Source organism: Pygocentrus nattereri, chromosome 16 (assembly GCF_015220715.1).
Source record: "Pygocentrus nattereri isolate fPygNat1 chromosome 16, fPygNat1.pri, whole genome shotgun sequence".
Taxonomy (NCBI): Eukaryota; Metazoa; Chordata; class Actinopteri; order Characiformes; family Serrasalmidae; genus Pygocentrus; species Pygocentrus nattereri.
In genome coordinates this window covers 4,863,731-4,929,909 of record NC_051226.1, presented here as the reverse complement: position 1 = coordinate 4,929,909, position 66,179 = coordinate 4,863,731, and the positions used below count along the sequence as shown (strand labels likewise).

The window sequence follows — 66,179 nt, the reverse complement described above, 5'->3', positions numbered from 1 at the left end:
TTATATGCAACATTGATAATAGTAAATTAAATTAGTGGTAAATTAAAAGAATCAATTCTTTGGGTACTAATTTGCCTTACAACTGTATTTTATTTGGTTTAGGCCAAAATCTCAATCATAAAAATGTCTCTGGCATCACACAATCATTTCATGTAATGTCCGTGTGAGGCAGCTTTCAGAGGCATCAAATGCTCTGGGCGTCTGGTTCCTATGACCACAAGTGTGAGCGATTCTGTAGAATGGGACATTTTACGTCAAACCACTCTGAATGACTTTGATAACAGCTTAGTGGCTTAATTATGCAGAAAATATGTGGAATTCTCCTTTAAAGTCTGTGTGAAATACTGACAAACAAAATTCAGTGTGTTAAAAAACACAAGTCTAGCGAGTCTTAGGCCCAATTCCACCTATTGTTAACCCTGCCCCTCGTTTTTTTCGGGCATCACCTTTCCTTTTGGAATTGAATTAGAAGGGGCAGTGGTTGAGATCTTCGTCTGTGAAACGGGACCCTCAAATAAAAAGAGCATCACTTCATTAACAGCTTCTAGCGCCGCTCTGTAGGCAACCCTGCCCGTCTGCAGGGACAGCAGAGGAGGGGAAAGTTCAGCTCCTCACTGCTGGGCTTTAGTCACATTTAGGGCATCATATTCCTTCAAACAGGGAGGACACGACAATCATTTGGAAGTCAACTATTCGCTGGCTTCTTGTTCAAATTTTCCCATTCCACCTTAAATGGTCCAGCAGTTGTGAACATTTAAGGTGGAAGGGGAAATTCAGCTAGATAGCAACCGAGACATCAGCAAACTTTTTTTCCTTAAGCTTTTTATGAAGAAAAGGACCATAATACACTGAAACAACATTAAACAGTAAATTCTCTAATTTGTGGGTTTCTCTATCTTGCCAGTTCTTCTTTTTTCTCGTGACGCTCCGTTTGGTGTGCGCCTCTGAAAAACCGTTTGGAGAGCCATGTAGTCCCCACGCTTCACCCTACCCCTCCGTCGCCAAAAAATTAGGGACGCCCTACCCCTAGACGTGAACGCGCAAAACGGAAAAGCAACATGGGATTGGGCCTTAGTTTGCATGCTGCTAAAATGGTGAGGTATAAGCTTCCAATACCTAGTTAACCTAGTAGCTCCACAGTGAAGCCAAAGAAACAGACTTCAGACACCAAACAGGTGATCATTTGCATTAAGGTCAAAGGGGGAAATTTTGCAAACCTGTTTTTGCTGAGCTGTTAAGATCACCTTTCCCATATTCCTGAGTGTTGAAAGAGGCTGACCACGTTACAATGAGCTTGTTTTTGAGGAACGAGGCCCCAAACTATAATCAGATGTTGTACATTGTTATTCAATCCCCAAGCCCCACCCTTATAAAGGTAAATACTGCATTGCCAAAGCCTTATAACAATACTGCATAGCAGTACTATGTATATCTTCACTGGATTGCAATTCCACCAATTCCACCCAGTGGCTTGAGAACATCCCCTTTGCCACTTCAAATCGACTGAAGCCTTTTTGACCTTCGTGTTTTACTGGTGGACCTCTCTAAGCAACACGCAACACTGACACGTCTCAGGAAAAGCACAAAACACTCTGGCCTTCTGTTTGTCTATTTCTTTCTATTAACTCGATTATTTATTGCCTGTATATTTTGTCATCAGTGTTGCAGTCACAGAGAGCTTGACATCTCTTTTTCTTTGTGAAGTACCCAGAAAAAATGCGCTGGGGGTGTGGGTGGGTGGGGGGTGGGGGTGGGTGGTGCGAGAGAGAAAGCGCACATTTGTTATTCAAAAGGTGCTAAAACGAACCACCAAGGGAAGGTTTCCTGTACCTCTGTTGTCACAATTTCGTCAAATAGCTCAGGCATGTTACAGTGTTGAGTCAGGAAGGCCAAAATGCGTTCGCATCAGCTTGGGAACCTCCGTCTTTTAGAAGCAGTGCTCACAGGCCTTTCCTGATTCCAGATGCCTCTCCTGAATGCTGATGTTGTAGTGTGGCGCGGTGCAGGCCACTGATGCCACAGCGTCTGCCTTTTTCACAGTGTTTGTGTTGTATTTAGTGACTGTGATCAAACTTTTCTACTTTGCTGGGGCTCAGGAAGCAAGCTGTACTCTAAACCGAGCAGAAGCACTGGTACTGTTAGTCACAGAATTAGACCCGATGTGCAGCGCTCCAATACTGCCATTATAATCTGTCACTGTAACCATCTGTGTTTTTCTCTGCGTGAATCTAATCATCTTATTTACTGTGTAAATAGGTTTGTAAAAAGAATTGTATTATAATTTTTTTTTCCAATAAAGGTCCTTTTCTTTGTATATTATGCGTTCTCTGTTCATTACGTATAAATGTTTAATGTATGAGCACCACTTAATCTCTTATTCTCCACGGAGTTTTTGTGACCAAATCATAAGGCAAATTATTCAGTAACTGCATGAAATAAATGGAAATTTTTATTATATTTATTTTTTGTAAAAGCCCCTCAGATTAACAGAACACGTGTTTTATGATCTACACATATTTGGGATTTGGGAATTTGGGAAAATTCTGTTTTTTTTCCTCTGGGAGCGTTAGCAGGTTCTGATGGACGTAATATGTGGTCCAGTTTTTCCCGGATGCCGTCATGTTTAATCCGCGGTCAGTCGGCATAAGTTCAGCGAAAGTTAAGCCAGAAGGACAAAAAACTTTCTCAAGATTTTCTCAGAGAAATAAAGCAGATCTCAGTACCTCTTATTCTCCAGGGTGTGTTCTGGTTTGTCCACCGGAATTTTCGTGACCAAATCGTAAGGCTAATTATTCAGTAACTGCTTGAAATAAATGGACATTTTTATTTTATTTATTTGTTTATTTTTGTAGAATTTCCACTCAAATTAACAGAACGTGTGTTTTATGATCTCCACATATTCCTACATGCTTACGATTCACTGCTGAAAGCCAAAAATCTCTGACGCTCTTTGTGTTGTTCTCTAAAAGTGATGTTTCCAGATCAGATCACTGAAGAGACGCCGTCTGTTTATAGTTTAGAGCCCAGATTTGGGGAAAAACGGGTCGACTTTCAGTAGAAAAACAAAGTTCAGCTTCTTTTATTATAAGGGTTTAAAATGACATCACCGTCTATTAGACTGGAGAGAAGAGCTACAGCCTCACACGACGCCCAGCTTCTGAATGGAGCTTATGGAATATGAACGTTATGGAGAACATGAAGTGGGTTTTGGAGCCACTGGTGGTCTCAAGGTGTTCAAGAGGTTAAAGGAGTAGCTCATGCCAACATGGCTAACAAGGAATGGAAGTAATAGAAATAGAAATCTGACATTAGCATTATTTAATTTACATAATGATCATTACATAATGAGTACATTTACATGCGATGCATAATCTGATCATAATCGGATTTCTGCAGTTATCCGATTATTCAGTCATGTAAACGGCGCACTCTGATTCCTTAGATCGGAGTACAGTCTAGATCTAGTCCCGTAAAGAGGCTGGATCTGAGCTGGATCAGGTTTCTCAGTGCTGTGGACTCTTACTCGGAGCAGCGTTGCTGCAAGACGGGAACAAACAACCTTTTTGAAAAGGGTTCCTCTACTGTGACAAGCTTGACACCCTTTTGGGTGCTATACAGAACCATTTTCAAAAAGGTTCTACATAGAACCATCTACAGCACATTCTCCATCAATCTGAAGAACCCTTTCATGAAGCAAAGAACCCTTAAATCATGCAGAGTTCTTTGAGTGTTCACGGTTCTAGATAAAACCATTTTCTTTGCCAAAGAACCCTTTTTAAAATCATATAGAAAAGTTCTCGATAGAATCATTTCATGGTTCTTTGCAGGGAGAAACGGTCCTTCAGACTGATACAGAATGTGTTCTATCTGGTTCTATTGGGGGCTGTATAGAACCCTTTTTGAAAAGGTTGTATATAGAACCATATACACCACATTCTCCATCAATCTGAAGAACCGTTTCGCCATGCAAAGAACCACTTAAGCATGCAAATGGTTCTATTAAAGCCATGAGTTCTATGTACAACCATAGCATGCTTATATGGTTCTTTGTGTGGCGAAATTGTGCTTCATGTGTTGTGTACGGTTCCATATAGAACCTTTTTTGAAAATTCTGTAGCTTGAAAAATGCTCTTCTTTCATTATGATGGCTTATTACAATAGAAAAACTCAAACAGTGCTGTATAGAACTCACTAGAACCATTCCCTTTACTAAAGAACCCTTAAAGAACCATCATTTTTAAGTGTAGTGTTTACATTCAGAGGTGAAAAGAGAGTGTTTCTTCTCCGCTCACGAGGACGGTCTGGTTTTAATATGTCCTAGCAGGGGTCATGGTGTGTAAATGGATCGCGGCTGTTTTGCACTCCGCCCCGCATGGAACATTCCAGAACCGTGTCGCGCTGGTTTGTCTTCCCTCCTTCCCGTTTTGGACAGACCTAAATCGCCTCTCCTTTTTTTTGTTCAGCTATGTTTAATTTCCTCTCAACGCGTTTCATTTTTCACAGTTGTACCTTAACAGACATTTGTTGGGCTTTTGTAGGCCGATTAACCAGTGTGTTATCACAAGGACTTGCAGCAGAGCATATTAATAACCATGTGCTTGCTGAAAGAGATCAGCTCAATCTTTATGCTTCCTTAGCCATTAAAGCCACTTTGGGGGCTTTCTTTGCCAGCACTGGCAGCAAATCTCATCAAGAAGCTCTCTGCAGGAAAACAATGGATCACAATAGATGTTTTCTTGGGTATTAATATGGCATTAATGCCTTGATTCAGTTTGTCTGACTGCCCATGACTCTATTTGACGTACAGCACAATGAGCCACAGAGCCCCTTTAAAAGCAGAAAACAGATGGTACTGTAAAAATGCACTGTACCATGTAAACCAGTCGTTTGCCGTGCTGGCCCTGACTAAAGTTGAGCCGCCTCATAGCTCGTTGGCAGTCTTCAGAGACTTGACTGGTGAAAAGAAAGAAACGAATTCATTCCATGTCCTTTGCTTTAAACGCCCCCCCCCCCCACGTGTTTAGAAGCAGCAAAGGTCCCTACACTTCGATCAAAGTTGACGGACAAATAAATAAATCTCTATTTTTAACGAGATGGCACAATGCATTGCACTGAACACGCCCGAAGACACGAACCAACAAAGTAAAAAGGTCCACTTTGATTTCAGATGGACTCTAAACTGCACACGGTTGTTGGAGCGTTTTATTCAGTAACAGGTATGAATTAGTCAGTAGCTACTACAAGTGATTCAGTAACTAGTAAGAAGTGAAAGGCTCATTGTTCAGTAACTACAGGGACTTCGCAAACCAATGGAGCAATTCTTAGGTTACAGAAGTGTGTAATGGGCCTGCTAGTGCCCATGACTCCCCCATGCAAGCACATCTTACAGGCAGTCTTCAGAGAAATAAAGGCTCTGTGCAGGTACATCTTTCAGTCATCAAGGTAAAAACAATGTAAAAGTGCCCTCAAAGGTACAGCAGTGGATTTAAGGTCCAGTTGTGTACCTTAAATAGGCTTTTCCAGGTGAAAAGTACATATTTGTACCTTTTCATAGCCGAATGTTTAATGTTTAATGTTTTAATGTTTTAATAGGAGAATAAAATAAAATAAGTGGATTATGGTTCAGTTGTGTTCCCTGACTAAAAGGTACTGAGGTGTCCCCTTGAGGGCACCGCCCCAGTGTCAAGAGAGGCACTGCCCAGCGACAGTTTACACTGACTTTAAGAGCGTCCAGGAGCAGCCAGGGTCAGTCAGTTATTTACACACAGGTACCGTACACTATGGACCAAGAGAGCGGGAGCAAGCAGCTTGTTGCAAAAGTCAATTTGTCCAATCAAGAAGGATTAGAAGGGCTATTTTTTTTACGTATTCCCGTATAAATTACACACTACCTGTTAAGAAACCTAATCTGTTTAATCCAAACGTAGCATAATCTCATTACATCCCAATACTATTAAATCACCTCCCCTTTTAAAGCTACATGTTCAAATAAAGAGAAGGCGAAAACTATTCCGACAAGACGTTTAGGCTACATAACATAAGGAAAAGTGCTTTTTGTTTTAGGAAAATAAGGTCCTGTATCAAATGAAGTGCCTCCACTCATAAAAAAGTTGGTTCTTCAAGGAATGGTTCTATTTGGAACCATGGGTTCTGTATAGAGCCATCTGCATGCTTGCAGATGAAAGTGTTTCTTTGCATGGTGAAGTGGTTCTTCAGATTGACAGAGAATGTGTTGTAGACGGTTCTATCTAGAACCTCTTGAAAACTTTTCTATCTAGCAACAAAAAGGGTTCTGCTACTGTCATAAGCTTGACATCATAATAGCAGAACACATTTTCGGTGCTTTATAGAACCCGATACAACACATTCTCCATCAATCTGAAGAGCAATTTCACCACGCAAAGGACCATGAAATGGTTCCATATGGAACTCACGATTTCTCTTTTAACTAATGAACCAACCTTTTTAGGATTGCAGTGTTTTCCATGAGACTGAACTGAATTAGTTCATCCTTTCTCCTCTGATAACACCGCATAGCTGAGATGATGAACCTTCAGGAGCACCTGAATGAGGGTGTCGCGTGGATCTGATCACAACTGAAATAAAACTAAAAAAAAGAGAGAATTAAGAAATATAAATTCAGTTATCTGCACACACCACTGCTGCACATACAAGGGGAACAAACCCATTTGTAGTAATGGCATTACTGTCTGTTTTCAATAAAAAAAATTAAATAAATATATTCATGTTTACTTTAGCTACTGCTGCCTGAGAACCACATAATCTCAAACAGACGTGCTTCAAAAATATACATTTCACTGCAGATGGATGTATGAAACAGTTTAAATCAGATGGGAATCCTGTAATCATTTCCAATAAAGAGGAAATTCTGAGATGTGTCTGGAATGATCTGAAGAGCTGTAGATCGTTCTGATATGACCAAGAACCCTGAATGAAATCAAAGATGAAATTATAGCAAAATGAATACCTACCTCTGCGGGTTTCTTTGCCGAGTTGACCAACTGCTCGTCCTGTGCGTCTGATGCTGCTTCTTCTTCGTCCTGGATCAGGTGCCCACTGCTCGCCAGCCTTCTGGAGCTGTTTGACCACCACAGAGCTTCTCGTACAAACCTCACCCTCATGAACAGACCTTTCTGGTGCTGCTGCTGCCGCACAGACTCAAGCTATCTACCTAAAATCACTGCTCCACTTGTTTTTCCCCATTTTTGTATTTTAATACAAGTCTAAGCTTTCACTGTTTCCTATCAGTCGACCAGAGGAGGATGGGTTCCCCTTCTGAGTCTTGGTTTCTTTCAATGTTTGCTCCTCTTGCTCTTAGAGGGTTTTTCCTTGCCACTGTCGCCACTGGTGACGCTTGGACCCAGACATTTCTGTAAAGCTGCTTTGTGACAACACTTGTTATAAAAATGCTAATAAATAAACTTTGACTTAACATTATCACCCAGAACGAAGCTGATCACGTCATCACCCGGAACGAAGCTGATCACGTCATCACCCAGAACGAAGCTGATCACGTCATCACCCAGAACGAAGCTGATCACGTCATCACCCGGAACGAAGCTGATCACGTCATCACCCAGAACGAAGCTGATCACGTCATCACCCAGAACGAAGCTGATCACGTCATCACCCAGAACGAAGCTGATCACGTCATCACCCAGAACGAAGCTGATCACGTCATCATCCAGAACGAAGCTGATCACGTCATCATCCAGAACGAAGCTGATCACGTCATCACCCAGAACGAAGCTGATCACGTCATCATCCAGAACGAAGCTGATCACGTCATCACCCGGAACGAAGCTGATCACGTCATCACCCAGAACGAAGCTGATCACGTCATCACCCAGAACGAAGCTGATCACGTCATCATCCAGAACGAAGCTGATCACGTCATCATCCAGAACGAAGCTGATCACGTCATCATCCAGAACGAAGCTGATCACGTCATCATCCAGAACGAAGCTGATCACGTCATCACCCAGAACGAAGCTGATCACGTCATCATCCAGAACGAAGCTGATCACGTCATCACCCAGAACGAAGCTGATCACGTCATCACCCAGAACGAAGCTGATCACGTCATCACCCAGAACGAAGCTGATCACGTCATCACCCAGAACGAAGCTGATCACGTCATCATCCAGAACGAAGCTGATCACGTCATCATCCAGAACGAAGCTGATCACGTCATCATCCAGAACGAAGCTGATCACGTCATCATCCAGAATGAAGCTGATCACGTCATCACCCAGAACGAAGCTGATCACGTCATCATCCAGAATGAAGCTGATCACGTCATCATCCAGAACGAAGCTGATCACGTCATCACCCAGAACGAAGCTGATCACGTCATCACCCAGAACGAAGCTGATCACGTCATCATCCAGAACGAAGCTGATCACGTCATCACCCAGAATGAAGATGATCACGTCATCATCCAGAACGAAGTTGATCACGTCATCATCCAGAACGAAGCTGATCACGTCATCACCCAGAATGAAGATGATCACGTCATCATCCAGAATGAAGATGATCACGTCATCACCCAGAACGAAGCTGATCACGTCATCATCCAGAATGAAGATGATCACTTAATTATCCAGAAATAATTTATAATAAAATCAATATCCAGAATTAAGTTAAAGGAAAATTAACACCCAGAATGTCGCACATTTTACAAGTTGCTGATAAATGAGTGTAAATAGATATTTACAGTACATTAGTGTATTATTTATTATTTGATAAGTAATAGTTCCCAAGCTATTTAAACTATTGAAGAAAGTGTCTGAAAATGTTTCTGGTGTGTAGTTTATAATGTTTTTTAGCATTATCTCTGTTTTATAGCATTTTATCTTTTTATGGAATTGATCTCGTATAAATATATATATATATATATATATATATATATATATATATATATATATATATATATATATATATATATATATATATATAAATATATAAAACTTATCGTTTTATAGCATTGATCTGTGCAGGTTTGAGTGTGAGTAATGTCATCTATTTAGAGTAACTGATCATCAGTCAACATGTTTATAGACATGCAGAGAGTTTTATGAGGACCTCACCACACCCACACACATACAGACACACCTCTCTTACACCTCTTAATTGAACAGTGAAATTACATTCGCAGCTTGAACTTGCGGCCCAGCCTTCAGCTAGACAAGCCTGCGCTGGTCCAAACACCCACACACACACACACACACACACACACACACACACACACCCTTACTTACGCTTGACCCAGTAACCCAATGTATTCTGTAACCTACTTACAACACCCTTGTTTTCCCTTTTCAAACACAAACAGCAAATAAACTCAAAACAGCAAAGGGAACGCGGGTCAAGGTCACCTGGAAGTTTTGCTGTCCAAACCGAACAGAACTACTGATGGATGGACTGCACACTGCTTTGAGCATTTTTTCCTAAGGTCGGTACAAGATAAGATACGTGAACTAAGCTGAACCAAATGCATGGTGTCTTGACAGAAGGGGCCATCGTTTTGCTTTTGTAGCCATTACTGCAAGATTGCAAACTGGCAAAAATTCCAATCAACCTAAAGAGAAACTGGAGCGCACAACCCAGTTTTTGTCAAAATACCTGCACTGTTTATTTCAGACTACAGTATGTGTACTCTTCAGCATAGATCCGATTTAGATTTCTTTTTTTATGTAATCCTTAGTTTTAGGTCATCATCCATACACCCCCAGAAAAAAGCTACTAAACTGTCACTGGGGTGGTTCCATCAAGGGTCCATCTCAGTGCCTTTAGTCAGGGAACATAACTGAACCATAATCCACTGAAATGATCTGTTCTAAGCTGTACTGACTCCACACACCCCGCCTCGCCTCCAGGCTTTTATTCTACTCTTCTGATTTAAAACATTTGGTTATTAAAAAGGTACAAATACCAACTTTTCACCTGGAAAAACTGATTAAAGGTTCACAGTCAGACCTTAAACCCACTGCTGTACCTTTGAAGGAACATTTACATTTACTTTAATAAACAAAAAAGCACATCTACGCAGTACCTTTATTTTCAAGAGTGCATAGGAAATTTGCTTTGGTGCTGGATAGTGTTGCTGCTATACAAGGACCAATATATGGAATCAGACAACTACGGACAATAAAATACTATATATACACATACATACACTATATTTCCAAAAGTATTCACTCGCTCATCCAAATCATTGATTTCAGGTGTTCCAATCACTTCCATGGCCACAGGTGTATAAAGTCGAGCCCCTAGGCCTGCAGACTGCTTCTACAGACATTAGTGAAAGAATGGGTCGCTCTCAGGAGCTCAGTGAATTCCAGCGTGGTACCGTGATCGGACGCCACCTGTGCAGCAAGTCCAGTCGTGAAATTTCCTCACTACTAAATATTCCAGTCAACTGTCAGTGGGATTATAACAAAATGGAAGCGATTGGGAAGGACAGCAACTCAGCCACCAAGTTGTCGGCCACAAAAAATGACCAAGCGGGGTCAGCGGATGCTGAGGGGCATAGCGCGCAGAGGTCACCAACTTTCTGCAGAGTCAATCACTACAGACCTCCTTCTCTGGAGTGACCAATCACACTTCTCCATCAGGAAATCTGATGGATGAGTCTGGGTTTGGCGGTTGCCAGGAGACGGTACTTGTCTTACTGCATTGTGTAAAGTTTGGTGGAGGGGGCATCATGGTGTGGGGTTGTTTTTCAGGAGCTGGGCTCGGCCCCTTAGTTCCAGTGAAAGGAACTCTTAACGCTTCAGCACCAAGAGAGTTTGGACAATTTCATGCTCCCAACTTTGTGGGAACAGTTTGGGGACGGCCCCTTCCTGTTCCAACAGGACTGCGCACCGGCGCACAAAGCAGGAGATGCACAAAGAACAGGATGTCACTCAAGTTCATATGTATGTAACAGCAGACGGGTGAACATATTTTGCAATATAGTGTACATTCCCCAATAAGTACATTTCCTTAACTTAAGCACCTCACACAAGTTTTTTTTTCTTTAAAAGGGTGAGTAAGTTAAATCTGATCCTTCTCTGTTAACTCATTCAGGTGCGTAGATGTTTTAGCACTGGCAGGTGTTGTTTGGTTATGATCCAGTTTTTCATTACAAATATTACATTGTTCCTTTTTTTTTGTTTTTTATTTTTCTGTATTTTATTTTTAAAATACAGCTGGACTATATCGATGCAGATAATCGGACACTCCTGGTCCAGATAGTGATAGCAGAGTATATCACACAGACACAGACTACACAATTTTACCTACTAACAAGTGTGAGCAAGCTTGATGGACACCTTTGGAGTCTAATCTAAAGCCTTGGAGTTGCCTCTTGAGTACCAAATGCCAGGAAACACGGAGCCAATTCCTTTTGAGTGAACAGCCAGTCCTAGTCACTTACGATCTGGAATGAAAGCTGATTTCACTCCATCAGCCTCACCTGAACCATCATCTATATATAGCAGTATAAAGACAAACTCTGCTGAGGTACCTACAACCACCATCTGGCCATTAGCAGATTTTTCTAAAGCCAACATGGAACAAAAGACGACATTATCCATGAGCTACATTTCTAAAAGTGATGGGGACAAAGTGGAGCATTTCAAGACATCATAGGGTCAAAGTGGGGCATTTCAAAAAGTTGTGTTTCTTAAAGTGTTGTTGGGGGGGGTTTGGGGGGTGCGCAACCATCTAAGGGTTGGCCTGGTCACTAGGAGATCGCGAGCTCAATCCCTGGTGATGCTGCAGCCGTCCGTAGCCGGTAGTCCAAGAGAGCACAATTGGCCTCGCTCTCTCTGGGTGGGTAGGATGGCCCCCCTTCTTCCCCCATCACTCAACGTGATACAGGTGTCTGTTCGCTGATGGTTGACGCTTTCCTCTGAGCGCGTTCGGCTGTCCTGTGACGTTGCGTGAGCAGCAGTTCTAAAAGATGCCGTGGCTGGTTTCACAGGTCTCAGAGGAAGCCTGTGCTGCCTTCACCCTCCAAGCATTGTCAGCATCGTATTACTGTGGGATTCCTACCTAGTGGGTGGAATTGGAGACGATTAAATTGGGGAGAAAATTGGGTAAAAATAAGTCATGGGAACAAAATGGGGCATTTTAAATAGTGATGGGGATAAAGTGGGGTGTTTCAATAAGTCATAGGGACAATGCACAGACCGAACATTACTGCAGATTTTTGAGTTTCACAGTTACGCCCTGCCCCAACTTCACACTGTTGAATTATTTGCTTCATGCATTCATGACAATGTAAACATAACAGTGTAGACGTCCTCCCAGATACATGAAACATACGCAGGCACTGAGAACCGTGGCGTCCATTCGATCACGGTTTCCTTGCAATGGTTGCAGTGTTGCAAATACCTTAATGCAGCACAGGTGTGCTCAGAAAGATGAACTGGATACTTTTCCCATGTTTTTGTGAGGGATCAACCTCTGTCTTAGAGGCTTCAGCCACAGCTTAAGTGAGATTAGCTAGAAATGATTCAAAGCACATGAAAGAGGAACACAAAGAGGTTTTCTTACACTATCTCTGATGGAGTTTCCCTATATATCCTCACCTTTTCTTCACTTCAGCCAGCTCCGTTTCTGTAATGGAACCTTTGTTCCATCGAGAAACTGCGTGACTGACGTCCGCATGCCACGTTTGTGTGTCTGAACCCCATCTACATCTGAGTGCGGCAGATGTGCAGATCACATCTGTGCAGTTATTGTGCGTTTTTCTTCCTCAGATGTTTCTTTCTGCTGAGGTCAGCGTTTGTCACAGCCACTGCTCTATAGGTTTTTCCAGCAAAGTTCAGAAAGCCAGCACCAGATGTCAATGAGGATGAAACAATTTATGGAAGCATTGTAGCAAGGCCTTCCTGATTGAATCCGGATGAATTTAGGTTCATTAAAGCCTACAAATGTAGATATTAACTGGCATTTTTCAAATATGGACTCGTTTAACGGAGTCCAGCATGTTGGATTGGATGTTAGAATGGGACTACGGCCCAGTCCCATTCCTGATTTTCACCCCTACCCCTTGTTTTGGAGTGTCACCTTGCACCTTAGAACTGAGTTACAAGGGGCAGTGGTTGAGATCTTCCTCTCTGAAACGGGCCCCTCAAATAAAAAGAGCATCACTTCATTAACAGCTACTAGCGCCGCTCTGTAGGCGATCCTGCCCGTCTGCAGGGACAGCAGAGGAGGGGAAAGTTCAGCTCCTCACTGCTGGGCTTTAGTTACATTTAGGGATCATACGCCTTCAAAGAGGGGCAATTATTTATTATCACCCCCCCAATCCTTCAGTGATATGAAGCTGAAGTCAGATTTGTCTTTGTTTGAATTTTTCCATTCCACCTTAAATAGTGCAGCAGTTGTGACGACTGAAGCGCCAGAATGTAACTGTTGCATCATTTAAGGTGGAACAGGAAATTTAGCTACCGAGACATCAGCATATTACTAGTGCTATTTTATACTTGTTATGAAGAAAAGGACCATAATACTATGAAAATACTCATATTTGTGGGGTTCTTTGGTCGCTTGCACAGCCAGATTTAATTTTTTTTCCTCATAAGACTCCGTTTAGTATGGAGTGTTGCTCTGAAAACCTCCGTTTGGTGGGCCATGTAGCCCTAACACGTCGTCCTACCCCTCAACAATAATCTCTTGACGTGAACACGCAAAACAGAGGGGTGAGGGCTAAGTGGCAGGGTCGAGGGGTGAAACGGGATTGGGCTTATGTCTGTTTGTCTGTAGACACCTGTTCATCCAGCATTTCTCCTGAAACGAAAGGTATTAATAGGGAGTTTGTCCGCCTTTACAAACAGCCTCTACTCCTTTGAGAAGGCTTTACACGAGATTTTGGAATGTTGCTGTGGATTTGATTGCATTCAGCCACAAGAGCATTAGTGAGGTGCGGTGCAGATGTTGGATGGTCAGTTCTGGATCACTCCAACTCATCCCAAAGGTACTGGATGGAGCTCCATCACTCCAGAGATCACAGTTCCACTGCTCCACAGCCCAGTGCTGGGGGCTTTAAGACCCTCTTGCCGGCCCTTGGCATTGGACACGGTGACCTTAGGCTCATGTTCAGCTGCTTCAGAGCATCCAATCATAGTGGTCAACACACAGGATGTGAAAATGGCTGCTTTAAAGGGGAACTCCACTGATTCAGCAAAATTACTCAGTCACTCAGTAAATAAAATCATTTAGAGTGGTTCAACGTCAAATGCCAATATAGTACTCGGAGCCAAACGTCTGACACATTGCATGGCCCTAAAAGCTACATCCCGTTCAGTCACAACACAAAATTGTTAGGAATGCGTTGCTTGATACCCGAGACATCGTTTTGTGATGGTTTTGTTTATGAAACGGCACAGCAGTTATTTTAAAGGGTGAAAGCAGGAAAAGTTTATAAGTCCGTAAGCTAACGGCTAACAGTGATATAGTTATGTGGGGTGGCGAACAAGCCTAACTCGTTTAGCTTAGTTAGTTTGCTGATTCACTCACAAACATTTCTCACTGTGATTCCAACGTCTGTGGTGGAAAATACAAGAGGGAACGGCAGTTTTCTTTAGCGGCCAGCACTAAAAGAAACCTGCCTTGCATTTGAGTCTTGAGTCGTCTTAGGCCGTGAAGCGGTTGCTAGGTTACGAACCCCAAATTTGCAGAGTTGATCGACTTCAGTACTTCGGTAAAACTAAACCATGATATACTGAGAGTTAAGAATATTATGGCAGCGCCTTGTGCTGTTTATCAGAGAGTCGCAGCTCTCAGTTTCAGTTTCATTTCCCAGACGCTTTAGCTGAGCGTGCTGTTATTCCTCCTAATAAACAGACACACGTTCAGCTCTGTCTCCTCATTATTCACGCCCATCACTGGAATATTGTCTCTAACATGTTTTCATCAGCAATAACACATGAAGGTAATAAGAGGGGGCAGCGGAGGTCGTGTCTGCAGAGTCTGGGGGCTTTTAAACCCTGTTAGACCAAAAAAAAAGTCAAAGCACTGTTTTCAGTGTACCAAAATGGTAACTCTACAGGAAAAGGAAAGAAACTACCTTAGTTTTAATGTAATGTAATGAGAGTATTTCCAAGTCATTTTGGGCCATTTCTTTTGGTCCATTCTTCATTAAATTTACGCACAATGTAAAGGGACACAGACACTTTCAAAATATGTCAAAAAAGGAAACGTAAACAAGTAATCAGGTTAGTTTGCCAGGCAGCTAACGTTAGCTACTGTTATTGGGGTGAAGTAAGTTAAATGAAACTAAAACACAATAAATGAAAGTTTAAAACTGAATATTGTGACCGGGCTTTGTGCTGTTTATCAGAGAGTTGATGCTCTCAGTTTCAGTTTCATTACCCAAACGCTTTAGCCGAGTGTGTTAGTGTTACTCCTCCTAATAAATATTGTCTCTAATGGGTTTTCATCAGCAATAACACATGAGGGTAATAACAGGTGACTGTGAAGGTCGTGGCTTTTCGGTGTAGGTAAATTTAGCGTCATTCTACTTATAGTGAACTGTATTGCCTGACACTGCATAAAACAATAGAAACTGACGATTAAAACAGAAGTTAAGACGTTCTGGAGTTACTTAAAGTTAAATTATTTAGGATAATTTGGCAACTTGTGATGTTTCTGTAATACTGCTTTCTTATCTGGAAATAAGTAATTGTTCACTTCCAAGCAGTCGAATAATTCCGTAATCATTCAGTGGTTCAGCAAGGCCAGCAGAGCATCACGAAGGAAGACACTGAACTGAGACACTGGGAAGTTCTCTTACTTATGATAGTTTATGATAATTTACTCCGCTACTTCAGAGAACCGCAGTACTGGAGTACAGAACCACATCAGCTGTCCAGATACGTGTATATATATATATATTGCACTGTATGTAAAACCTATTACATGCCTTTTTCATTAGATTTCCTGAAAAATTGGACTATTTATATGACCATATTATTGTTTCTTATCATCAAAAGGCTTGAAGCCAGACTTGAAAAGCTCATGAGGCCTGGAAGAATCCTCAAATATCTATCATTCACTGCAGCTCCAATCACACAGGCTGTGGTACACTGCCAGAGGATTATAGGAATATCTAATCTAGTATATCCAGTGGTTAATGAGGGGCTTTCCTGGTCTTTGTATGATCTGCTTCCAGTTTCCATTCACATAAAAGTAGCGTATCTTAACTTTTCAAAAGGCCCAGTGGAAAATCTCACTGTGTACAGAGGCCTTTGAAAGTGAAATGCCCGATTAGGGAGACTGCCTGAGCACGCAGGGAATTTAATGGGCTGGTGCTCTAGAAATACAAAGTTATAACACAAAAGATTAGTTATTTTAGCAGAACAGTGAAACATACAGCCCGTTACTCATGTATGTCTCCACTCAGCAAACGGCATTATATCACAAATCTATAGACAGACACCTTGACATAAAGGATAGTCTTAATGGGCCCATATCTTACCTATTTCTTGTATTTTTCCACCCGGAGATGTTTTTATGGTTTTATAAACCAAAACTTCATAACGTATTTGTATATCCTGTTGTTGGAAGAAAACCTTGTATCTCCAAAATTGTAACTTTACATGAAAAGGAAAAAAAACTGCTTTACTTTTAATGTAAGTTAATGGGAGCAGCGTTTTTTTCCAAGTCGTTTTGGGCCGTTTCTATTGGTCCATTCATCATTTAATTTACACACACAATGTAAAGGACAACAGGTACTTTGAAAATATGTCAAAAAAGGAAAAACGACAAAAATTGAGATACGAGGTTTTCTTCCGACAGCAGCGAGATACACGTTTACCAAACTTAAGTCCCTTAGAATTAAACAATGTTTTTGTTGCTGTGCCTTTGAGATTAGAATATGTAAATGCACTCTGTTCTGATTGGCTACAGTGTATCGCCTCATTCAAAAGCAGTCCAGACAGAAACACTACCATCAGGATGAGTGGGCGGAGCTGAACTACTGTAGGATGAAAATAAATGTGTTGGGTTTTAGGGACAAACACAAAAACAATGAATTAAAAACTGGCTGTTCCTGCAGCTTAGTTTCCGTTTTCACTGCACCGAACAGGAGGGGAGGGGTAGGTTTTGAAAAATGAACAAAGTTTATGAACTACGGCAAAAAAGTGACTCTTAAAAATGTTGCTAAAAAAAAAGTGGGGAAGAAAAATAAATAAATAAATAAAAAACTTCCAAGCCCTGGAAACTCTCTGTATGCCGACTGTTGGTGGACATCGACTGTGGCAACTCATCGCTGCAGCAAATTCCTGCAGCAAAATCAGGACAAGACTATAATAAAAGCACCAACCCACAGCAAAGCATCGACATGAATATACAGACGTTGTTCAGACACAAGTTTAAAAACAAAAAATAAAGTCGAAAGAAACAGCGTCAGTTTATTAGGACATTTATTTTCTTTAAAAAATGCAAGTCAAGTACATAGTATGCCTCAGCACCTTCCGACAAAAGAAAAGCACAATTAATTAAAATCCCTTCTTCTGCAAAGGTGCGTAACTACGTCCCGGATGGTCACGATCATATCTAGACGAGTGTCTCACTACAGTCAGATCAGAGCAACAGTTACAGTGAGCGATTCATTTACATCTCATTCATGATCAGTGAAAGTAGCCCCAAAGCAGCACTGACATGTCCAACCGATGCAAAGTCAATTTGGAGGCACAGAGTCTCAGAGTCTGCGCCTTGAATATGTGTGTAATGTGGTGCCGGGGCTGTGAAGGAGGTCAGAAGACTGGAGGAATGTAACCCAGAGCTGTGTTTTAAACAGCAACAGACGGCTCCAGGGGGGTCTGATGCTGATAGGAGGCCTTAAGCTTATCGAGTGGTGGCATCCTAACTTCCTCTCTCTCTACCAGGCGGGGGCGGTGTTGGCAAGTCGTCTCATGCGCCTTGGGAAGACAAAGGAAGAGTTGTTAGTGATGTTTCAGGAACACTGGACTCGGTATTAATGTCTATTTAAAATCCCTACCACAATCTTTGTTACGCTGTTACGCAATCATAGCCTACATTTAACAAACTACTTAAGAGAAGAACCGTTTATTGCAATTACAAAACTGGCACTGGGGCAGTGTTCCTCTTGTCACTGGGGTGGGACCCTCAAGGCTCCATCTCAGTGCCTTCAGTCAGGGAACATAACTGAACCATAATCAACTGAAATTATATGTTCTAAGCTGGACTGACTCCACTCACCCGCCTCGCCTCCAGGCTTTTATTCTACTGCTCTGTTTTAAAACATTCGGTTATGAAAAGGAACAAATACCAACTTTTCACCTGGAGGAACTGATTTAAGCTCCACAATCAGACCTTAGAACCACTGCTGGATCGATTGATCTATCTATCTATCTATCTATCTATCTATCTATCTGTCTATCTATCTGTCTATCTATCTGTCTATCTATCTGTCTATCTATCTATCTATCTATCTATCTATCTATCTAATAATAAATTAAGACAGTTCGTCTGCTTGGAATTATAAGGTTCTATCAGGGTTTTTCCTCATATTCTTACTCTGTGACAACGTTAATGTGAGGTGTTGTGAGTTGCCTACATTTTTTTGGACTCTATCTAGAAAACAAAAGGGTTCTCTCTCCAAAGTCAAACTCTAAATTAGTTCTATTAGTTCTAGGTTCTGTCTGTGAGCCGATCAGCACTTTGAATACACACAAAAGGACCAATCAGGTTCTGCTTCGTTGTCATGTTGCCACACTGCTCAGCAACTGCAGGAAAAGTTTATAAAACTTTCAAATATTTTCATGAAACTTGAAAACATGCTGCTGAAACTCTGCTCAATGTTTCTGATTAAGCTTTAAAGATAACTAAATAGTAAACATTTGAATTGATGGGCTCTTAATCACAATGAACATTCATTCATCCATCCAAGTCAAAAATAAGACATTTTGGTGCATCAGAGTCACATTTCTGATACAAAACAAAACCTCACGCTGCTTTTAGACTGACCGGCGACACCGACTCGCTAGCAGTTTATTACAGCAGCTTTTTGCTGTCTAACCCAAAAGAAACTTAAACTGATGGCTCCTACCTAAATTTGTCTTCTGCACAGGACAAAATGTTTAGCACTGACCTGCTGAACTTAATCTATCAATCAATGCTTTTTGAAAAAAGATGATTTGGCCTAAAACAATAAAAATGTTATTTAAAAATAATAAAAATAAGAGTTAAATGTAAGTTTGTAGTACGTGTAGACACTCTGCTACAGCACTGGCCTGTTCCAAAAAAAAAAAACAAAAAAAACCCACTAATTTACATATCGGATAGGATTTGGATATTTTCAATTTAGACTATATTGAGGATGTCCGTCATTTCCATGTATGAAACGGACGTGTTCCACATATCAGTTTTGCTATATGAAATGCAAAATCTTTGAAGCTTAACAGCTCAAAACGCAGACAGAACCTTATAATTCTATGGGGACGATTTAATTTGTTTGTATTTTAATTTGTTGTAATGGATGGGCAGTATAACGGTCAGGCACAATGGTCGAAAATCTTTCTCCGGAATGAGTTTAGTTGGAACAATTACTGCGTTATGCCACAAATATGTGCAGATAACTACATGTACAACAGTGCAAAGCACATTCTCCCCTTTAGCTGGGTGACTAAGCCAGAGGATGTTTGTCACATTTCAAATGAAAATCAAAACACAGCAGATCCTCAATCACCTCCCACTGTCTAGTCAGCATCTGAAGTATTCCACTTTGTTTTTGAAGCAGTGCAATTAGCCTTAGCCTGGACACCAGACCGGCAGAGGAGCCTCCCGACGGCGGCAGCATGATAACTAATGGTTATCATGTGGGTGGGATAGTGTAGTGGGTAACACCTCAGCCTTCTACACTGTAGACTGGGGTTCAATCCCCACCTAGGCAAACACCCTACACTATACCAATAAGAGTCCTTGGGCAAGACTCCTAACACCGCCTTGGCCTCCCTGTGTAAAATGACCAAATTGTAAGTCGCTCTGGATAAGAGTGTCAGCCAAATGCCGTAAATGTAAATGTAATATTTTTCAAATTCCAGCAGTGTCTGATGGTCGAAAATTTGACGAAGGTAAAGTTGGTTTCTTCTTCGAATTTCCCTGTTCGACCTTAAAAGGTGCAGCAGTTATTATTATTATTAATACTGCTGCTGCTTGATTTAAGGTGGAACAGAAAATTTGAACCAAAAAGCTGTTAGACAAAAAGCCAACTGCCTCAACATTCATCACCGATTTTCCCTGAAAGCAATACTGACTTAGGTTCATCTATATATTTTCACTTTTGTTTATACTACTTTGCATAATGAAAATACTTAACATGTACTTAAATAATGGCTCATTAAAAAGTGAAGGAGCAGATATTTTCTATCTATCTACATGCATGCACACACTACATTGCCAAAATTGTTCACTCGTCTGGCTTCACACACATATGAACTTGAGTGACGTCCCATTCTTAATCCAAAGGGTTTAATATGATGTCGGCCCACCCTTTGCAGCTACAACAGCTTCAGCTCTTCTGTGAAGGCTTTCCACAAGGGTTAGGAGTGTGTTTATTTTTGACCGTTTAATTTTTGACCGTTCTTCCAGAAGTGCATTTGTGAGTTCAGCGATTCGTCACTCCAGAGAACACGTCTCCACTGCTCTAGAGTCCAGTGGCGGCGCTTTACACCACTGCATTCCCCGCTTTGCATTGCGCTTGGTGATGTAAGGCTTGGATGCAGCTGCTCGGCCATGGAAACCCATTCCATGAAGCTCTCTATGCTGTTCTTGAGCTGATCTGAAGGCCACATGAAGAAGTTTGGAGGTCTGTAGTGATTGACTCTGCAGAAAGTCGGTGACCTCTGCGCCCTATGCCCCTCAGCATCCGCTGACCCCGCGCTGTCATTTTACGTGGCCGACCACTTCGTGGCTGAGTGGCTGTCGTTCCCAATCGCTTCCACTTTGTTATGATCCCACTGACAGTGGACTGTGGAATATTTAGTAGTGAGGAAATTTCACGAGTGGACTTGCTGCACAGGTGGCGTCCGATCACGGCACCACGCTGGAATTCACTGAGCTCCTGAGAGCGACCCATTCTTTCACTAATGTCTGTAGAAGCAGTCTGCAGGCCTAGGGGCTCGGCTTTATACACCTGTGGCCATGGAAGTGATTGGAACACCTGAATTCAATGATTTGGATGGGCGAGTGAGGACTTTTGGAAATATAATGTATACAGACACAGACAGTCAGAAATTTTAAATTATAAACCATGACATTGCATACTGTCCACTACTAAAGATTGTGCACTGCAGTGAATTTACTGTAAATAAAAGGGTTTTAGAAATATCCCTTAACTGTGGCAAAGTCCCTGTTTAACATCAGCAATTAATAATTAATAACCAAGGTCTGAATAATCACATTTGAAGACTGAAATAAAAGAATGCCTCGACTTCGCACACCAATGCTTTGTTTTCACTCTTACCTTGTGTTCCTATCCTGATCTCTGATCTTCTTCTCCATCTCAGCATCTGTCAAGGTCTCCAGCAGGGGGCACCACTGGTCAGCGTCACCCGTGTTCCGAATTGCAATCTCTACCGTTGGCAAGGGGTTTTCACTACAGGAAACATCAAAATCACAGAAAGTCAGCACAAAAATGTTACATCATGACAGCATGAAGGAGGAAATCAGGGCCAAAGACATTTCCACTGGTGACTCATAAGGCCTAGTGGTGATGGGCGATCTGAACAGATGCCTTTAAACAGTTATAAACATATAATTCAACATCTACAGCTACTAGTATGTGACTATTTCCTCCAAGCTTTGATATGTGCATTCAATAATGTGCTAGATCATGCACAAAATACTGGGAAATCCCCAAATCTTAGTTAAATCATTCATAGCGCATGCAGTGGACAATTACATCATTCAGTCAAACCACTGTCTGTTACTTCAGATCTCACTAGTTCCTTTCAGATTCATATATGGGTCCATGTATCATCTTTTTCAATAAGGTGCTACAGAAAGCTAAAAGCGGTCCAAAGATAATGGACCCTGCATAGACATGGACATAAAAGATTATGCTGTGTGTCACTGTAACCAAAACAAAGTTTCTATATTTTATTCATTTATGTTATGCTCTTAGGAAGAAAACTGGACAATCTCTAGGAACAAGCCCTGCAAAGATCAAAATAAAAAGAAGAGATGAGGGTACTCAGCTTCCCGGGGCATGAAGGTGGAAGTGGGGGTAAACGTGGGGATAAGTAGGGAGAGAAGATCAAGAAATTTTGAAGTATATTGACCTGAAATCAGACCTATTGGAACAGACAGTGGGAGAAGCAAACAATTAGAGGATTACAGCAAAGCAAAAGCAACGATGAAGTTAAAGCTGATCTTAGAATGTATTCACTCGTGCATATTATAAAATCCACCTCTACCCCCAAACCGCCCACAACCAGCTTCAAACAGAACAGCCCTGGAGTGAATACATTCTAGAGATTTTCATGTGAAGTTAATAAAAAAGAAAATAAGCAAAAGCTGCTATACTTCTATGAGCTATGTTTACATGTGCTTTTGTAGTGGAACAAAAGGCACACTATTCTTAATATCTGTGATCCGTCTTCGCGATCTACAGGTAACCAACAGAAAAAGAAGGCACGCCAGATGAACTCTGGCTGCCCACAAAAATAACTAAGATTTGGTGGTACATGCAAAATGAGAGCAACACAATAACACACTCGAAAACATCAGCATATGCTGCAGAAGGGACACAAACATTGCAAAAACATGTCAATTCAGCATCTGAAAAAAGTAAACCTGGTAGTGAGTGAGCTGCCCACAACGTTTACAGAGTTTGTAGATAAAGGAGGTCATAAAGAACGAGCTGATGTGTAAGAACACATGGTGATTGGTCATTATGAAGATGCTCGTCGATCACTGGTGTAAACAGGACATCGTGCGTGTAGTGTGTGTTTGTGTGTGTTGTGAGAGGGAATAATGAATGACTCATACACCGATCAGACATAACATTCTGACCACCTCCTTGTTTCTAGGCTCGTTGTCCATCTTATCAGCTCCACTTACTGCATAGCTGGTCTCTGTAGTTCTACAGTTACAGACTGTAGTCCATCTGTTTCTCTGATACTCTGTTCTTCAGTGGTCAGGACCCCCATGGACCCTCACAGAGCAGGTACTGTTTGGGTGGTGGATCATTCTCAGCACTGCAGTAACACTGACGTGGTGGTGGTGTGTTCGTGTGTGTTGTGCTGGCACGAGTGGATCAGACACAGCAGTGCTGCTGGAGTTTTTAAACACTGTGTCCACTCACTGTCCACTCTGTTAGACACACCTACCTTGTCAGTCCACCCTGTAGATGTAAAGTCAGAGACGACAGCTCATCTGCTGCTGCAGAGTTTGTGTTGGTCGTCCTCTAGTCCTTCATCAGTGGTCACAGGACGCTGCCCACAGGATGCCGTTGGCTGGATGTGACACTGAGGTGTTTAAAAACTCCAGCAGCACTGCTGTGTCTGATCTACTTGCTGAGAATGATCCACTGAAGAACATCAGAGAAACAGATGGACTACAGTCTGTAACTGTAGAACTACAGAGACCAGCTATACAGTAAGTGGAGCTGGTAAAGTGGACAGTGAGTGTAGAAACAAGGTCATAATGTTATGCCTGATCGGTGTATGAATGAATACAGGCTTTTCTTGCACAGAAAAGTTTAGGGCTGTAACTAACCCGCACTTCTGTGGGGAATCAAACATTTGTAATCAAGCTAAATACCAGCTTGTGACCCGTTGCAATGCAGCTGCCAGCCCTGCACTTCGACTCTCTGGAGATTGCAAGTCTCTCACAATTCAAGGTGACGGCATCGGTTTCAACTTCAGCTGTGAAGCTCAAAAGTTTCCTGCTGCTTCATGTCCTCAGTTCTATTTACTACCAAGAATAAACTAAAGCTAGCTGTCCAGAGATGAAGGAAAATTCGGACCACATTGGGTGAACAATGACTTATAGCCTTGCTCTCATCCTCACTGACCAGAGTCGACCAAAAGGCTATTTTTATTTTTAAGATGATGGTTAAAATGTCAGAATTTCCTCTGCGCTCCTGCAGCGCTCACTGTTATTTGAACACAGCCAGCTCAGGGAGGCCAGATTGGGCACTGTCCTTGGTTTAGCATTTAAATGCAACTTGCTATGAAAATAATTATCAGTGATTGTTTTAATTGACACAATTTCCATTTAGTTGAATAAAGAGATTTTATATAAAGCACTAATAATAGCAGTAGTAATAATGCTAATTAAAATAATGTTTATGAATAATACTAATGACAAAAAAGTTTTTTTTCCCAGTTTTGAACGTGAAAAATGTCCATCTATTTTATCTATGTATATTTAATGAATATCCAAGACATTGGACAGAATATTCAAAACAACAGTTTCAATAGTTGCAGTCCTAAACAAATGAAACCAAAAGCATGTTCAACATTACGTCACAAAGATGAAATAACACTGATAAAAATCACAGAACATTGTTTCCAAAAAAAAAAACAACAAAAAAAAAAAAAGAAAGGCAACTATATAATCAATTAAACTGAACTTGCTCAGGACCCAGCATGGCCTAAAAGCACACTTCAATTTTAGGTCTCATCAAAAAAAAAATGGGCTCAATCAATGCACAATACAAAAATAAAAAGGAGGGGGAAAAAAATGTTCTCCCCTCTCCATGTCTGTGCATAAACCATCAAGCATCATTTACCTGAAAACAAATACACAACTATTTTTCATCTGAAACGGCTCCATCAAAACAGAGAAGGCAGTTGAGCAGCGTAAGTGGTTCAACTACGAACCACCCCATTAAAAAAGCATCACTGACTAAGTGGTGACTGATGGAATGAGAGACTGAAGCTGCTCCTTCAACAGCTCTTCTGGGTCTAATCAAGTCCATATTGACGGCGCCGGGCACAAGAACGGCACTAAGTGTTTCATGGTGCTTGTCATAAGGGAAGCAGCACCTGAGTAAACACACGTGTGTGGACATGTGCATGTGGGCCTATTTGTGCATACTTTCCAAATCAGCAGTAAAATTTGTGCGTGCTCTGTATGTAAACAATCAAACCTCCAATGCACGGGCGCGTGTAGGCGCGCGCAAGTGCGTCTCACCTGAAGGCGTACGTCCTCTGATGCCAGCTCAGCTGGCCGCGGATGCTGTAGGCGATGGTGGTGACGAACTCTCCTCCAAGGCCCAGCTCAGAGCACAGCTTTAGGGCAAACGTCTCGGGAGAATTCTCCTTCTCAGACATGTCCCACTCAAACTGGTCCACCAGGGAAATGTTCCCCACATGGATGTTCAGCTGACAGCATAAAACAAACACATTATGCAATGCAGAACAATATAAATCACACATTCCTCCCCACAGGATGTTTAAGATAATGCTGCCTTTTTTTTTTCTTCTTCTTTTTTTTTTAATATATTAGCCTTGAGCCACTAACTGATACACACCGTGATCTTTCTGTTAGTGCCAATATTATGCAAACTGTTCTTTTATTGCTTTCTCTTTATTTACCCACCTTCTTTTACCAATCATTGAACCTATGGTTCACTTAAAAGTGTATAAAATAGAAAAAAACACAACTTAATTATTGAACATTACAAGTAAATGAACACACACACACACCCACACACACACTTCAAACACCACACTGAAAGATAATCAGTTCTTCAATCTGGCGAAATTTGTTTTTCTAACTGATATCACTTTTTTGCATTTTAAAACAAGCTCACACTATAATACATTCAAAAAGTGCAGCATCAGCAAGATTAAAAATCTAATCAATAATCAATGCCATGACATTAGTCTTAAACAGATACCCATGTAGCCGTTTACCACAGTGCCTTAAATTGGTAGGTGAATGTAATATTAGGCAATCGGGTCTCTTGGGCCATGTTGACACAGCAGGTAAAAGTGGCCCAAATTTGATTTCCTCACCTGATCCGAACATTTTGATTGGCTGTTCACGTTATCTTATAAATGTGATCAGTACGTGACATCAGTCTGAACAGATCAGCTCCTAAACTGATCAACATTCGCTTCACTTTGCTCATCCAGAGGTGAACAATCATGACGGCCAATGAACGCCAGTCGCTCCCAGGGGGTTCAGTTTCACCTTCTCTGGCATCACAGGAGCGATTTCCAATGACTGACAGCTGGGCTCATCACCCAGAACGCACTCGAGCACACCATGAAAAGGGCATGTTATTCAGCCACCGCCCCTTCTTTGGTTCGTGTCCTTGGATTCTTTAACCCCCCCCCCCTCGGTCTCTTACGGATGCGATATGTCTGTTCTAATATTTTGGCACCGAAACATCAACCTAAATGTTTGAGTTCTCAGCAGCGCAACATTGACAAACAATGAGCTGGATTGACATAAGTGTCACATGAATGCTGATCTGGCTGCTCAGACTGATACAGACTGATCCAGCAGATCGGATACACGCTGGATTTTAGTACCACATATGAAAGCGTCTCAAATCGGAATTGAAAATGTCAGATTCAGTGTGTGTTTTTTTTTTTTTTGCTGCTCACACGAACACACAGACGACACATCTGTATCACATATGAAGAAAAAGATCAGACTTGGGCCTCTTTAACCTGCTGTGTGGCTAAACACAATCAAATGTCCAATCTTCTATGTTAAAGGCTGTGGGGCTCTGTCCTCTGTGTACCACCACAGCGAGTTTGCAGAAATGCCCACCACTCGTCATTACAGACGCAACAGTATATATACAAGCACAAACGGGTCGGCATTTTATTCCATTATTGGACCAATAATAATAATAATAATAATAATAATAATAATAATAATAATAATAATAATGATTAAACTTTGACAATCAGCCAGCAACATATTGTGCACCCCTATTTACAAAAAAGAAATTGAGAGACACAAACATGTTCTGGAAATCCTTTGAATTTATCTCCTGACCCCTTAGGCAGACGTCTCGGACCTACTAACCTTGATGATGACTCTCTGATCGGTCTGCTCGTCCAGTATGCTGTCTGTGGGGTAGGACTCTATCTGCTGCCGGATGGCTGAGGCAATGGCTGGGACGAAGGTCAAGGGGTTCAGGTCCAGATCATCACAAAGGATCTCTGCAAACATCTCAGGGGTGATCAGCTTCTCTGGAGTGAAGAGAGAGTACGGAACAATCAGGAAGGATATTATGAATATTGCGATTTCTCTAACACATTAAAAACATAAGAACTGGACAGTAAAAATGCAGCGACACATGTCAACTGACATGCATAAACACATCATCCTTATACACTGTGCAGATATCTGTGTATGGCTCATTTCAAAATACATACATATACATTTATGGTAATTAACAGCAAGCTGTGTAAAAACTATTATTTACATTTTTTAATTAAACCCTGTTTATTTATTCATTCAGTGCTGGCAACAACTTACCCTTGTTAGAATTAGCTAAAAGGCCTAATTTACTGCCCTGTCATACATTGTATTGCAAAATATGGAGCCAATATTTGTGTTTTCAACATTGCATTTCCATTTAGGTTACACTAGACAGCATGCCAGAGACTGTGCATTATGACTGGTTCTGAATATACTTCTCTGGAGTTTCTCTGGAAGTGAATGTTGTGCAACATTACCATTCATGTTCCAAGTAAAGGCGTCTCTGAGCTTTTGGCCATCTATCTCCATGTCCAGTCGAATTGGAACAAGAACTTCTGCCTGAGAGGCGTTCTCGTGGATCACTGCTGGGTCATGGTCATCAAAACTGTAGAGTAAACAGAAGAAAGAAGCCCAATTAACCCAGGCTGAGGCTGCATGACATGGACAAAACACTTGTATTGTGATCATACTGCAATATACTGCAAGTAATATGCCTTATAACATTCAAAACGCACTCGTGAATCACTTTATTTGAATATTGACCTTTGGTTGGATTACATTAATAACCATTTTTTTGACACTCCCAGAAACTCATTTGGACCTCCTTATAGGTCAGGATGCTCACAGTACACAATAAAAGACTTCTGCAATATCAGTATTGCAAAATAACACAGACATACTGTGCATCCCTAACAGGAGATACCATATGCATGGAACGGAGTCACCAGACTCGTGGACCAAAAAGATCTGCAGTGTCAAATCATCCTTATGTAGACTTTCAAATACTACAAAGCCACAGAACATTTGGATCATTTGTAATGACAGTCCAGTCTCAAAGTTACTGACAAGTTTGACAGAATTACAATGCACAATAAAACGTCCATCTGCCAGGCGAAATGTCGAAGCTGGAAAACCACACGAGTATAAATACGAGTACAAACTGATTCAACAGACCAACAGTGACATCAAGCGTGCCAGGAAGCACCACCTCAACGTAAATCAGGTCCCTCTCAAAGAAGCTGGACTGTGTTGCACCAGCTTTGCACAAATCACAGAATCACAGTGCATAATCTTCAGAGCTTTTAGCTTAGCCAACCAAAAGGGTCATGTTTTCAGTAATTTTTGTGCTCTATACCTGGTTTCTTGTGGTTTCCTGAACGCTTACACCTGCTCAGGGGGAGGTGTAAGTATATGCTGGTGCAACTGGCCACTGACCTGCATTGCTACATGTACCACACCCATAGCGGTTGTGCCTTCATACTTCTTATATTATTCGTTTACTGAGTGTATTCTGTCCAAAAGTTTGTAGACATATTCTGTGACCTGAAGGCATCACTAAGTCCAAACACAGCCACCATGTGAGTCACTGCTGGCCTGCTGAGTCTGCTGACCTAAAACAATCCCGCAGAAAGGGAGGAAGGCAGCTCACTGTCTCCAGGTCACTGCTTTGAGTCCCTCAAACCCCAATCTGAATCCATTCTTGCTGACAGCACCATTACACAGCATATATTCACGACTTTGTGTTGATATTCAGAAACGGCTTAATCGTTTTAAGCATCCGTGCTGAACTCTCTCAAAGAAGCTGCACGAGGTTTGCACAAGTTTATACTTAAGTTTGGGTGTGAAATCTTTACCGAGTCCTTAGTTACACTAGTTGGTTTCCAACTATCCTTTGACTAAATTGTTGCACTACAAATCGGTAAGTCACGTCTTTGCAACAAACTAATGCTTACGCCGCTTTAACATGACGATATGTTCAGAACCATCAATAAACCTGCTGCCACAGAAACGCGACAGCAGCTGCTCTGACTTCTTCAATAGGAAAAATATCCAGCAGAGAAGAGAACAATGTGTACAGGTTAAACTGAATAAAGCTAATTATCTACAGCCACTGTGTTTATTCTTTAATATTCCCCTGAGAAAACCCAAGATGCAGCTTTTTAAATCGACAGATTCTGGATGATCGAGCACAACAGCAGCCTCAGTTTAGCCGTTTCTGTCAGAGTCTCACTGAGCTGGAGCTGTGAGTGTTGAGCTTCATGCTCCGAGTTTAAAGCAGGGCTATGATGATGAGAGCTTTAAGTAAAATCACAGAATCACAGCGCATGTGTGCATGTTTAGAGTCTTTAGCTTAGCCTAAATCCTGTTAATGATGTATATTTTGTAACACCCATAGCGGTTGTGCCTTCATACGTCTTATATTATTTGTTTACTGACTGTATACTGTCCAAAAGTTTGTAGACATGTGCACATTCACTATTTCTTCCTTAATGAAAAGTATTAATAGGGAGTTGGTCTTCCTTTGCTGCATCCTTCAGCAGCCCTGGTCTGGCTTTACATTAGTTGCTATAACAATGCTGTGAGGATTTCATTGTAATCAACCCCAAGAGCATCCATGAGGTCAGGCACTGTTGGGTGATCGGGTCTGGATCACTCCAATTCAACCCAAAGGTACTGAATGGAGCTCCATCACTCCAGAGAACAGGCCCACTGCTCCACAGCCCAATGCTGGGGGACTTTAGACCCCTCTAGCTGAGTCTTGGCATTGGGCTTGGTGACCTTAGGCTCATGTGTGGCTGCTCCAGAGCATCCTATTCCTTTACTCAATGGGTTTCTTCTATAAAAAGCTATAAAAGCTGTGTGTGGGAAATTGAATGCGTGTGTCAGCACTGGGTGCACCTTAAAGTAGCTGAGTTCACACATTATTGTGAATTGTCTGGATACTTTTGGACATACAGCATACGCATGTATCAAATTCTTAGTACACAAAAGTGATTCTGATTATAAAGGATCTTCATGTTAAATTCAGAAGACAATAGCCACGTTTACATGCAGCCTAATAATCCGTTAGTAATCCGACTATTAGCTCAACCGGAATACAACACGTCCATGTAAACACCTCAATCGGAATAGTCTAGTCTGATTTAGGCTATTTGGAATACAATTTCTATCCAAATGAACGAGGTGGGTAAAACTCGAAATAATTAATTAAATAGAAGAATAATAGCCATGTAAACGCCTGAATCCGACGACATTCCAATTGGAATGAGTAAGTATGTTTTGCACATGTGCGTATCATAGTGACAGTTTATACCGTTCAGCATGCCGGGAGCAGAAACTGGTCTGCAGAGGAGACGAAGTTCATGCTCTGGTCTTTAAAAGACGGCGGTGGGACGGACGTCCAGCTTATGTGTCTCAGAGCACGACGTCTTCCTCTCTGCCTTCTTTAATAAGGACACGTGAAGGACGTTTTCCTGAGTCTGACGTCATTTTAAAGCAATTAAAAACACAATCACTGCTCACTGCTGCTCATCTCACTCTGACATTATGTTCGCTGTCATGGTAACGTTTACTCTAAGCGCAACTCCACGCATGTGCGTCATTTCGCATCGGATTACTTGTAGTGAGCATCTAAATGAAGATTTTCCATCAGACTGTTCAACACAGTGAGCAGATAAACACCTCAGTCTGAATCTGTCATCTGATTGCATTAAATCGGATTGGCAAAAATCTTTGCATGTCAACACAGCCAATGCCTCTCAGCCTAAGCACATAAAGGACAACAAAGGACCTAAACTACATTTCAGGCTGTCTAGTTTTTGTTTTGATAAACCAGACCGCTTTTAAAAGTTGACCGGATTCCTCTGTGTAATCACCACTGTGTGGGAGTAGAAGAGGAAGACGGGTCATCCTTTAGAGACCTATAAAAAGATCCGTTTTTAGGAGAATCAACAAAAAATAAGCTGACTGCTGACAAACGATGTGACCTGAAGGCATCTCTAAGTCCAAACACAACCACCATGTGAGTCGCTGCTGGCCTGTTGAGTCCAAAACAATCCCCCAGAAAGGGAGGAAGGCAGCTCACTGTCATCAGGTCACTGCTTTGATTCCCTCAAACCCCAATCTGGAGCCATTCCTGCTGACAGCACTATTATACAGCATATATTTACAACCTTGTGTTGATATTCAGAAACGGCTTAATCATAAAAAAAAAGCATCCGTGCTGAACTCAAAAGTCTGCAGTTTGGACGAGCTACAAAGAACGTGAAAAGCATAGCGGTCAAATTAAAACAGGAAGAGTTATACTTTCTGGAACTGTTCACTGTAACTGTCACAAGATTATTACAGAGCCCATATCACAGACACAGTATTTTCTGTAGGTTTTGCTGTCATTACTTAGAATTGCAACCCAGCAGACATAAATGTTTGTGCTGACCGCTCAATTATAAGAATTAATGTTAAGCACAGCCTCAGAGAAGAGTCTGGTATATATCTCTTTATACAAGGCATCGACCTTCTCAGAGTACTCCAGAATTTATGAGCACTCGAGTGCTCCAATAGCTGGGACGGAAAACGTATTCTTATGAGTCGCAGTTCATCAAAATTTCTTAAGAGGGACTTTTTGGGTCTTACGCAGAAGCTCAGATACTTGGCTTTTAAAGATTAGAAACTTTTCAAATGTAATGCAAACTGGCTTAGAATTTCTGCTTAAATAATTTAATTATTATACAACCCCATTCCCAACAATTGATGCCAACAAATTCAAAAATGGCATATTTTAAAAAATAATAATAATAAAATAAATAATAATTCTCTGTTTCAACATTTGACATGTTTGTAGTATTTTCCTTAAAAAAATGGTTTACATGATTTGGAATGGTTCTCTCAGATGTCATCGATCAGCCAAGACACGCTTGTGATGTGATCAGTGTACGGCTTATTATGAACTATAAAATGGCACAAACCTCACTATCCAGCCAAACTGTGCAGTCAGCTACTGCAGACAATGGTGTTGTGCTAAATTCTGACTCTCCTTCACATGACAATACGTTACATGGGGATATGGGATAGATTATATTTGTGAATTCTCTTCTTTCTATTTTTAAGCATGCGTCTTCAGTTAGAAAATTCAAGATTAACAGTTATTTATAAAAGAACTTACAGAAATCACAAGTGTGACCTATGATGTGATGTGCATGCTATGGGCATTCAAATATCAGCACAACCCCTGTTTCTGAAGTGGCTGACCACATCAGACAGTTACATCCTGAAGTTTTGTTCATTTTTATAGTTCACAGTAAGTCACACTGTGTCCCAAACTACATTTACAAGTCTGTGCCACCTTAATGAGGATGTGGATGCAGCTGGAGTGGACTGACAGGTTTTGGGGATGTATTTTATGGAAACTTTAGATGACTACTGATTTATTGTGTTTGTTAGCCCTGTAGCTCCAGCACAGAACTAAAGAAGCAACACCAAATATGTCTTGGCTGAACAACAGTGACACATTTCTTGAATATTTGTCACAATTAAAGTTGAGCATCTAGAACCTGCTGACTGGTACGTATCTTTTTGTGTGTGGGTCATAGTTTTGTTGGTTTATAGAGAAGATAAAAAAAACTGTAGGCTTTGCTTCGTAGTTATCTTCCTTATGAGCAGACAGTAGAGCTTAAAAAATATTGCTACAGAATATAATCACTACAAAGGTTGCTACAGAAAACAAACACTGCTTCATAAAAAAATAAAAATAAAAAAATTCAATTCCAGAAATTGCATTCAAATTTGAAGTTCAGGGCTCATATAGTCCAGGCTTTTCGCTAATGACTGGTAGGAAATTGTGTTCATTGTGAAATGATGGCAAAAAAAAAAAAAGCTGTCTCACCACAGGGGAAAAGTCCTCTTCTTGTCCCGTCCCATACGGTTTCGGTTGATCGAGGTGGAACAAGGCACAGCATCCAAATGGTGCGAACTGTTAGGAAGGGTCGGCACCCACTGAGTGTTCCTCTTTGCTTTCTGCTCCCTGATACACGTGGAGAGAGCGAGAGACAGACAGACGATGACTTTCACAAAAAGGAGAAACTAATGTAAATACTACAGTGTGCAAAATAAATACTCAAAGAACTACAAGTACCAAATAAAAGGAGAGGGCAAAAAAGTAGAGACAGAAGAAGAGATAGCATTAGGGCTGTCACGGTCATGAAATTTTAACTGACCATCAATTGTCATACATTTATGGCATTTGGCTGACGCTCTTATCCAGAGTGACTTGCAGTTTGATTGTTTTACACAGGGAGGCCAAGGTGGTGTTAGGAGTCTTGCCCAAGGACTCTTATTGGTGTAGTGTAGGGTGTTTACCCAGGTGGGGATTGAACCCCAGTCTACAGTGTAGAAGGCAGAGGTGTTAACCACTACACTATCCAACCACGTGTCATACAAATATTTGCGATTTGTTTGTTTTTACACTTCCGCTTTTAGATTCAGAATCAGAATCAAGCTTTATTGGCCAGGTGTGCTACGCATACAAGGAATCTGGTTTTGGTTACAGGAGCTCACAGAGCACAGTATCAGACGTGTATGCATTCCTGCCATCACTCACTCAGACACACACACACACACACACACACAGTCATACCTGTAAATCTCACAATGTGCACAGTATGGGTCTAAAGTTAAAGTGCTGAGTGTAGCAGCAGTTAAAAGGTGTACAGAGGCAGAGAAAGGGATCAATGAGGTGACATAAGTTGGGTAATATGACAGGTTGGGAAGATGCTAGAATAAATTCATGGTTTCTAAATATTTTAAGCGCAGGTTCCATCACTGACAATGTAACGTATCGTTAAGCTTACGTACTCAGTCATATTTGAGCTCGACCGCAGACCCGTAGTTGCTGAATAAAAGCCAAATTCTTGCCATCTTTCACTTGGTTGTATAAGTTGGTGATTGCTGCTTAGGAAAGGCACGTTTTTCCCAGCAGTTCATACTGCTTGTCAAACTTCTGCAACATTTCTTTGAACACTGGTTTTTCTACCGTACCGAACAGCAGCATTTCCTTGGCTATAAACCGTGCGCCACGTGCGCCACGTGCACCATTTGGTACTGTCGTGTTGATATTTAGCTACTCGCCCGAGCGCATCCAGAATTACCAGCTGCCGGGAAAAATCTTAAGATTAAGTGACCCTTATTAGTCCCACAACGGGGAAATTTCACCTCCACATTTAACCCGTCCGTGAAGTGAAACACCACATACACACTAGTGAGCACACACACACTAGGGGGCAGTGAGCACACTTGCCCGGAGCGGTGGGCAGCCCAATCCACAGCGCCCGGGGAGCAGTTGGGGTTAGGTGTCTTGCTCAAGGACCCCTCAGTCACGTGCTGTCGGCACTGGGGATCAAACCGGCGACCTTCCGGTCACGAGGCTGGTTACCTAACCTCCAGTCCATTACTGCCCCCTTAGGGCCCTCAGATGGCTGCTGTTGTCTTCCCAAGTTCACCGAACCGGCTGGAGTGGTGGATCAGCAGATGGTTACTCAGGTTTGTTCTAAAAGCACCTTTTACAGCCACCATTTCATTGCAAATCCAACAAATTGCCTCCTCCGAGTTTTTAGGTGCTCCTCTTTCATTTGGCTTGAAACCAAAATGTGCCCACAGCGGTGACGATGTGCTTGGCTTGGCAAGTAAGTCCGAATACATGTTTGTTTCAAAAGCTGCTCATGACAAGTTGCTTGCAAATTCCATGTATTTTGCTCGCGCCTTCTCTCTCGTGACTTACGAACGCAGCTTTCACGACACTAAGTCGACAGGCTACCACGTTAGCCTAGCTAGAGTGCTACAGATAAATAAGCAAACGTCACGCACCAAACGCGTCTTGGCCGATCAGCTGCATTTGGACTAAAAAGGCTAAAGATAAATAGCCTTTGGGGGCAGTCGTGGGGTGGAGGTTAGGCACAATCCATGACTGAGGTGTCCTTGAGCAAGACACCTAACCCCCAATTGCACCCCGGGTGCCGTGGATAGGGCTGCCCACCGCTCCGGGCAAGTGTGCTCACTGCCCCCTAGTGTGTGTTCATTCACTAGTGTGTGTGTGGTGTTTCACTTCACGGATGGGTTAAATGCGGAGGTGGAATTTCCCCGTTTGTGGGATTAAAAAATATCACTTAACTTAAAGACATTTTTCCCTTCAAACAGTAATCAAGATGAACTTGTGCTCATTCGGTTATTTGTCTCACCCTATTTGCTGTGATAAAAGTGCATGTAATTAATTTTCTGTTTGTTGGGCTTGAAATAAAATAACTAGAAAATGACCTGTGCAGATCATGAGGGATAGCTCAAATATCTCGATCAGGAGGTTATGTAATATCTCGACAGGTCTAGATGGAACATTAGTATGCGAGTGATGATTAGTAGGGGAGACAGGCACTCACCTGAGATAGGCTGGAGGTTCCGTGCTGATGGACACCGCTTTATATTTCTCATCGTTCCCCTCGAAGATCTCTTCACACTCAGACGCTTTCAGCAGGGTCACACTGGTGGCTAAAGTTGTGTAACCATGATCTAACATAAAATAAAACACTGCACAAACTGCTGTCCAGAAGCAGGACTAAACGTCTATCTATCTCAAAGGCATGCTCTAAACGACACTGTGGCCTCCTATTCTTATGTTTGCAACTGCTTTCTGGACTTGAAGTCACCATAAGGCATCTAAAATGTGTGCACGCAATGCAAAAGCAAGTGAATCACTTACCGTGTGATGAAGCTACTATCTTTTTCCTCTCTTCAACGGATGCGAGCCTTCGCCACAGCGATGGATACCTCTTGTACAGGGATCCTCTGAACATGCGCAGGTAGTTTCCAACCTAGAGCAAACACAGTGACATACAGGTTACTGAAAAAAACAGACCAGTACTGCTTCTAAGTCGGGGGATCACACTCCACGTTTTTTCTGAGCATGAAAGTTTCTTACACAGTGTTTTCCAACTCTGTTCCTGGGTTGCACTGCACAGTTTTCCGGTCCTAACCAACCCAGTAGTGAAAATAAATAGGCAATTGTGCAGTGCAGAGGAATCCAGGAGTAATTTTGGGATGCACTGCAATAAGAGCTTAATAAGGCCTACATGATGCAGTGCACTGTATACGAGACATTACGTCACGTTAAGTTATTAATCACTTAGACAGTGGTATTTTTATGTTTATGATGTTTGATTCACACTTCTAATTCTGTGCCTAAATGAAAAGTGCTCTATAATTAGACTGCAAAAGTAATTGTTATGTTTCTAGACTGGACATGAAGTAACTTAGGGCTCTAAATCTCTGAACCCAGCTGGTTAACATAATAAAAGATAATAAAAGGAGAACGCCAGGTATATAAAAAAATATATAAATAAAGGGAACTGGCCCTGTGACCGGAAGGTCGTCGGTTCGATTCTCAGCACCGACAGTCCATGACTGAGGTGTCCTTGAGCAAGACGCCTAACCCCCAACTGCTCCCCAGGCGCTGCGGATTGGGCTGCCCACCTTTTTCGGGCAAGAGTGCTCACTGCCCCCTAATGTGTGTGTTCACTAGTGTGTACGTGGTGTTTCACTTCACGGATGGGTTAAAAGAAGAGGCAAAATTTCCCCATTGTGGGACTATAAGGATCATTTAACTTAAAGCCCCCTTCATTCAATCAATATTTTAAAAATACTACACAATTCAATGTTTGAAATGCAAACAAGCCTTTTACCATTTTTTACCATTAGCATAACATACAACACTCAGAAGGTGGTTCTGGGTGGTAAATTAAGTGTCTGTGTTTATGTTGTAGACACTGGGACCCCTGGTTCCCATCACCACCACTGTAAAGACACCCGAGCCTGTAAGCTTCTCTATAATGAACCATTTCACACCAAACCCCTCTGAATGGCTTTGTTTCCAGCTCAAGGACGGGAATATGTTCAGAAATGTAGAGAAACTGGCGGAACTCCTCTTTACGGAGCAGGACTGGGAAACGTGTCGTTACCGTTACCGTTATAGAGCTCGAGGCTTGGCTCGCATGTCCGAGCTTTTCTACTGGACATAAACTTCGGTACAGGCGATTATCTGGACGAGGCTGAAGTCAGCTTTCTACTCGTTAGCGTCCAGTTCGAGTTTCCCCGTTCCACCTTAACTCGCGCTGGTGCTTAAGGCGCCAGAATGGAACTGACGCGCCATTTAAGGTGGAACGGGGAAATTCGAAGAAGGATGTGGCGAATAAGAACCCAGATCCAGCTTCGTAGGATTTGTCTAGGCTTGCGTTAGATAGCTAATGGTCCAAAAACCCCGCTTTATTATTAAACCCAACACCAAAAGCGACGCCTTCGTCTGCTCTTCATTCATTAGAGGCTCTGAAGAGAACGTTAGCCAGCCAGCTAACCGAGCTAACCGAGCTAACGCCAACAAAGCCTGGACGCACAGCAACCGGCGCTCTCGGTCTAAATTAACGGCGACCGCGAACTAATCCGAGCCCAGACTTCAGTGAGTGTGTGTCGCTGTTATTTACGTACCTCTGAACCGATCATATAAAAATCCCCATCCTCTTCAAGCTGAAATTTTATCGGCTTTTGACCGAATGTTTTACTCAACGCCATCTTGGCAAACACAAAGCAACGAACTGCGCATGCGCAGCTCCAACACCCACAGGCCCGAGTCTGTGTAGCTGTAGCCTTTTGCTAAAATTATAAACACTAAATCGACCATTTCAGCGATTTCTGAACAAATTGAACCAAAAATACATAAATAAACAATTAAAATGAGTGCAAGACGATGGATCACGTCTGTTTATTGTCATGACAATCATTAGCAGTAAACGAATTCTACACTTCGCCGCGATACTTTCCCTGAATAAAGTAACCGCTGTTGTTTTTATCTCTGGAAAAAAGTGAAGTGACATGACTTTAACTTCACACGAAACGATTCAAATTACCATTTACATCGTCCCAGAACACATAAACTGCTACACACTTTTAGTGTGGTGATTTCGGCCCACTCCACCTCATTGGTAGTGAATTCTCCGCGACATATATTTATTAAAACCTTCCAGTAACACCACAAATTAGTATAGGGTTATATTAGTATGTTATAGTATTAGTGTTAGTAGTATATTAGTATAATTTTTTTCCTATTAATCTATTCAATTTAACAAAAAAGTATGTAACCCACACGTGTCCCACATTTTCTGTGCAACCCTGATAGCCAAATCTGTAACCCCATTTTAAAAAAAAAGGAAGATTTCGTTTGTTATATAGATACAGAAATGTTGAATCATCTTGGTTTCTGCAGAATGACCATGAGACAAGCAAGTTTTCTCATTCTCAGTCACTTCTCCACTTTGCCTCAATCCATTAAATGAGCTCTGGCCCAGAGAAGGTGGCAGCGTTTCTGAATCCTCTTTACATATGGTTGCTTCTTTTCTTGGTAGAGTTTTAACTTGAATTTTTGGATGCAGCAACGAATATGTTCACAGAGAATGGTTTTCGGAAGTGTTTCTGAACCCCTGCAGTGCTTTTCATTACAGAATCATGTCTGTTTTTAACACAGTGCCACCTGAGTGCCCCAAGATTGCAGCCAGCCAATATTGAATTTTGGCTTTGTCTTTTGCATACAGAGATCCAGATTCTCTGAATCTTTTAATGATATTATTCATTATATTTTAATGATTTGCCTAAAGAGTCTTGAGAGTGGTGAATCCTTTCCTGTCTTTTCTTCTGAAAGACTCCAATTAACCTAATTAATTGGGAGATTTTCCACCAGGTAATTTTTTTCAACAATACATAACCTTCCCAGCTTTTTGTTGCTGCATCCTAATTTTTTTTTAAATGTATTGCTGGTATCAAATTTAAAATAGGCATATATTTTTTCAAAAAACAATAAAATTTGTCACTTTCAACATTTGATATGTTGTCTTTGTGCTGTTTACAATTAAACATATGATTTGCACATCATTGCATTCTGTTTTATCTACGTTTTGTGTATGAAAAATGTTTTCTATTATGTATTATTAAATATATGTCTTAGTTAAGCCTTACATCACCAAGCATAATGCAAAGCATCGAATGCAGCAGTGGAGACGTGTTCTCTGGAGTGACCAATCACGCTTCTCCGTCTGGAAATCCGATGGACGAGTCTGGGTTTGGCAGTTGCCAGGAGACGGTACTTGTCTGACTGCATTGTGCCGAGTGTAAAGTTTGGTGGAGGGGGGATCATGGTGTGGGGTTGTTTTTCAGGAGTTGGGCTCGGCCCCTTAGTTCCAGTGAAAGGAACTCTTAAAGCTTCAGCACCAATAGATTTTGGACCATTTCAAGCTCCCAACTTTGTGGGAACAGTTTGGGGACGGCCCCTTCCTGTTCCAACATGACTGCACACCAGTGCACAAAGCAGGTCCATAAAGACGTGGATGAGCCAGTTTAGTGTGGAAGAACTTGACTGGCCTGCACAGAACGGTCAAAAATTCCCATAAACACACTCCTAACCCTTGTGGAACGCCTTCCCAGAAGAGCTGAAGCTGTTATAGCTGCAAAGGGTGGGCCGACATCATATTAAACCCTATGGATTAAGAATGGGATGTCACTCAATATCATATGTGTGTGAAGGCAGACGAGAGAATACTTTTGGCAATATAGTGTATGTCACATGTACATCCATATGTGACATATATAATACAAGCTGGAAATAAAGGAATAAATTATATTGCCATACATCAGATTTCCATATGCATTCCTAGTATTAATTATTTCTGTCATTACATTTCTGTATTTGTCAACTGAAGATGCTGTAACCTACAACCCCAGTTCCAATGAAGTTGGGACATTGTGTAAAACATAAATAAAAACAAAAGATGATTTGGTTCAAGGAACTTAGGGATTTCATCATCATCAAATTCAAAATGAGTGAATATTTGCAAAAAAACTGTTTATCCGTTTGAACATTAAATATCTTGTCTTTGTAGTTTTATTTACTTATGCTTTACACAACGTCCCAACTTCATTGGAACTGGGGTTGTATAATGAAAAAAGAACATCTATCAAAACATTGAAATTATTTCTGCATTATATTTAATGAAATGGAAGCTGCATTGATTTTTATTTTTCACATTGATTTGCAGTTTTATTTTCAGTAAAAGATTATTTACTTAATTACTTATTTACTAACCAATTCCCAGAGGGGACGAAGTACACAAATCATGTACTTGAGTTAAAGTAGATACCCAAGGTAAAATATTCCTCCAGTAAAAGTAGAAGTTCCTCCCTTTAGACCTCCACTTGAGTAAAAGTACTAAAGTATTTACCTTCAAATGTACTAAAGTATAAAGTAAAAGTACTAAAAGAGTAATTCTGGCTCTGATGTCCTGTTATCATTTTTATAACCAGACTGGCTTCATGAACTCATTTCAGGTGAAAGTCCTCCAGCGTCTCTCTTGGTAAACCAGTCTTTTAATAGAACGTCATTAATTAGTGACGCTGACGTCTATTAAAATGATCAGAAGCACAAAACACTGAAGGTAAACAGTTTCCATCAGGGAGAACCGAGTGGCTCTGAAATCACTTTTTACACACAATCAAAGTTTCAGTTTCAGATTTATTTACAACTTAGTTCCAAGTTTAAGTTGAATAAAAACTGGCTTTAAACTCAGGATCACAGATGAGCTCCTTTACTATGTTGATCTGTAGGCGTCTGTTCATAAACATAAACCAGCCCAAACTCATTTACTATAAAATGAAATGGTGTTTGTAGAAATTCAGAAAAAAGCCGCGTCAGTCTCGACTGCATATGTGGACATATTTCTATATTGTGCTCTATTCACACAAAGTTAGGTTAGTTCATCATTTATGTTGAACAGACTCTCCCAAAGTTTTACGCTGCTGCGCTGATGTTGAACCGCGTGCTGCACTGGGTCGGTCTGACCAACAGGTCAAAACCAGCTCTAAACAAAGTGACCGCTGGGCCCTGATTGGTGCTCTGGCTTTGCGCTTCTTTCGTTTTGACATGTTACGTTTTTATACACACAGAAACCAAAAGGAACGACAGATTTCTCAAAATGTAGGAGGAAAAAGTCGAATATTAGACTCTGAAATGTAGTGGAGGGAAAGGAAAAAGTCGCCCAGAAATGAAAAAACTTCAGTACAGATACACCAAAAATACTAAAGTACAGAAACGAGTTACATTTACTCCGTTACTCAGTTACTGTCCACCACCAAACAATTCCTCATTGTTTTGAATCAAATCAGCAGTAAATCTCTCTACTGCGGCACAAATTCATTCAGCGCCCCTTAGAGGACAATTAGTGAAACAGTAGAAACAGTGAGGGCTGCAAAGAACACTGGCTGCATGTTAACCAGATGAAGCACAAACACCACAGAGGTCAGTTTTTATTTTTCGCAATTACAAATGCACAAATATATTTTACTTTGAGGGACATATTCTTTGTTTTTCTTTCCCTTCATTTAGTCCTGAATCCATAATTCAGAAATAAAAAGCTCAGGGATATAAAGCTGAGGCCTGTGGCATGAAGGGGAATTCCACCACTTTTTTCAGAACCTTCGCATTACCGAGTCAGAATTGCTCACAGTGGTGATGATAGGAACCAGACATCTGAAGAGTTTAATGCCTCTAAAAGCTCTAAAAGCACAGAGAGTTACACATAAAACACACGTGTTACGAACCTGGCACTCTCTGCGATCTTATGTTCTGAGATGAGGCTTTTACCGCCTTGTGAACTAAAATAGCCCTAAAAGACAAAAAAATTGTAGATTCATAACAACTTCTCCTCATACATGACGTACAACATGACGTATAAAAAGTCAGAAGACGTGGAGGCTCACTGGTGGTTTTGGATCGTGAATAAAATGGCTATATATGTGCTGTAGACATTGTGACCTGTGGTTCCTATCAGCACCACTGTGAAGAAATCTGGTGGGTTTCTCCGCAAATAATGATTTCACATCAGACCGCTCTGAATGGCTTAGTTTACATTTACATTTCAGCCATTAACATGGTTGCTCTGACGTACCATTTCAATGATAATTGGTAGGTCTCATTTTATTCAATCATAGCTTTATATTTACTTTTTTTAATCCCTCATTTTTGTAATATACCCAGCTGCATTGTAAATAAGGTGCACCCTGGATGTACTATGAGCTTGAATTAAGGTCGATTGATTGATTGACTGATCGATAGACCTGATAAACTTTCACACAAAGCTTACCTCTCAAGCTCTTTTTATTCTTGTTGTACTCAAACTAATGTTACTTAGTGGTTAGATATACGCAGCATGGTACTTATTCGCCATTCTGAAACCCCTTTATTTAATAAAAACCAACTCATTTCTTTCGCTGGGCCTTCATCACTGATCCTTTTTCACCCCCTACTGGTCACTGTCAGGCAAAAACCTTCTTCCAGCAGCTGAGAGCCATGAAGATCAGTGTGATGACCATTAGGCATATCTGGAGGATCAGGAGGACGATCCAGACTGCAGTGTGCATGCCCTTCCTCATCACCACACTCTCTCCAGGCAGCTGGTTGCTCAGACTCAGCATGTAGCCCAGCGCCCAGCCCACAGAGGCATCTCCAGCCTGGACACATCACACAAACACATGCGGGACAGTGTCAGTACCTCATACGAGTGCAGAACGTCTAGTAAGCTGAGATGCCACTAGTTCGTTTTAGCACAATATATCATACCTTGTACTTCCATTGTCTGGTCACTTTATGAGGTCCACCTACCTTATAAGTCCACTATGTACAGTTGTATGCAAAAAACAGGCATCCCTGGTCAATTAATGTATTTTGTTGATTTTTCTGAGTGAAAGTAAACAAAAAAAGTTGCCTGTGCAAAAGTAATGGCACAGTTAATAGTTCATGTTTTATTTTTTCCAGTATGTCAAAATGTTAAACTCACTTTTAAAACTCACATGAACTTTCGCTTTTGAAATAAAGGAGTTTGGAGTGATACGTAAACAAGGACAAAGTTTCTAAGCATTGTATTCACTGTCCAGCCCATACATTCCACATATACATCGAAACTAACCTACAAAAACAGCCTGTTTTGAATTTATTGTTTCTGTAATGTCACAAGAATCAGCTCATTCACATCTATCTGCCTATTTGGCCTACAGCAGTTTAGCCCCACCCATTTACACTGAAGTTACAAGGAATGTTTCACCACTGAGTGCTTTTTGAATGAGGCGCAATACAGGGCAGCCAATCAGAACTCAATTAGTCTTAATAGCGCAGTAACACATACAACCTGTTCAATTCTAGTGGGTCAAATGAGGTTGAAAGATGGTCATGTAAAATGAATTATGACCATTTTTGGTACATAAATCCACACAAATGACCTCAAGGGAAAGCTAAAATATAAGAAAAATGTAGTGTGTGAGCCCTTTAACTTCATATTGCTGAGAAAATGAACTAAACATGTCATTTGGCCAGGGATGTACCATCATTTGCATATGACGTAAAAATGAATTAGGAATTTTTTGATACATAAAACCATATAAACGCTATAAGTGGACCTTGTATAAAAAATACAAGAAAATGCAGGATATGGGCCCTTCAATGAGCAAGTTTACCTCCTGAGAGACCACATCTCACCTTTTTCTGAAAGGCAACTCTAGAGAGGGAGTGCTCATCAAAGTGGTATCCTCTCAGCATCAGGACCTGGATGTACACAGTAACTGCACAGTACTCCTTCAGGTATGATCTATCTTCTTCATCTCTCTTAAACATCTGGCACAAAGAAATACACATATGAATGTATGTAGGAGCTTTCAATATAAAATATAGTGCACTGTCACAATCACCATATTATATATATATCACAGTGATTTCCAAGCCTCTCCTCGAGGAAGTCCAGTATTATATGTAGTTAAAAAGCAGCTCCTGGTTTGACCAATCAGTGCTTCAGTAAATTGAGCTCATGATGTAATTGATGATATTAACGAGTCTCTGTGGCGGCTGTGAAGGTGTCAAGGAAAAATATGGACCCGAGAAATTCTTGTTACTTTTTATTGTTTTTCTGTTTATTTGAATTATGAATACGACTTTATTCTAATGTATATTGTGAATGTGATTATGTATATATATATATATATATATATATATATAAATTTAAACACAAATACAACATATAAATTGTTGCAACAGAGAAAGTTTATATGCCCAAGACAGTGTCAAACCACTCTACATGCATTACAACAGCATGGCTCTTAAGTAAAAGCATCCAGGTGCTAAATTGACCTGCCTGCAGTCCAGACCTGTCAGCTACTGATAACATTCGTCATCATGATGACCCCGAATTAATGAGCAGCTGAAATCCTACATCAAACGAGAATGGAAAACATTTCCCCTACAAAACAATCGGTCTCCTCAGTTCCCAAATGCTTACAGCGTGTTGATGAGAGAAGAGGCGATGAAACCCAGTGGTAAACAGGCCCCCGTCCCAACTTTTTTGAAACGTGTTGTTGACATGAAATTCAAAACGGGCAAATATTTTTCAAAAAGCAACAAAATTTCTCAGTTTCAACATTTGATATGTTGTCTTTGTAGTGTTTTCCTTTAAAAATATGGTTTACATGATTTGCACATCACTGCATTCTATTTTTATTTACATTCTGCACAGCATCCCAACTTTTTTAGAAACAGGGTTATATTTGTTCAATAAAAATACCTTTAGAATAAATATGTTAAATATTTATAAATAATAAATATACGATTTGTTGTGTATTAGTGAGTCAACGTAACTTCCAACGTAATTTCCAAATCTCTCCTCAAGGAATCCCAGTATTTACAGTTACCATACAATACCTAGTTTATTATTCAGACTTAAAAAAAAAAAAATTATATATATATATATATATATATATATATATATATATATATATACATATATATATATATATATATATATATATATATATATATATATGTCATTGTGTACAAAGGTTTGAACACCCTTTTCTTCATTGCCTAAGTCAAAACATTTTTATTAGAATTCAGCATTAAACTTCAATGTGTAATTTTCTACTCATTTTAGAACATAATTTCTATTTATTTCAAGTTTAATCCCTTACATGGCTGTTTTTTTTTCATTACACATGTCTATAACATTAGAATAGCCAGTTTGCACCGCAGTCCCTGTAGTTACTGAAGCCTTAGTACACAATTAGCCTGGGAATTTAAAGGCATATATTTTGCACAGGCAATACTGCATGTTTTATTTTTTTCCTACATGTTAAATTCTCCAGTTTACCTCCTCAGTGGTCATGTTGCACACTGTCCGGGCAGCCTGCTGCAGCAGCTCTGGGGTGCTGATTGAAATGCCTACGCACTTCTGCAGAAAACTGTATGTGAAGAAGAAGACAGAGAAGGCCTGAAAGAGAAATGCATGAAAGATGAGACATAAAAAGTGAATCCATGATCGACACTTATTTATTTATTATACGATTTATTATACGACACAGTGCCAAATCATTTATTAGCAGAACTCTTTTTTAACAGTGTGCTTTGTCACTGTTTGCTTTGACTTACACTGGCCTTTTCATTTCTGTATATGATGACATGTTGACACAGCCTGTACAAGCAAGGCAGGGCAAGTTCATATATTTAACACCTTGCATACACTGCAGTCATTCAAGCTGATTTACAACTGAGAAAATACAAAGATAATACAAATTGAGATTGAAAAGATGTAGGAGAATAGAAAAACATGATTGAAACATGATTAAAACAATGAATTTAAAAGATGTTAATTGTTCAACTTAAAATTAAAATTAAAATTAAAATTAAAATTAAAATTAAAATTAAAATTTCTGGGGAAGTTTTGGGCTGGAGTTGTGAGCAAGGCACCTAACCCCCAGTTGCTCCCCAGGAGCCGTGGATAGGGCTGCCCACCGCTCTGGGCAAGTGTGCTCACTGCCCCCTAGTGTGTGTGCTCACTAGTGTGTATGTATGTGGGTGTTTTACTGCATGGATGGGTTAAATGTGGAGGTCTAATTCCACAGTGTGCAAACACAGTTGGCAAAATGGATCTAAAAAAAAAAATTACTAAATTGCGAATTACTAGTTATCGATATTTGTTTATTCACAGCACTACTTCACTATCACCTAATGTCAGGGCTGGAAATAACCAAGTTTCCAAGTTTTACTGGGGGAAACCAAAGGGTTTAAATGCCTATTTATTTTAATTTTTAAATTTTTACACTCAAATACACTTTATGTTTTCCAACAAGGCAGAGACTACAAAGCAAATCGTCAAACACTGATCAAAACAACCACAATTGCGTCACAAACACTAAACTACCTCACTCATTATGTGATCCAGGCAGCCAAGATGTTCACTGTTCAGTTACTTCTACATCAGATATGTTATATAGATATAGATATTTAGACACCAAAGCTCATAATAAATGGCTCACATTAGTAAACTAACTGGGTATCAGCGTGTGGAGAAGAGTGGCCGAGCGTCAAATGCAGAATGAAGAAGCCGGTCGGGCTCCTTGTGGCTGATGATCTTCACCAGTGCCTTGTTTCTGCCAGCCTACTTATAGTCACCTCTTCTCTCAGTAGGTGGCAGAGACCAGCGGGAGAAGGAGGCTCGTGAAGGCGTGAGAGCCGAGTCCAGCTAAGCTGAGCTGAACTGAACTGAACAAAAAGAAAGAATGAAAGGACTGAGAAGTCCCAGCGAGCGTCTTCTCTTGCTTTGTGGGCTGGTTTTTGTCTTTAAACTGAAAGCGAATGGCCCTAAAGTTTGAAGAAAATTTGAAAAAAAAAAATCACTGTGTTTATTTAATTGCTTCTGAAGTTCCTCGGCTGCCTTCACAGACCTGAAGTGCGTTCAACAGACGCTTTGCTTTATGTACACACTTTGGGCCTGTTTGCACATTGCATTATCATGTGCTTTGTGTCCCGTTCACGTCTGGATAAACTTTGGCCAAATTCCATTTATACACTTCACTAAATTGAGTCCTCAGTTTGATCAGATGAGATCCGACTGTACTATTCCAGTGTAAAACGTGTAGAAGTGCACTGCTCTGTAAAGAGTTTAGTGTTGTGTTATGTGTCATTATATTCAGTACTGTGTGCCTGAACTGTGACAGTATTTAGAACATTATTCTGCCCACGACCCATTTTATCCCTACATGGTCATGCCTGTCACACCTGTCACTTGTCATGTACAGGCTGGGCCTGATCTTGACATCAGTCCAGCTATAAAGCTGCATCAGCCCCAGCGTCTTATTTTTATTCATTCTACCTATATAGTTGCATAGAGTATTTATTTATGTGGACTTAATTTTGCATGCCTAGTACTACTTGTTTTTATGTTGCACCTTCATGCCGAAGCAAATTCCTAGTCTGTGAATCCTGTTCATTGACAATGGCAATAAACTTCTTCTGATTCTGATTCTTATAGGCTGGCTAGGTGTCTGCTACCTCTGGTAACTTCTCCAGACATATGGCTGGTCCCCTGGTACAGTTAGGGTTTGGATTCAACGTATACACTGCAAGTCAACATATACACTGCTCAAAAAATAAAGGGAACACTCAAATAACACATCGTAGATCTGAATGAATGGAATATTCTCATTGAATACTTTGTTCTGTACAAAGTTGAATGTGCTGACAACAAAATCACACAAAAATCATCAATGGAAATCAAATTTATTAACCAGTGGAGGCCTGGATTTGGAGTCACACACAAAATTAAAGTGGAAAAACACACGACAGGCTGATCCAACTTTGATGTGATGTCCTTAAAACAGGTCAAAATGAGGCTCAGTATTGTGTGTGGCCTCCACGTGCCTGTATGACCTCCCTACAACGCCTGGGCAGCTCCTGATGAGGTGGCGGATGGTCTCCCCTGAGGGATCTCCTCCCAGACCTGGACTAAAGCATCCACCAACTCCTGGACAGTCTGTGGTGCAACGTGATGTTGGTGGATGGAGCGAGACATGATGTCCCAGATGTGCTCAATCGGATTCAGGTCTGGGGAACGGGCGGGCCGGTCCATAGCTTCAATGCCTTCATCTTGCAGGAACTGCTGACACACTCCAGCACCATGAGGTGTAGCATTGTCCTGCATTAGGAGGAACCCAGGGCCAACCACACCAGCATATGGTCTCACAAGGGGTCTGAGGATTTCATCTCCGTACCTAATGGCAGTCAGGCTACCTCTGGCGAGCACATGGAGGGCTATGCGGCCCTCCAAAGAAATGCCACCCCACACCATTACTGACCCACTGCCAAACCGGTCATGCTGAAGGATGTTGCAGGCAGCAGATCACTCTCCACGGCATCTCTAGACTCTCATGTCTGTCACATGTGCTCAGTGTGAACCTGCTTTCATCTGTGAAGATCACAGGGCACCAGTGGCGAATTTGCCAATCCTGGTGTTCTCTGGCAAATGCCAAGTATCCTGCACGGTGTTGGGCTGTGAGCACAACCCCATCTGTGGACGTCGGGCCCTCATACCATCCACACATGCACATTTGTGGCCTGCTGGAGGTCATTTTGGAGCTCCTCCTGTTCCTCCTTGCACAAAGGCGGAGGTAGCGGGCCTGCTGCTGGGTTGTTGCCCTCCTACGGCCTCCTCCACGTCTCCTGGTGTACTGGCCGGTCTCCTGGTAGCGCCTCCAGCCTCTGGACACTACGCTGACAGACACAGCAAACCTTCTTGCCACAGCTCGCATTGATGTGCCATCCTGGATGAGCTGCACTACCTGAGCCACTTGTGTTGGTTGTAGAGTCCGTCTCCTGCTACCACGAGTGTGAAAGCACCACCAACATTCAAAAGTGACCAAAACATCAGCCAGAAAGCAGAAAGGTGCTGAGAAGTGGTCTGTGGTCCCACCTGCAGAACCACTCCTTTATTGAGTGTGTCTTGCTAATTGCCAATAATTTCCACCTGTTGTCTGTTCCATTTGCACAGCAACTGTGAAATTGATTGTCAGTGTTGCTTCCTAAGTGGACAGTTTGATTTCACAGAAGTTTGATTTACTTGGAGTTATATTGTGTTGTTTAAGTGTTCCCTTTATTTTTTTGAGCAGTGTACATTGTTGTGATTTAATCTTGCTTACTCCTTTCTCTTGTTACTATTAGAATATATAAGCTTAGCCTGGACACTTTCATCGGTCCAGATTGGTCAAGATCCCTCTGATATCTCTGAATGTGGTGATCGTAATCCACTCACAATGAGTCTTTGGGGTGTTTACACCTTACTTTTAATGCAGTCAAGTGAAATCCGAATGAGATCCGATCACCACAAACGTGTGCTAATGCAAGGTTAAACATTTGAGCCGGAACACTGTTCCGTCTCTACTTTTACTCCAGGAACAGGGTTTAGGCCCATTTCCACCCCTGCTTACCATAAAGCTGCCAGTGATGTTGGGCTGGAACACATGGTCAAAGGAGCACTGGGAGAATGGGCAGTCCTGCCAGGAGAATATCTCAGATATGTTGCCCACACACAGGTGGTAGTCTCCTGTGCCCTGTATTGTCACTGATGCATGCGGCTCATAAGGCGCAGGCCGCTGTGATTTCGTGCAGGGCGACTCAAACACCTGCTGCAGCTCCAGTGTCTCGTTGTGGTCAGACGGGTAGCACGGATTATAGACAGTACCTGTGGGACCCTGAGACTAGCAGAAATCAGAAAGGTAGAAATATGTTATTGATCTGGAGGACTGGAGGGAGAGAGCGGTCAAAAAAGTAGGAAAAGTTCCTGTCTTAGACAATGATTTGCTGCAAATGCTTTTTTCTCCCTCATTTCCAGCATCAAATACATGTACACATAGAGAGCAAACATCACTGAGTGCAATGATATCGTACTGTGATCAGGTGGGCAAGAAGCCGCCGCAGGAATTCTCCTTTACCATAGCATAGATAGCTGTGGGTGTACAGAGAATAGTCCTGCCCATAGAGACGCAGAGTCATACTATTGTTTTCGTCCTCCACTTTCTCCGGGGTTACAAAAGTGATCTGAGTAGACGCCCCTCCTAAGTCCAGGGCACCGACTGTCTGTCTGCCTGGTTTCATCCAGTGGCCCACAAAGCTGTACTGAAGAGCAAGGAGGCAAAATTGAAAAAGGAAAAAATTTAAATGAACACTATAGATACACATGTGCTAAACCAATAAAAATATTTACATCATGGTCTGGATGGGCCTGTACACTGTCCAGCAATATAACACTTCATTTACAGCCACTGAGGCTGACAACTGAGTGAAAGAACAAATGAAATGTTTCTAATAAAGTGGCCAGTGAGTGAAAGTAAAGGTAGATGTTTCTAATAAAGTGGTCAGTGAGCGGAAGCGCAAGGTGGATGTTTCTAATAAAGCGGCAAGTGAATGGAAGCGCAAGGTAGATGTTTCTAATAAAGCGGCCAGTGAGTGGAAGCACAAGGTGGATGTTTCTAATAAAGCGGCCAGTAAGTGGAAGCACAAGGTCAGTGTTTCTAATAAAGTGGCCAGTGAGTGGAAGCACGAGGTCAGTGTTTCTAATAAAGCGGCCAGTGACTGGAAGTGCACAGTAGATGTTTCTAATAAAGTGGCCAGTAAGTGGAAGCGCAAGGTAGATGTTTCTAATAAAGTGGCCAGTGACTGGAAGCGCAAGGTCAGTGTTTCTAATAAAGCGGCCAGTGAGTGGAAGCACAAGGTGGATGTTTCTAATAAAGCGGCCAGTGAGTGGAAGCACGAGGTCAGTGTTTCTAATAAAGTGGCCAGTGACTGGAAGTGCACAGTAGATGTTTCTAATAAAGTGGCCAGTGAGTGGAAGCGTGAGGTGGATGTTTCTAATAAAGTGGCCAGTGAGTGGAAGCACAAGGTGGATGTTTCTAATAAAGTGGCCAGTGAGTGGAAGCACAAGGTGGATGTTTCTAATAAAGCGGCCAGTAAGTGGAAGCACAAGGTAGGTGTTTCTAATAAAGCGGCCAGTGAGTGGAAGCGCAAGGTGGATGTTTCTAATAAAGTGGCCAGTGAGTGGAAGCACAAGGTGGATGTTTCTAATAAAGCGGCCAGTAAGTGGAAGCACAAGGTAGGTGTTTCTAATAAAGTGTCCAGTGAGTGGAAGCGCAAGGTGGATGTTTCTAATAAAGCGGCCAGTGAGTGGAAGCGCAAGCTGGATGTTTCTAATAAAGCGGCCAGTGAGTGGAAGCACAAGGTCAGTGTTTCTAATAAAGCGGCCAGTGAGTGGAAGCGCAAGGTAGATGTTTCTAATAAAGCGGCCAGTGAGTGGAAGCGCAAGGTGGATGTTTCTAATAAAGCGGCCAGTGAGTGGAAGCACAAGGTCAGTGTTTCTAATAAAGTGGTCAGTGAGTGGAAGCGCAAGGTAGATGTTTCTAATAAAGCGGCCAGTAAGTGGAAGCATGAGGTGGATGTTTCTAATAAAGTGGCCAGTGAGTGGAAGCATGAGGTGGATGTTTCTAATAAAGTGGCCAGTGAGTGGAAGCGCAAGGTGCATGTTTCTAATAAAGTGGCCAGTGAGTGGAAGCGCAAGGTAGATGTTTCTAATAATGTGGCCAGTGAGTGGAAGCACAAGGTAGATGTTTCTAATAAAGAGGCCAGTAAGTGGAAGCACACGGTAGATGTTTCTAATAAAGTGGCCAGTGAGTGGAAGCACAAGGTAGATGTTTCTAATAAAGCGGCCAGTAAGTGGAAGCACACGGTAGATGTTTCTAATAAAGTGGCCAGTGAGTGGAAGCGCACGGTAGATGTTTCTAATGACACTGATTTCAACTCTATGTTGTTAATATGTAAAATAAAGAGAAGTAGGTCTTTAGTTGAAGCACAATGACTGTGTCAGAAGCATGGATGGAGTAAATAGGACACAATGGGGTACCTTGATGAAATTTTCTAAGAGATAGTTCACCGTGACCCAGCCGTACACGCCCTCCTGCTGTCCACTCAGTATGGTTGCACCTCGGAAGCAGAAAGGGAAGGACTTAATCGTGTCTTCCACTTCCTGAAGAACCTGCGTTGACATCTCAGGGCTGGAGATGCTGAAACAGAAGTAAAAGGTCTTACACGCTTCTCAAGGGAAAGAATCTACTGTTGCGCAGACACGAGCACAAACACACTTCAGAAGCCTCATGCCAGCTGTGGCTCCCAGGTACACAGGGGTGAGGTGATGGCGGGTTTGGGGGATGTCCTGCACGGCTTGTTTCAGACACGCCTCCAGGCTGCGGCCTGCGGCCCCCTTCTGTCCAGCGTAGCTTGAGATGCCCCCTCCTGCAGAGCACAACACAGTCTATTAATCCCAGCGCCAGTGCTGCTTAGTACAAATATGACTTGTATGATGTTTTGTAGAGCAATGTTTACACAAATGATGCATCCAAGGCAAAAAAACAGAAGATTACAGTAAGATATAAAAACCAAGCACTGCAACAAATGCAGCGATGAAAACTTTACCTACGTTATTTAGTGACAAGGTATGTTTTGTTAATGCAGGTAACTGAGCAAATTAGTTCATCTAAATCTTATCAAATCTTACCATCAAACACAAATGTGCATCAGGTGTTTGGCCATTGTTGTTGATCTACATCCAGATTCAGAGAATTCTTTAGAAATTCTGACTTATGACCACTGCAATGGACAGGCGGCCTGTCCGGGTGTTTCCTACCTTCCGCTCAGTGACCGCTGGGACAGGCTCCAGAAGCCCCCGTGAGTCAAAGAGGGAAGAGGCTTAGATAATGTATATGTGTGTATGTGTGGTTTCTGACCAGAATGACCACTGCTGATGAGTGAATCTTCAAGTCTCAGATACATTACACTGTCTCTGACCTTTGACACTGCACTCGCTGTGCTGGGTGACCACGCCTGTGCCGTTCTGCTTGTCTGCCGGCCATTTGTAGATGTACATGGCTGTGTGGGAGGAGCCTGCGTCCAGCACTATGCCATACTGCCAAAGAAACAGACAGCACACTGTGAATGTCCAGTTCCAGGCTGCAGATGCGTTTGGCTCGATTGCTTGTCACAATATTAGAAGCGCACACAGCGATTGTCCACTTTATTAGGCTCAGAATTTTCAAATAGGCATGAAAGCTTAAAAATGCCATAGTAATGTTATCAATTCTCATATTTATGTGCCATTTTTCGGGTTAGGGGGCTTATAGCTCCAATGAATAGGTGCACACTTATAGACTATAGCCCATATGTTGCTTCACATTTTCATCCATTCTCTGCCCCATTAATCATTGGTCATTTTCTGACCACAGAACAGACCACTGATATTATTCGGGTGGCAGATCACTCTCAGCACATCAGCGACAAGTTCAGTCGGACTGTTCAGACTGTTCAGTTAGTTCCGGCTGCGCGAGCTGATTGGTTGAGAGGTGTTCTAACCCTGCTATTATTTCTCCATAATAACAGCACTGTACCACTCCGCTGAGATGCCGTTGCTAAGCAACGAGTTTGACAGCTGTAGGAGCCATTTGAACGTTTTTACTTCTCACTTTGCCACAAACGGAAAACAGACACTGTTAAGATCACATTTGACCGACAGCCGATTTGGTCCGACTCTGAAGACGAGACGACACTAAATTCCCAAACTGTCGTCGCCACTGAGCAGCTTTTCAGTCGGCAGCGGTGACAGAAGAACAGCTAAACAACCTGGAATCAGCCAGAAATGAACCCAACACCAATCGCCAAACTAAACGGGCTGTAAGAAGCTTTACAGACCGGCTGGAACAAAACAACATTAATACTGATCTGGAAAAACTGACCAAACTGAGCTGAACCTGATATTGGCTCAGTTTTATGGCTCGGTCTGATTTGGTCCGACTCTGTAGATCAGACACGTTTGGCGAATGGTGTTGGGTTCATTTCTGGCTGATTCCAGGTTGTTCAGCTGTTCTTCTGTCACAGCTGCCGACTGAAAAGCTGCTCAGTGGAGACGACAGTTTGGGAATTTAGTGTGAGGAGCTGGAGAACGAACTGCCTGCTGTGCAGCGAGTGGGCTGAGCTCGTTACTCTGACGTAGCAACAAGCTGCTCGTTAAGGAGCGATAATTAGGAGGAAGGAACTGAACATTAAAACATATTAAACGCCGCGTTCACGGCCAGTTTATTCATTTATTTATTAAACTGTTGTATAAAAGCAATAGAGACACTTGAGGAGCGTGAGCATGAGCCAAACACATTTCCTCTCGTTCTATTGTTTAACTAAAGACAATCACAGAGTCAGAATTGTTCACAATAGTGTTGATAGGAACCAGACGTCTGAAGCTTCTAATGGCTGTAAAACAGAAGGCCTGAAACCTGAGGCGTTGTTTGCTGTTAGTTTTGAGAAGGTTTTGGCTAAAAACTCTTCTTTTGAAAGGCATTAATGGTGGAGGGTAACTTAATTTTTCAGATTCATGTCTGTCTCACCATCATAATCATTACAAATAAAAGCTGAGAAGACAAATGCAGGTTCACTGGTGGTTTTGGATAGTAGATAAAATGCCTATATTTGCGTTGGAGACATTGCAACATCTGGTTCCCATCACCACCACCGTAAAGAAATGTGAGTCTGTAGGTTTTCATTTCACGCCAAGCCACTCAGACCGCTCTTCCTTTACATTCCAGCAACTGGATTGTGCAGAAATGGAGAATGATGGGCTGAATTCCCATTTAACTCTAACTGTCAACTCGTGAGAACGTGCCCTTATTAGGTACTAAGAAAGTGAGCGTGGAGTTAATGTACAGCACATCACTGACCATTCCATTAGTCCCAGACCAAATCATGTCCCAAAAGCATTCTCAATCTGAGCAGCGTGATACAGCAGATGTGTTTACAGCATCGTGTGAGTATTTAGGCTCAGCAGCTGCACTTCTCTGGGAGTCCAACAAGTTTCAACAGAGCTGTAAGTGTCTCCTGTGCTGCATAAATCTCAACGACGATGTAGATACGCTGTTGTTTTTATCCGAACAGACTGAATTGTTCTATTGTACAATTCATTTACAGAATAACGATAGACCTTTAATGTTCTGACTATAGTTTAATGGTAATAAAACGCATGATGATCTGTCCTACTGAAACAACACTATCAGTACAGTTTGATGGTTATTTGTTCACAGCTTAAGCCCATTTTCTCCCTCTGCCAGACTCATCCTCATGCCTTCCCTCCATTAAGGGTTCATATGAAGAAAATTCATACGAATCCGAAGGAAGCACGTTCAGCAGGCCAAAGAATAACATGAAGAATAAAAGAGATACAACCCTCAGCAGGAAAAAATGTGGGCAAAACAACCTTGCAATTTAGTAGTTACTGGAAACACTGGAGAAGATGCAAGCTTTTCTCTTCCTTAATTACAAAGCTGCCTGGAAAATGACCAGCCAAAAAACGACGCACCTGGCAAAACAGCTATTATTTGCGGAAAAGTCACACTGATGCCGGCACTGTTTTAACACCGAAGCACAGACGGCAAAGGGCAACACTAATAATCAGTGCTTCTTAATGAGTTCCATATGCTTAGTGACATAATGTAAACATTTCGTGGATTTATACTTTTCCAAACGTTAGATATGTGAAGATTCTTTTACAAGTGGCCTGTTAAAGTCCTTGGAACCACCAGTGGCTCCAAAACGCACTTCATCATATTCGTCATAACTGTCATATTCCATAAGCTCCATTCAGAAGCTGGGCGTCGTGTGAGGCTGTAGCTCTTCTCTCCAGTCTAATAGACGGTGATGTCATTTTAAACCCTTATAATAAAAGAAGCTGAACTTTGTTTTTCTACTGAAAGTCGAGCCGTTTTTCCCCAAATCTGGGCTCTAAACTATAAACAGACGGCGTCTCTTCAGTGATCTGCTCTGGAAACATCACTTTTAGAAAACAACACAAAGAGCGGCGGAGATTTTTGGCTTTCAGCAGTAAATTGTAAGCATATAGGAATATATGTGATTGTAATGGCAGAAGAATGTTCAGGTGAACGCAGAGCAGGGTAGGGTAAAAAGTTTAATACAGGGAGGGTCGGTACACACGAGATCAGCAACGTAGTCCAAAAATTTAAGGCAAACGCCGTAAACAGAAACAGGCAGAATACCAATAACAAGAAAGCCAAAACAGAAAAACAAGCCTTGGTAATGCACAGGGACTGTGGCGTGGTTGTTCGAGCCAGACGGGCTGGTCTGAGTATTTCAGAAACTGCTGATCTGCTGGGATTTTCACGCTCAACCATCTCTAGGGTTTACAGAGAACGGTCCAAAAAGAGGAAATATCCAGTGAGCGGTCAGTTGTGTGGACGAAAATGCCTTGTTGATGTGAGAGGTCAGAGGAGAATGGGCAGACTGGTTCCAGATGATAGAAAGGCAACAGGAACTCAAATAACCAACCAGAATCTCTGAGGAACGTTTCCAACACCTTGTTGAAAGTCTGCCACGAAGAATTAAAGCAGTTCTGAGGGCAAAAGGGGGTCCAGCCTTTTACTAGCAAGGTGACCAGTGAGTGTATTTCATGCAGTTACTGAATAATTTGCCTTAGGATTTGGTCACCAAAATTCAGAGGGACAAACCAAAATATACCAAGGAGAATAAGAGGTTTTAAGAGGAGTTAAGTGGACTAACATAAGAATGCTTTTAAATGACATTTAAAGCACCTGACAGATGTTTGGATCCAGAGTGACTCACGTTTAATCATGTAACAGAGAGAGTCGTATGCAGCACTAGGAGTGCCTCCCGTAGTGCACTGTCCTGGGCAGAGAATGGTTTAATGTATACTGTGCCTTACATAATGTGGTATGTCCTGTTCTGAGTGAACAAGGAATTTCCTGTTTAAAAACGGGATTCATTTAATCTAACATGATGAAATCTTACCCAACACAATGACATTATTACAAAGCATACAGGAATTCGATAAAATGATAGGAATTTGAAAGAAACTCGCTGTTCATCAAACCCTTATCATTTTAAGTGAGGAATCCTTTTATAGGTTTGAGACGCTGAAAACTCGTCATTAGACTTTTAAAGGCTTCTTTTCCTTCAAACGTTTTACATTCTTACAGTGTAGCCGTGATTTCAGCCTCGAATCTACACTTAAAGTCTAATCCTGACGAACGTTGATTACTGAGTTTCAACAGATGATTCAGCTCAGCACGCGAAGCCCATTTAAACAGGACAATCAAAACAAGATGTGACCCAAGACTTCCACCTCAGTCGGCTCTACTCTTCTATTTAAGGCTACTCTACCCACCTCTAATTTGTATATGAAAAGAATATGAAGGCAAGAGGTTGTTTACCATGTATTTAGGAGGCTCCTTCATCTCCTCCACAGGTAGAGTGAGCAGGAGAAGAGTTACAACAGCGAAGACCAGCAGCATGAGCGGCATAAGCATTTTAAACCATTTCGAGTCCATTTTGCTGGGCCAGTGTTGGCAGAAGTGTGCGTTTGTGTGCCTCTATCCCCAAGTCTAACGCTGATCTGCTCTCAGTGCTGGACAACAAACCACCTCCCAGTAACTGAACTGACCGGCTGTTAGACTACAGAGGGAAAAAAACTGCACACAATAAAATCTTCAGGGCTGTAATATAGTGGCAAACCGGTCCGAATGTAAACTATTTCAACACTGATGACTTTGCACAATCACTGTGTCTTAAACGTGAGGAATATTGTGCAAGACCTTTAAAATAAGCAGCCAAAAGAGGCACTGAGAGTGATCCTCACACAAAGTGTCATGTTATTACACATTTACTATTTTGATATTTGCATTTCAGATGATTTGCATGTAATCCTGGGCCTCTTTTGGCTAAGCTACTCTAGGAGAAGTGAGGAGTGCCATAAGTGAACAGAGCTGTTAGAGCTGTTTTTACCTGCAGTTACCTTAGACGTGAGCACAGTGCCAGTGAATGGAAGGCTGTTACCTACTTACCAGCAGAGCTCCTAATCAGCCAGTGGGCACTGTACTGGGGTCAGTTTACAGCTTGGTTTATATTTGGCGTGGCATAAGTGGAAGTGGTAAAACTCCATATAGCCACGTTTTTCTAGTGTGCACCATAAAGGGGAATTTCCAAATAAATCATATATCAATAAGTCTGTGGTTGACATGTAAACAGAGTCATTCAGGGTGCTTTGGCATGTAATAGTTGGCATGTAAAACGTACAAACTCAGATTTCTTTACAGTGGTGTTGATGGGGACCAGGGGTCGATAGCCATTTTATGTACTAGCCAAAACCACCGGCGAACCTACACGTGTCTTCTGAGCGTTATAAGTAATATTGATGATGGTATAATAATCATAAATCTGAAAAAAAAAAAGTTTTTCTCAGGGACTATTTTGCCTCACCACACTCTGCATGTACCCCTCCACAATGAATTAGAAACATAGAACAGGGCAAAACTTTCTCAAAACTCAAAACAAAATCTCAAAACAATGTCTCAAACATCAGGCATCACGTTCCTAACCGTGTTATTACATAAAATGCTTATGAATGTGAAGCCTGATGTCTGGTTCCTATCACAGCCCCAGTTGGCCTAATTTCCTTATAAACCAACCATTCCATACAATCATATGACCATGATGCACATCATATTCAAACATTTTAAACCCCCCATATGGCATTATTATTGTCATATTATTAGTTATAATTAAGTCTATTTGTGCTAAACAGCAACCATTAATGGGCCCATATTGTACACATTTCTGGTATTTTATTGTTGCCAGGGGTCAGCTTTAAATATTTGTGTATTGTGCCTCATTGAAAAAGCAGTCCAGGCTGAAACACTCAGTGTAAATGGACAGTGCTAAACTGCTGTTAGCTAAATTGGATATACACTATATTTCACTAAGTTTTCACTCACCCATCCAAATCATTGAATTCAGGTGTTCCAATCACTTCCATGGCCACAGGTGTGTAAAGCCGAGCCCCTAGGCCTGCAGACTGCTTCTACAGACATTAGTGAAAGAATGGGTCGCTCTCAGGAGCTCAGTGAATTCCAGCGTGGTACCGTGATCGGACGCCACCTGTGCAGCAAGTCCAGTCGTGAAATTTCCTCACTACTAAATATTCCACAGTCAACTGTCAGTGGGATTATAACAAAGTGGAAGCAGTTGGGAACGACAGCAACTCAGCCACGAAGTGGTCGGCCACGTAAAATGACAGAGCGGGGTCAGCGGATGCTGAGGGGCATAGAGCGCAGAGGTCACCAACTTTCTGCAGAGTCAATCACTACAGGCCTTCAAACTTCATGTGGCCTTCAGATCAGCTCAAGAACAGCGTAGAGAGCTTCATGGAATGGGTTTCCATGCCGAGCAGCTGCATCCAAGCCTTACATCACCAAGCGCAATGCAAAGCGTGGAATGCAGTGGTGTAAAGCGCCGCCACTGGACTCTAGAGCAGTGGAGACGTGTTCTCTGGAGTGACCAATCACGCTTCTCCATCTGGTAGTCCAGTGGACGAGTCTGGGTTTGGTGGTTGCCAGGAGAACGGTGCATGTCTGACTGCACTGTGCCGAGTGTAAAGTTTGGTGGAGGGGGGATCATGGTGTGGGGCTGTTTTTCAGGAGTTGGGCTCGGCCCCTTAGTTCCAGTGAAAGGAACTCTTAACGCTTCAGCACCAAGAGATTTTGGACAATTTAATTCTCCCAACTTTGCGGGAACAGTTTGGGAACGTCCCCCATCTGTTCCAACATGACTGCGCACCAGTGCACAAAGCAGGTCCATAAAGACATGGGTGAGCCAGTTTGGTGTGGAAGAACTTGATTGACCTGCACAGAGTCCTGACCTCAACCCCATAGAACACCTTTGGGCTGAATTAGAGTGGAGACTGTGAGCCAGGCCTTCTCGTCCAACATCAGTGTCTGTCCTCACAAATGGGCTTCTGGAAGAACGGTCAAAAATTCCCATAAACACTCCTAACCCTTGTGGAACGCCTTCCCAGAAGAGCTGAAGGTGTTATAGTGTCTGTAAATGTGTTGGTTTTCATGACATCACAGAAACAATGAATTTAAAACAGGCTGTTTGTGCAGCTTAGTTTCTATATATGGGTTGTATGGACTGGGGAATGAAAGTGTGTTTGAAATTTTAGGAATGTTTATATATAATTATCAAATCATTTTAAGGAAGTGAGCAAATGTGGTTTTCCATGATATTAGCCCTTTAAAAAAGAAAAGCTGTTACTGCAATGTGTACATTGGACAGCTATAAGAAATAAAGCTTGTTTGCTTTTAACATGGGATGGGCCAAGATCAGGTATAAGAGACGGAATCACATGTGGTTTTTCCTGTTTGATTATTACCTAATGAAGGTATGGAACAGCCAATATAATGTTCCATTGTATTGTAATCCATTGTATTTGATAGAGATGGAAAAATGAATTTCTCACTTTTTTAAAATAAGAGTTTGATGTAGGGTGATACATAGTTAAACATTCAAGAGTCTACATATGGAAATGGCCTTTTTTGAAAGTAGTATTTCTGTGATGTCATGAGCACCAATGTATTTATATACACTACTCACAAAAAGTTCAGGTTATTTGGCTTTCGGGTGAAATTTATGGAAAGTGTAAAAAGTTCACGCTACAGTGATATTATATGATGAAAGTAGGGCATTTAAGTAGAAGCACGCGATGGTGATTCTCATCTCCAACATTTTATTGAAACAAAAGCCGACAGCAGTGGTGGGTGAACCCCAACAAACAATCTCAGTGTCTCAGTGACTCGTCATGCGCCCTTCAGCATCAATTACAGCTTGACAGCGACGTCTCATGCTGTTCACGAGTTGACTCATTGCCTGCTGAGGCAGGGCGTCCCACTCTTCTTGAAGGGCAGCCCTGAGGTCATTGAGGTTCTGGGGTACAGAGTTACGAGCCTCTACACGGCGACTCAGCTGATTCCATAGGTTTTCTATGGGATTCAGGTCTGGAGAAAGTGCAGGCCGCTCCATTTGAGGTGCCCCGGTCTCCAGCAGCCGTCCCCTAATGATGCGACCTCGATGAGCTGGAGAATCGTCATCCACGAAGATGACGATGCTCCAGCTTCTAGACGATGCGAAGATGAAATGAGGCCTGTGTTGTTCATGCAGACGCGCAATGACTGGATTAATGATGTCATGAGCTCCTTGTTAGAGAACAGCAAGTTGTGCAAAAAGTACTGAAACACTGAACAGCTGGACATGTGCATTCAAAAGTTTAGAGGTCACATTAAGTTCACCTGTAAAGGTTAGAGCACATTTTAGGTTCATCCTAAAATTTTGACTTTTTGTGATTAGTGTGTATCCGCCTTTTCAGCCTACCTTGATTTTTTATCATTATTGCATCAAAATTTTTATAATTTCATCAAAAATCACATTTTCTAGGCGCTAAAGTTTTGAAGCATAACACAGTACATGTGTGGAAACTAAGCTGCAAAAAAGCCTGTTTTGAATGAACTCATCATGGTTGTGATGTCACAAACATGGATACATTTACCCGATCGCTCATTCGTCCTCCAGCAGTTCGGCCACCCAAGCTTAACAGTTTGCTGCAATTTCAGCCTAGACTGCTTTTTTTTTTTTTTTTTTGGATGAGGTACAACGCAAAGTGCCCAATCAAAACAGAAGTCATTTACATACGGCCGTGTGCAAAAGTTTTGGCACCCCGGGCAGATTATGTTTTGTTGACTTTCTGAGTGAAAATAAGTGAACGCATCCTCTAGATCCTCAGAGAACACACAGAAAATCCTCAGAGAACACACTTCTGCATATATATTTCTGCATGATTACAGTTTATTTGCTGAATTTAATATAAACATAAAACATAAACTGTAGCCTGTGCAAAAGTCATGGCACATTTTCTATTTGCTACTTTTTTCGAGTATGTTGAACTTAGCAAAATCAATACAAACTGTGCACTACAATTTGCAAAAAACGTGCTTATTTTCACTTTGGGAAATGAACCAGTATGTCAGTCTTTAAGGCACAGTAAAAACACCAGCTTGTTTCATTCATAAGGATAAAGAGAGAAATGAATTTTGGTGCTTAAACCCACACAAATGTTGTCGGTAGGCCTCAGGGGGAAAACATAAAATACAAGAACACTGTAGGATATGGGCCCTTTAAAGGAGCGCACTGCTGCAGCTAGGCTTGGTTCGACATCTAAGCCATTCTTGTTTGCCACTGGCACCGTGCGTACCTCCGAGTGCGCAAGCAAAGAAGTGTTGTTCCCTGCCCGCCGTATTCAGCCGTCTTGATTTCCACTGCCTCCACTCAAAAGCAAAACTGACAAAGACGGATTCCTCTCAGCAGTGAGGTTTCCATTTCAGACCTGAGCTGTTTGGTCTCCCCTGACCTGTTTCTCTTTGTGTAGTCCTCAGGTAAGACATCCCAGAGGCTGCTTTCAAGCTCGAGTGAGATTAGCTGAATTAGACCAAAGTGTCATTTATTTTTTTTCTCTAGTCTTCAGCCTTTTTCCCTGTCTACTGTGATGTTGTTCTGTCTGCACGCAGCCTCCTGCCCTCTGAAACCCATACACATACACACACACACACACACACACACACACTCTCCTCCCTAGCACTCAACACACTCTGAAAGCAAAGACTGAAGTGCAAAAGTGCCAAAGCCAAAAAGCATCCTTTATTTATTTCATTTCCAGTCAAAACAGTCATGAAGTGTGAGCTCCTTAACATTCCTGGCTTATTACATTTTAAGGCTTATTATTCATTAAATCCAGGGACTTCAGTGCAAAATAATGGAGCTTTTCTCAGAAGTGTGTATAGAAACTTTGGGCCTGGCTTGGTAACCAGCTAGTAAAACGTTGTGAGAATATTACACGCATGTTCTATAAATGTTCTCAGTTTTTGGGGGATTTTTTTTGTTGGTCTCAGAATGTTCTTCTGGGAATATTCCCTTAAAACATCATCATGTGACCCTGACAACATCCTTAAAACATCGTCTGAATGTTGGACCTAAAACATCTTAGTTAACATGTAACATTATTTTTTTACTTTTAGTATTACACACACACACACATACACACAGACACACACACACTCAAACATCTTCTAAGCTGCTTCTCCTTATGGATCACGCGGGGTACTGGAGCATATCCCAGCTGTCATCAGGCGGAAAGCAGGATACACCCCATGGACAGGTCGCCAGTCCATCGCAGGACAGGCAGACAGACAGACAGACAGACAGACAGACACATTCACTTACATAACCACACCTAGAGGTAATTTAACATGTCCAATTGGCCTGACTGCATCTCTTCGGACTGTGGGGGGAAACCGGAGAACCCAGAGGAAACCCATGCAGACACGGGGAGAACATGCAAACTCCTCACAGAGAGTCCGTGGTCACCCGGCTGGGGAATCGAACCCAGTGAGGCGACAGCGCTACCCACTACGCCAGCGTGCCGCCCTACTTCTAGTACTATAAATATTCTCTATATAGTAACAAGTAACCAACTTTCAAAACCTTGTTAAGTACTTAACAAAGTTATTTACATGCTTGTTAAATTCTCTTGTTAATCCTTTTATTTTTCTTGAGTGCCTTGCTCTCCTTTTGCTGCTCTAACACTGCAAACTTCGCCGTTGTGGGTCTAATAAAGGATTGTCTTATCTAACCTTCTAGGAACATGATTTGAAATGCTAAACATCCTTGAAATGTTAATTGATCATTAGATTAAAAGGTTTTCTCTAAACATTAGTACTTCCAGGTGACGTTAGCCAGAGTTATGGGAACGTTCCCTGCAAGCTGGGAAGGTGTTGATTTATTCATTTCTTCAGCCTGATTAATTCACAGGGAGTACAGGAGAGGGCAAAACCTTACCATTCATGTAAATAATAAATAATAAAATTTAATGCCCGGATGTTATCCCAAGCAGTTTTGGAGCATTTCTTTTTCTAGACCCCACATATGCGATGTAGGGGGCTTGTTGGCAGGCTGCATGTGCAGAGTAGCTTCATTAATCTAACACCAACACTCAGGCAGGAGAAAAGAAAAGCAGGTACACACAAGGCAAATTCCTTCAGCTCCCAACTCAGCTGGATAAATACATAGAGACTGAGCGAAGGCTCAAAGTAAGCACAGGAGTAAATATAGGGGAATTAATCTAAGCTGAGAAAGAGTCGCAGCTGTGAGTAGGTGTGAATAATGATGGAGGGGTGGAGCCAGGAAGCAGCAGGAGGTGTAATGAGCCAGTCCAGACTGGGCAGGTCCATCAAGTCACCTCAAAGAGATTTTGTGCTATCAGCTAAATATTTTGTCCATTGACAGTATTCAGTGTGTCCACTGTTTACCTTTAGTACAGCTACCATTCTTTTCAGGAGACTCGCCTTCAGCTTTTAAAAGAAAACAGTAGGGATATTTTCCCCAACTGCAAAGTTCAGTCTTAGACGTTGGTTTAGCATTTTCTGCTTCTCACCATCCAAGTGATCCCAAACACATTCAGTGATACTGAGATCTGGACTCTGGGGTGCTCAGTCCACTGTTCTGAGGAAAATCATCAGTGCAACGAGCCCAGGTGTTTGCCCTGAGGGAAGAGCAAACTCACCTCATGAAACCTCAATCACTGCGATGCCAGAATAACGTGCTACGCAGCATGTCACCAAAGGGGGATAAAGGCTGTGCTAACAGAAGATGACCCAAACTAAGAGCTCTTCAAAACTGAAACTAAAAAACTCCCTTCTTTTATCTTACCCTCACTTCTCCCTAACCTCGGAGAGGGAGACACACTCAAGAGAAATACTTATGCTGGAGAACAATGAGAGAAAGCGAAGACTCAAACCTCAAGGCAGATACCAAGATTAAGCAACATGATCATAGCATCATGAACTCAAGACTGAGCACAGAGCAACGTCTGAGCACCCCTTAAATAGGGTACCCACATTTGCTACCGCTCAGCCCTAATTATTCATTACTGAACCATTGCATATAGTTCTATATAGCACCTTTTTGAAAATGGTTCTATATAGCACCAAAAAGGGTTCTGCTACTCAACTATGACCGAGAAGAGCTTCACGTTTGCTCTCATTAACGTCACAATAAACGTCCGCAAGTAACACAAACAGCTATAGCTTTTTTTCACTTTTTATCACTTTTTTATTGTATTAAATCCAGCCTTTGCCACACTGAACTACGTATTCTTTAACAATGGAAAATCCAAATTTGATTGTGAATAAAGGTATGAAAATGACATATAATCAATTCAGATGCGTGCCTTTGAAGTTCAATTGAACTGTAACTATTCAACAGTCAATCACTTTAGAGCAGTCAATAAAGTTCTGTGGCATTTTTTACATTTTTTAATTTACTTACTAAAAAAATTAGTTCTGCATTGGACTGGCGATCTGTTCAGGGTGTTTCCTGCCTTCCGTCCAATGACTGCTGGAGTAGGCTTCAGCACCCTCTGCGATCCAGAAGTATAAGCAGCTTGGAAGGTAGATGGATGTTGAAAGTGACAGGGTTAATAACAATGACATACACCATGGTCAACAACTCCCTCTTGTGGTACACCTTCCTGATTATTAAGCATAAAAGTATCTCCAGAATCATTAAAAGGCCATTTAAGTTCATTTATTCATTACATTACACTTCATTACATCAATGATCACCTTCAAATTGATTTATTTTTTAAATCTATCCTTTTTATTGCACTTTTTTATGTTTACAATACAAAGATACTCACAGATATATAAATATAATGCTTCAGTACATAAATATATTTCCTAGTTTTAATACAAGGCACATGGTAAAGGCAAACCTGAGGAGCATTTCGATTAATGGGTGTTCAGTATGGCCTACACATCAGTAACCAAAATGAGTGACTTATTGGCATTTTAACAACTAGTTGCACTCCAGTCAAATGCTGTCTTAAATGACTTGACTTCAGCATTTTAAATAAAAAGGTAAGCAGCATCATACATTTTTTTCAAGCAGTGCTGGGTGACCATCTATACCGATTTGCTGTGATACTGACTGACGTTTTTGAGTGATATTTTAGTGACATATTTGATAGATAATAAGTATTATATGTTATTTATATATCTATGATACAGTGGCCATAAAAGCT

At 41.6% G+C, this 66,179-nt stretch overlaps 2 protein-coding genes and 1 long non-coding RNA gene across 6 annotated transcripts in view; all 3 read right to left on the bottom strand.

Annotated features, from left to right (window-relative positions):
* Positions 1-17,421: 17,421 nt before the first annotated feature.
* LOC108435474 (SWI/SNF-related matrix-associated actin-dependent regulator of chromatin subfamily B member 1-A) lies at positions 17,422-37,867 on the bottom strand. 4 transcript variants are annotated; one of them, XM_017711337.1, is made up of 10 exons: positions 37,735-37,867; positions 35,957-36,068; positions 35,637-35,766; positions 33,095-33,232; positions 27,690-27,817; positions 27,034-27,200; positions 25,180-25,370; positions 22,320-22,331; positions 21,503-21,634; positions 17,422-17,936 (listed from the first exon to the last, which is right to left on the bottom strand). In XM_017711337.1, the coding sequence occupies exons 1-10, from the start codon at positions 37,816-37,818 to the stop codon at positions 17,897-17,899; spliced, it is 1,134 nt and encodes a 377-aa protein (XP_017566826.1). In that variant the 5' UTR covers positions 37,819-37,867; the 3' UTR covers positions 17,422-17,896. The 4 variants fall into 4 exon arrangements, with proteins under 4 accessions (XP_017566826.1, XP_017566828.1, XP_017566827.1 ...); XM_017711339.1 differs by having other exon boundaries at positions 35,637-35,745; XM_017711338.1 differs by lacking the exon at positions 22,320-22,331.
* Positions 37,868-41,347: 3,480 nt separating this feature from the next.
* LOC108435468 (ectonucleoside triphosphate diphosphohydrolase 2) lies at positions 41,348-57,656 on the bottom strand. The gene is made up of 9 exons (XM_017711326.2): positions 57,430-57,656; positions 52,994-53,111; positions 52,291-52,441; positions 52,053-52,212; positions 50,048-50,275; positions 49,588-49,857; positions 45,477-45,596; positions 43,820-43,954; positions 41,348-42,798 (listed from the first exon to the last, which is right to left on the bottom strand). Exons 1-9 carry the CDS (start codon positions 57,544-57,546, stop codon positions 42,604-42,606), a joined length of 1,494 nt encoding a protein of 497 aa, XP_017566815.1. The 5' UTR covers positions 57,547-57,656; the 3' UTR covers positions 41,348-42,603.
* Positions 57,657-65,661: 8,005 nt separating this feature from the next.
* The window catches only part of LOC108435475, a 14,193-nt gene continuing 13,675 nt past the window's right edge, over positions 65,662-66,179 (bottom strand). Inside the window, exon 2 of the long non-coding RNA XR_001858443.2 lies at positions 65,662-66,179. This exon is cut by the window's right edge and continues 1,922 nt beyond it. This is a non-coding gene — a long non-coding RNA (uncharacterized LOC108435475).

Coding starts and splice junctions, on each gene's coding strand:
- LOC108435474 (XM_017711337.1), bottom strand. CDS start 37,818: ATGGCGTTGAGTAAAACATTCGGTCAAAAGCCGATAAAATTTCAGCTT. Junction 33,233..35,636: donor GAACCTCCAGCCTATCTCAG/GTGAGTGCCTGT, acceptor CACGTGTATCAG/GGAGCAGAAAGCAAAGAGGA. Junction 25,371..27,033: donor ATCAGAGAGTCATCATCAAG/GTTAGTAGGTCC, acceptor TTATGCTGTCAG/CTGAACATCCATGTGGGGAA.
- LOC108435468 (XM_017711326.2), bottom strand. CDS start 57,546: ATGGACTCGAAATGGTTTAAAATGCTTATGCCGCTCATGCTGCTGGTC. Junction 52,442..52,993: donor CAGCGAGTGCAGTGTCAAAG/GTCAGAGACAGT, acceptor TGTGCTCTGCAG/GAGGGGGCATCTCAAGCTAC. Junction 43,955..45,476: donor GCAACATGACCACTGAGGAG/GTAAACTGGAGA, acceptor TCTTTGTGCCAG/ATGTTTAAGAGAGATGAAGA.